General features: G+C 36.2%; 2 protein-coding genes and 3 long non-coding RNA genes across 11 annotated transcripts in view; all 5 read right to left on the bottom strand.

Annotated features, from left to right (window-relative positions):
- Positions 1-15835, bottom strand: part of LOC127500042 (neuroplastin-like) — a 44811-nt gene extending 28976 nt beyond the window's left edge. The window contains exons 1-2 of one of the 4 annotated variants that reach the window (XR_007926240.1): positions 15451-15835; positions 1966-2313 (exon numbers count right to left, since the gene is read on the bottom strand). Coding sequence is in view for 3 of the 4 variants with exons in the window: in XM_051870913.1 (XP_051726873.1) it covers positions 1966-2313; positions 15451-15529 (427 nt within the window). In the remaining variant the exon portion in view is untranslated. The remainder of the gene's footprint in view (positions 1-1965; positions 2314-15450) is intronic. The other 3 variants (XM_051870913.1, XM_051870912.1, XM_051870914.1) reach the window with 3 other exon arrangements.
- A 9377-nt stretch (positions 15836-25212) lies between these two features.
- Positions 25213-35981, bottom strand: LOC127499963 (UDP-glucuronosyltransferase 2A2-like). 3 transcript variants are annotated; one of them, XM_051870704.1, is made up of 3 exons: positions 35278-35981; positions 32486-32522; positions 25213-27695 (listed from the first exon to the last, which is right to left on the bottom strand). In XM_051870704.1, exons 1-3 carry the CDS (start codon positions 35413-35415, stop codon positions 26110-26112), a joined length of 1761 nt encoding a protein of 586 aa, XP_051726664.1. In that variant the 5' UTR covers positions 35416-35981; the 3' UTR covers positions 25213-26109. The 3 variants fall into 3 exon arrangements, with proteins under 3 accessions (XP_051726664.1, XP_051726663.1, XP_051726665.1); XM_051870703.1 differs by having other exon boundaries at positions 32486-32525; positions 35278-35978; XM_051870705.1 differs by lacking the exons at positions 32486-32522; positions 35278-35981 and adding an exon at positions 30897-31055.
- A 564-nt stretch (positions 35982-36545) lies between these two features.
- LOC127499964 (uncharacterized) lies at positions 36546-42384 on the bottom strand. The gene is made up of 2 exons (XR_007926227.1): positions 40371-42384; positions 36546-37095 (listed from the first exon to the last, which is right to left on the bottom strand). It is a non-coding gene; the product is annotated as an uncharacterized LOC127499964 (long non-coding RNA).
- A 1368-nt stretch (positions 42385-43752) lies between these two features.
- Positions 43753-47469, bottom strand: LOC127500168 (uncharacterized). 2 transcript variants are annotated; one of them, XR_007926277.1, is made up of 3 exons: positions 46167-46754; positions 44406-44959; positions 43753-44182 (listed from the first exon to the last, which is right to left on the bottom strand). It is a non-coding gene; the product is annotated as an uncharacterized LOC127500168 (long non-coding RNA). The 2 variants fall into 2 exon arrangements; XR_007926276.1 differs by having other exon boundaries at positions 44406-47469.
- A 3546-nt stretch (positions 47470-51015) lies between these two features.
- Positions 51016-52829, bottom strand: LOC127500167 (uncharacterized). Its single transcript, XR_007926275.1, has 2 exons — positions 52219-52829; positions 51016-51595 (listed from the first exon to the last, which is right to left on the bottom strand). It is a non-coding gene; the product is annotated as an uncharacterized LOC127500167 (long non-coding RNA).
- Positions 52830-72089: the final 19260 nt, after the last annotated feature.

Here is a 72089-nt window from a genome sequence, read left to right as displayed (position 1 = left end):
TCCCACAACACTCGGTCCTGCTCTGCTTCATACTACAGTAACGTTAATAATCACATCCATGAACATGATTTCTTCCCGAGTCCTATCCCTATTCTTTTGCACCGTCCGTTGAGGTGAAGACCACATGTCCCAAGATTCCGCGCTCAAACTTGGCGTCATCAAGCTACGCCTTTGTTTTGAATAGGCCTCTAGCGGACAAAATTTTTACATATTGTACCTTTAACAGCGGAATTCCAGGTGAAAAACTACATTACCCATGATGCTGTACAGAACATTCCACCAATCAGAGTCGAAACAAGCAAAACGCCCCAAAAGCGCTCGTTAAGCCCAAAGCATACTTCAATTTTTACGCATATGCGAGGATCAGTGTACACTGCGTGTGACGTGAATAAATAATTAGTTTATCCACAAGGTGGCAGACGTGCCCTGGGGGCGTCAATTCACAAGGTAGTCGAAGAAAAGCTGCATAAACAGAACAGACCGTAATGCGTGCGAGCTACAGCGACGATGGAGGCCTACATAGACGAGAGATTGTGCGAAGAGGTTAGAAAGTACCTTCATTTGTACAACTCTAGCATGAAAGAATACAAAGATGTTTGGGTTGTAACTCGTGGCGAGAGATTGCTCAAAACTGTGCATGCGTTGAATGCCTGTGTATGCATACGAGTCAAATGAAGTATACTTTGCAAGGCTGTGTGTTTGACTGTGCGCGTACGGTCGCGAACGCGTAAAAATCTGTATACTTTGGGCTTTAGCTCCGCCCACTCCCATGAAACACTGCAAATGACAGAGTCAATCTCTCTACGCTCTCAAAATACTTAAATATTTTAATATATATATGCATATATATATATGCATATTTTATATGCATATATATATATATATATATATGCATATATATTTATATGCATATTATATGCATATATGCATATAAATATATATGCATATTTTGCAATTAACTTAAAATATATAGTTTTTATATATAGAATCAACATTTGTAAATGGCTAGTTTTTTATTTCTTCATCGTTTTTAATTGGATTATGCTGTTTGCAATGCTTCATGGGATTGTAGTTCTTTCCCTCACTAAAGGCGTTAAGTTCACAGTTTTGTACCTTTGTCTTTTTGTCCGATTTTCAAAAACTTTTTTGCTTCAAACCAAAATTTGTAGTGTTGTGATTCTCCTCGTAGCTGGCTGGTTTGGTTCATGGCTTATAACACTTTAACACAGACTTTTTTTAAATCCCTATGGGAAAAATTTATGGAAAAAATACTTATTCCATAAGGCCTCTAAAAACTTCAAGACTTTTTGTTAAACTTTCAAAGAAGCCAAAAATGCATTTCTAATTCGAAATGCAATTCTATGTCTAGTTTGCTACCTCAATTCAAATTCAGGAATTGAATCGGATTTTAAAAAGCATGGTCAATTCAGTTCTGAATGGTGCAAAACCTTGATATTAAACACATGTAATGCACATCAGCTCTGGATTTATACGGTTGTGTCTACATGCAGAACAATGTGTCAAAACTAAATCACTAAAATCATTCAAATCAAACCCTCTACACTGGAATTGTTAGCAGAGTAAACAAACGTTGGATATTTTAAATTTCACCACAGGTATCCACCTTATTTTTAACGTAAGAGCCGGATTTGTAACTTGAATGTATGAGGCTTCCAGTTATTTTAGCTGCACAAAAACAGTGTTATGTTGCTTGATATTGCAAACTGGCATTCAGCAAACAGTTTGACCGTTACTGCACTTGTTCTAGTTATTTACCTATAGAGGCTAATGAATCAAAGTCTCGCTCATTCACAGAAAATATCTTACTTCTGTGTTGCAAAATAAGGTGGATATAAACTCATGCCGCCCAGCCCTAGTCTAGTTGTGATGTTTTTGCACGAGGGACGTAGTGCGACACTACTGCGTGTTTCAGCATCTAGCTACTACAGTACATAGACCACTCACTCTGCAACACGGATATGGTGGCTTGCGTTCGGATCCAGGTGATGGCCGGGTTTTGCCGCAGGTCGTTGCGACGTGGGTCGTTGCTGGCCCGGCACTCGTAGATCCCGGCGTCCTCCAGCGTGAGGCGGGAGATGGCCAGCACGCTCACACCGTTGGCGCCGTAGGCCGTGTTGATGGACACCCGCCGCTTGCGGGCGCCGTCCCACAGCTGCTTGAAGGAGTCCGCCCTGTTAATATCGGCATACCACCACTGGATCTCCGGCACGGGGTTACCGACCACGTCGCAGTACAGCTCAAAGGCGTCTCCAGTGAGCTTTATCTCTGACATTGGCGACTTCACAAACCCAGCTGGAGAGGAAGAGGGAGCCATGGAGGGGAAGTGTGAAGGAAAACAGGGAGAAGAAGAGGGATGTGCGAGAGAAAACCAAAGCGTCGGATCAGTTGGAAAACACAAAAGAAGAATGATCCAAATGCAAATAAAGAAGAAACAAGCCATAAATCAGAAATGAGTGGAAAACAGTTGGAATATAGTAGAAGACAGAATAAAAGAGCAGGTTAATGGACCCTCGGACGCTCTTCATTTGACATTGCATTACAACATGACCTTCAAGGCTCAAAAGAAGGGAAAGTTCACCCAAAAATAAAAATTTGGCCATCATTTGCTCACCCTCATGCTCTAATATTTGTACATGGCACACAAGTACAGAAACGTTAAAGAATAACAGCATTCAGGTTTGGAACGACAAGTAAATGAAGGCAAAACGTTCATTTTTGAGTGAATTTTCCCTTTAAAACTCATCCTCATACATATTTCCATGAAGGCTTCTTTATTATTTCTACACATACACTATAAAAAAAATGAAGATTATTTACAAGAAAATATGATTTCAGTTTTTCTACTTAAAAATGTCATGTTTAATTCAATGTTTTACTCGCCGTAATTGTGAAATTTACTGAGTAACACTTTAAAATAAATCCTGTTAGTTAACAAATGGAGCCTACAATTGGAAACTACCTATTTTTGTCCAGGAATGTACGTCTTAAACTGATGCTCTGACCATTTTACCAATATCTTAGATACGTGATAAACAGAAAGTCGAGAAGAGAAAAACATTTGCACACAAAGGAATATATAAGGTCTGAAAGGGTGCAGCGTTATGTTTCACATTGGCAGGATAATTTACTGTCCTTCTTCCTCTTTAGCACTTCTTCAATGCCATTTTTCTCTGTCTCTTTGTTTGGTAGAAAATATTGCATGGATAAATAGTTATATAGAGCAAATGCATGATACTTTAAGATCATTTTTCATTTTCAAGTTTAAAAATAATAGTTTTCATTGGCAGCATTTCTGTCTTTACCAATATGTTTTCCATTAAAAATTATGCTTTCTCAAATATTACCTTTCATAATAAAGTTGTTTGTGAATGTAAAAGGTCTGCAAAATTTTAAATATCAAAGTGCGGCTAAACAAATAAAGTTATTGTTTCCTAGAAGAAAGAATCGAATTTGAACTGGTGAAACGAGTTTTCAGTAATTCCAGTCTCACTTCCTGTTGCAAACCTATTAACAATGTAACAAATTTGCATAATGCCAGCCTATGGTCTTCATTGGCTGCCGGCAAACAGCGTCTGCTTTGCCCCGCCCTCAAACACTAGTTGTAGCCGAGACTGGAAGAGTTTGGTTTGTGTTGTTCATGTCGAGAAGATGCTTTTTCAGTGCTGCAAATCCACTTTGAAGCACTTCAAAAGCATGAGGACTCGCGCTGGAATTAATACGAAAACCGACGCCATCGTTATTGTTCGTATCTCTGTGTATCAAGTGCTGAAGAAGAGCCGTAATTCAGATATGGTAATGGGCGTTTAGTTTCCAACACGCACTGTAAGCGGTCAACCAATCACAACACACTGGGCCGTCTGACCAATCAGAGCAGAGCAGGCTCTCGGAAAGGCGGGGTTTAGAGAGACTGAATCTTCGACAAACCGTTTTCAGACTCTTTGAGAAAAGAGCTGATGCTGCAATGCGTGTTATGAGAAAATTAAAGTGTTTTTTGACCTTGGATGTAATTGGATCTATTGTAGGACACGCCAAAACAAAATTAGGAGCTTTTAAAATAGCGTAATAGAGGCAAAAACACAGAGTGAATAAATAGTTATGTAGAATAAATGCTTTTAAGATCATTTTTCATTTAAATTTTATCCTGAAAAAAATTTTTTAGCCACAATTTTTGACAATTTTAGATTTAAAAATATCTAAAAAAAACCTTACTAACAAGAATATCCTTAAGAAGCAATATTGTGTGAAATAATTGCTTGCTTTCTTGTTTTTAGAGAATATATCTTTTGAATTTCATTTGAATTTGACTTATGTAAATTTTTCTTACCTCATTGCATAAACATTAAAACAAGAAAGCATTTTGTAAAATGAGGAAGGAAAAATAAACCGAATTCAAGATATATTCTCTAAAAAGCAAGCCTTATTATTGTACACATTTTTGCTTCTCTAATAAATGTATCTGGTTTTAAGGATGTTTAGATATTTTTTACTGGAAAACAAGACAAAAATCACAGATTGTTTTTGCAGTGAGCCTCTGGGCGCTTAAGAAAAGGTATTTTGCAAAGCTCCAGATGGCAATAACACCAGCATCTCTATTTATCCTGGGAAACGGTGAGATGCGAAGAGATGATGCCCTTCGAGATGAAGTTATTATCGTAACGGATTACCGAGCCTGTAAATGAAATGATTCATGAAGGTTTGCCGGAGTTTACAGCATTACAGCTCACAGTAAGAGAGGCTGAGCCGACGGAAAGGTGAATTTCACGGGCGCAGAGAAAAGAAATACGCCTGCATCACACATCAGATCTACTCACGACTCGATTACGCTCGACCCCTGATGGTTTTACATCGTCCCTGTTTATCGTATCAGATTGTCACATGTATCCGTGAGATGTCAGAGCTGACTAATGCACAGGTGGCGTGAGCTGCAAACATGTAACCTTAGTCACACACAGTCTGGAGGAGATTCGGCTTCCTATCAGCTGAATCTGAAAACTAATCACCATTACTCACAAAATATCATGGAAACATGGGAGGTTGCTTATCACAGTTGTGTCACACACTGAAAAAATGATTTTTGTCTTAAATATTGTTTCAGTATAAACATTCTTAAATCAAGATACATTTACTTGAGCATAAGAAAATATATTAAAATTAAGCGACTTTATGCTTAAAACAGGAACAAACATTTGCCAATGGGGTCAGAAAAACAACTTGTTTTCCCTTTGAATTAAGTTTATTTTTATGACCCATTTGGCAGATATTTTTACTAGTTAAACTTAGAAGTCAAACACAGTTGTTCTAATAGATCTCACTAGGGTCTTTTTCTCAGGAGAAACATCTGAGAAGCAGGAGACTTCAGTAAAAGTGTTACTGTCTAGGAGAATCAACTCCGGATCTCATTTGTGATCGTTCTTTCCTCTGGGCACAAATATGAAATATCGCATTGGCATGATAACGGTACTCATGGTTTCTAAACTGCAGTTCGGTTTAACCTTGGTGCGTGATGAATGCGCCCGTGACGCCGGGCTAGGCTCGACTCCAAGAACCAGCGACTGCTGAAGATGAGACTCAATCATCCCAGAGCGCCTCGAGCTCACGATGGGTCTCATTTACAGACGCGCTGCAGATCTACAGGACAGCGCTGGAACTCAGCAACCAAAACATCAATAAAACGTGTCAAAATGTGTTCGGGCTGGGCGATTTATCTAATATCCATGATATAACATAATCTACAATACCATTTGTAATTTCTTTCTCAAAGAAATGAATACTCTTATGACTCAGTCATCAAAAGTGACATTAAAGACATACAAAAGATTCTATTTCAAATAAATGCTGTTCTTTTGAACTTTCTATTCATCAAAAAAGAATCCTGAAAAACTAAATGCATCCCGGTTTCCACACAAACATTAAGTTTTCAACATTGATAATGATCAGAAATGTTTCTTGAGCAGCAAATCATCATATCAGAATGATTTCTGAAGGATCATGTGACACTGAAGACTGGAGTAATGATGCTGAAAATTCAGCTTTGATCACAGGAATAAATTACACTTTAAAATATATTCATATAGAAAACAGTTATTTTAAACTGTAATAATATTTCACTATTTTTACTGTATTTTTCAGCCTTGGTGAGCAGAAGTGACTTTTAATTAAAAAAAAATCTTACCGACCCCAAATTTTTGAACAGTAGTGAATATGAATTAAATATAAAATTAAGCAAAAGTGTGAAAAACTACATTTTTAACTTGATTAACATTATAAACCTTAAAATTTAATGTTAAAAAAAATTTAAGATTTTTTAGCTTCATCACACAGCCCTATTATCAATCTCTATCTCTATCTAAAAGGATATTTGGAAAGTAATTTCACATTTTACACTCCAAAAACTGACAAAGGAAATATTTTGGCAGGTCATTCAAGAAGACTAAGGTGATTTTGTCATATAATCTCAGTCTGACAAATGAACCGGTGCTCAGAGGACGCCTAAGCTGTCTTTTAATCATCATTCTTACACAAATAAAAGACGGATCAAGCTCAGTGTGTTCATCTGTCTCTGTTCAGGAAAATTACACTACAAGACAGAAATGTGCAGACATACTTCACTAACAACAACTGAGCTTCTTTTCAGGCTTAAACATTCATGGATCTAGAAATGTAAGGTCAACATGGACTCTTAAAGTCCTGATGTTGTTTTTGTGCTCTACTAGAACAGGTTTTCCTGCTTGAATGTTTATTATTTTCCTCATATTCTCCATTGTTGCAGCTCCTCTCTTCCCAGTCTGTCAGTAACGCTCTGTCTCTATGAAGCCCCTCGTTCTGAAAAGCACAATGTGCTCTGATTGGTCGGCTGGAGCAGTGTGTTGTGATTGGTCAAGTGCTTTGAGCGTGTTTGGGAAATGTGAAACAAGAGTCGCGGCACAGGAGTCAGATTTAATTTATCATGAGAGTGAGGAGCTGACTGATAAGACGATGGCAGAAGATTCGCTTTCAAAGATAAATGTAAAAGTGCATATTAAAATGTGTCCCGCCCCTTACAATAACCGTCAGTTTCAACACACTACTAACTAACTCAACCAGGCCCCGCCCCTTTATTCTGCATATGAATTATTTAAATGAGGAATATTGTGAAGAAAACTCAAGATGGAGGCGTTTCAGGGAGTTCAGAAACACTGACACTGATATAGAGAAGAACTGGAACTTTGCAGAGCTTTTTCATGATCAAACAGCAACACTACACACTAAAGAAAGATGAACGTAAAAAAGCATACCAGGTTCCTCTTCAATGCACGTTATTCTAAAGATCAATATTACCTTGATTTCAAGGCGTTCAGCTGAGCACCTGCTCAGAAACAGCAGAGAGACTCTGAAGGAAGCCGTATGTGTGGAGCGAGCTATGAAAAGACACAATTTTCACTTAGTTGAATTCCCTGCCTGAGGCACGATCACGTGAACCATAATTATATTCTCTCAGAATAAAGACATCCGTGTCTGGAGTTTTCAGCCACCCTAACGAACAGATTGGGCTTTCACACCTCCTCTACTGGAGCGCGATTCTCTGCAAGCCTCCGCGGGAGCAGAAACATCTGGATGGTGCGTACAGCGGTGCATAATAACATGCATTCACTGAGGCTTTCAATCAGCACCTATCAGGGAAATTAGCTTATGCTCCTGATGCATGTTCATACGTCTCGGGATAAACTCAAAAACATCATGCAATCATGATTCAATTTCATTACACTCTCAGGGGTCAAAGAGACGTTCAATACTGCAATGCTTCTAACATGCACACTGAAGTCGTTGCATATTGATAATCGCTCACTGCAATAGATGCTTTTATTAACGGCATCTCGCGCCAACTTAAAAAGGCGTTTAACGGTGGGATTTGGCAGCTTGAGTGTGTTAACAGGATCACTTGAGTATTTCACCTCTCCGGTGAGAAATACGGCTCCCTGGAGGACAATAAAACACCATGTGGACCCAAAAACACAAGGCCACATTTCCACACACACACACAAGTGTTGAGTAGGTGGAACGGGTCACAAGTGTCTGCCTACCATATTAAACAATAATCACTGATGTTTATATCATGATTTTAGAGACACGATGCAGTGCATATCGCATCTATTTCTGTGATTTCTTCATCTTTTTTCATCACCTGTAAATTGCATATGGACTATCAAACACAGGTGGTAAGAATGAGTCATTTTTCCTGCAGCCCGGTAGAAACTCTTAACGGCTCTCGCAGGTGTTACATGAATTCTTGGTAAATCTCAACCAAGGAGTTAATGTGCTGCCATTGCAAAGAACAACATGTTTTTTATACATGCCCAACATGTCATCCGATTTCAATGCACGATATCGGCCACCATATCGGTATTGGCAGATATATGTTCATTTTTAATGTTATCGTTATCGGCCCAATAATAAAATTTGGCTAATATATTAAAGCTGATAAATAATGGATTATATCAGTTATCGGCTTTCAAATATTAAGGATTATCGGTATCAGCCAATATATGTTAATTTTTAATGTTATCCGCCCAATAAGAAAATGTGGCCGATATATTAAAGCCAATAAATAATGGATAATTTCGGTTATCGTCTTTCAAACATGAAGAATTATTGGTTATCGGTATCGGCCGATATATGTTAATTTTTAATGTTATCGGTCCAATAAGAAAATTTAGACGATATATTAAAGCCGATAAATAATGGATTATTTCCATTATCAGCTTTCAAATATAAAGAATTATCGGTATCGGCCAATATATGTTAATTTTTAATGTCATCGTCCTAATAAGAAAATTTGGCAGATATATTAAAGCCGATAAATAATGGATTATTTTGGTTATCGGCTTTCAAATATAAAGAATTATCGGTATTGGCCGATATATGCTAATTTTTAATGTTATCGTTATCGGCCCAATACAAAAATTTGGCCGATATATTGAAGCTGATAAATAATGGATTATTTCGGTTATTGGCTTTAAATATAAAGAATTATCGGTATCGGCCAATATATGTTCATTTTTAATGTTATCGTTATCGGCCCAATAAAAACATTTGGCCGATATATTTCAGCTGATAAATAATGGATTACTTTGGTTATCGGCTTTCAAATATAAAGAATTATCGGTATGTGCAAATATATGTTCATTTTTAATGTTATCGTTATTGGCCAGATAAGAAAATTTGGCCAATATATTAAAGCCAATAAGTAATGGATTATTTCCTTCAGCTGAGACACTTCAGATGCACACTGTCCACCATGATGGTTTTGAATTGCTTGAAATATGATTGAAATCACTTCAAAAAGGAAAATATAGATAAATGCAACATGTACAGCACATTTTATAGGCCACATAAAATTGTAATGATATAATATCATAATTATAAGTATATTTGGGACATGGCTTTTAATGGTGAGACTTTTATTTTTGTAATCAGGCTCTCAAAAATTATATAAAAATTTGGATTTAGATTTATTGACCAATATATCGGTTATCGGCTTTCAAATATAAAGAGTTATCGGTATCGGCCAAAATGTTCATATCGGTGCATCCCTACAAAAAATGACTGTATATATGACAAAAAAACTCACATGAGCTTTAATCAGCATAGGATTTATATTTATAACAAAAGGTGGAGAGAATCATTTCTGTGACACTAGCGTCACAGAACATAATTGCAAAAAACTCCCAAACACACCAATCAATCAGATACAGTAATTCCTGATATTTTCTTGCAATATTATATGGAAAAACACAATCATGCCACTACTTTAAATTGAATTGAAGATACATCACCTTTAACGATTATAATCGTCTTTTTGTATTTTTGTCTTGTTTTCCAGTACAAATGTCTAAACATTTCTAAATCAAGATACATTTACTGGAGATGCAAAATGTCATAAGATGCCTTGTTTTCCGAGAAACTGATGCAAAAAAATATCTATCAGTGTTTTCCACTTGTTTTCCCTTTGAATTAAGTTTATTTTTCTGATACTATTGGAAGCTTTTAGTTTCGTTTTAAGCATAAACTCACTTTATTTTGATGAAATTGATCAGAAAACAAGATTTTGTATCTTATGTCATTTTGCATTAATCAACATAATATTTATATGAATAATATACATCTACAACTTCTTTGAAGTTTCTTCCATTTTTAACAACCTTCACTAGCTCATTTCAAATGGTTCTGCAGTGTGACAAATGAATTAAAAGTACAAATATTTCAATTAATATGAGGTCAGAAATGCTGCATGTTTAATAATTACAAGAAGACTCATCAAAATGCAGTTAAAACGGTTTTAGATAAAGTCACACCACATCAATTACCCATAAGCCAAAGATATGAGCATATCTGCCTTAAATAGGATTAATGCTGTAATTAACACTCAAAACTTAAAGTTCACCCCCAAAAAAAATGAGTATTCAGTCATCGTTTACTCGCCCTCATAAAAGGAGACGTTCAGCAGAATGTTCATACTGCTCTTTCTTATACCAAAAAGTCATTGCAACCATATCATAAAAGAAGTCCTAAACCTCTTATATGTCATGAGGGTGAGAAAATGATGACAGAATCTTTACTATCCCTTTAAAAACACACACACCTTCAATCACACGGCTGTCGGCCACGGATGTCACAGTAACTCGTGGGCTATTTATACTCAGAAGAGTGCCTTTATACTGTGAATTGTTCATGAGGCCAGATTAGACATGCTTCATAGACATATTCACGCCACAAGGAATACTCCCTTTCCATCAGAGCGAGATTATAGTCTGTAATAAAGCATAAAAACCACACAACACTGACCCAACGACCAACACAAACCTCCCAATAAAGCCAGTCCATTAAGAGTTACTGGATTCCCTTCCTCACAAAATAACTACAAAGCCAGTTCTGTGCTCCTCGTGTCTGTTCTAATAATAGGCGCATGCAGCAGAATGAAGCAAAGCCATTTACAGTCCTGCAGATATCTGTTGCTGCACAGTCAGTAATGGCTCCGGGCTCTATATATACACACTACACACTGTTTACATCTTCATTCCTACAATCAGATTAATTCATTAATAGAAGAACGAGCTGCAGGTAACGCAGCGTGTGAAGGGAAGGCGGCAGCTGCTGTGTGCAGATGTGAGAAGCAAACAGCAATGCAATATTAAAAACAGGTTTTCCAAACAGATACAGCGATTCCCGCCTCAACTCACACCATTGGTTGAGGCAGCGTTTACATCTCAGGCTGCTCCTGATGCTTAAATAGATCAAAGCAGATTTTCTTACAGTGACTCTGAATATTTAGCTGGGATATAAATTTTAACATGCATTTCAAACAGTAGAGCATGACTATGGTATTGTCAAGGTCATAGGTTCAATTCCCAGGAAATGTATATGTTCATTGTCTTGATAAATGTTTATTTTATATATATATATATATATATATATATATATATATATAGAGAGAGAGAGAGAGAGAGAGATTTGTGTGACTTTCATTGCATTAAAGGTGTATATTTTTATCAGTTCATGCATTCCCTGGGAATTGAACCCATGACCTTGACGATACTACCATCATGCTCTACTGTTTGAAATGTACTTGGTAAGAATATTTAGATATTTGTACTGGAAAACCAGACAAAAATTAAAAAAATTAAAAAGAACATCACTTTTTGCAGTGTAATTATTTATTACACTGAATATGTTATGCCAAATGTTTGAACTAGTGCTGTCAATCAATTTTTCAGTAATTAATCGCGATTAAATCGCATCTAGCATTCAAGTTTTCAATCAATTATATAAATATATTTTTATATTGTAATAATTTCACATTTAATCTCCAAATTAATGTATAGAAACATCATATAGGGCCCTAGTTTAAGGTCTAAGTGTCTGAATCTGCTTTTGCTAGTTTAACCGGTGCATGGTCTAAAAGGGTTGTCCCTATTCTCTTAATGAGTCATGGGTGTGTTTTGGGCGTAACGTGCAATAAACCAATCAGAGTCTCATCTCCCATTCCCTTTAAAAGCCAGTTGCGCTTGCACCATGGCGGATTCGCTATTTACATGACGGAATTTGCAAGCGGAAAAACTGAACGCTTCTCTAACGAGGAAACGGATCTGCTCGTGTACGAGGTTAAAGCAGCAGACCATCTACGGGACAAGCCAGATTCCACCAAAGCATTTTTATCTTTATGCACACAATAATAATCTTTTACATTATAATCCTTTTATTTTTAATATTTGGCATGTTTGTGTGCTGCTGCGCATCCTTGTGTGTGTAATAAGCAGAGCGTACGCGCCTATAGGCTCATATTACTAACACGCTCTTTAAATAACAAAACAAATATTGTGCCATTGACTTTAGAGCAGGTTTTTGTTGGTCAATGGAGCAGTCGTTTTCAGGTCCTCAAAATATCATCACGCCAACAATGTGCCTAAACACACCTCGTTTTCAGACCAGCATGGGCGAACAGATGGGTGCGAGTACATTTGCTATTTAAACAACGTGGCGCGACGTGAAAATGATAACTGCGTCGGGCTGAAACTAGCAAAAAACACTTGCGTCGCGCCTGGCACCACATTGCGCCAGGTGTATGATAGGGTCCAAAGCCAACACATTTTAAATATTTGATCTAACAGGTTAGAAATATACAGAAACTGAATAAAGTTATCAAACACTTCACTGCCGAAATTATAAATTAAATACAGATTAATCCTTATTAAAGCTACAAAAGTTATTCAGTCGAAAGCAGTGAGTGATTTTCTCTTTTACTTTTGTTCTTTGATTAACATTAATGATTTATTAGGCTGCTGTCACTTTAAGAGATTAAGCACATGACGCGGATCTAATACACATCCGATGTCATTTACGGTCTCTTTACGGCCATTTAAGACTTTAACTAATTTAAGACTAACATGTTAAACTGGAAAATTTAATTGCACGCGTTAACGCGTTAATTTTGACAGCGCTTTAAACGATGTTCACCTCACAAACCAGGTGCTTCTACTGACAGCATTTGATTATAAACACAAAGAGCTTTTAACTACTTTTGCTCGGTCAAAGAAGCAAGTTTACAGAACAGCACTCCTCAAACCCTACAGTCAGCTCAAACATCGTGGCTAAAATGACAAACACTGGATGACAATGCCAGTTCCAATCTGACTGATTGTCTTTAAAAACACAGAAACTTTGGTCACTTTATATGGTCTCTTCCTTGTGAGCTGGCAGTTCTTGGTCAGAATAAGCTGTAAAGACGATATGACAGTAGTTAAATGCCTAGATACTAACTACAAAACATGCCCACTAAACAGATCTGCATCAAATAAGATGCTTGTTCTTCTGGGGTTCTGAATTATTGCGTTCAGCTGGTCTCAGGGAACACTGATTTAATTCTGGCCATATTTTAATAATAAGACTGGAATATTAAGTCTTGAGTGGGCCGTAGTGGAGCTTCAATTCCAGAGTTCAGCCTGAGAAAGCAGACAGTCGTGCTCCATGAAGCCTACAGAGGGGCTGGAATCTGTACGGTTAGGCTTTACCAAACAATAGCTGGATTATCCAGGAGAGCCACTGACCTTATGTCTGGACAATCAAAGCAGACCTTCACACACACACACACACAATCAAGCATGCACATGCACACGCACACATACTCATACACTCACATACACACTCACGTACTCACACACTCAAGCACATGCACACACACACACACTCAAGCGCACACATACTCAAACACACACATGCACACATACACAGGCACACGCGCACATACACTCTCGCACACATACACACAGGTACACACATACACTCACACACATAGGCACACACAGGCACACACTCACACACACACCACACACATATACACACTCTCGCACACATACACTCTCAAACACACACATGCACACACTCAGGCACACACACGCTCTCTCACACATGCACACACACTCATGCATATACACACACATTCAAGCACACACACATGCATACAAACTCATGCGCACACACACTCACACTTACACACACACATTCTCACACACACACACACACAAACACACTAATGTTTATAACACTAATAACAATTCTTCCATACAAAACCCTGAAAAATAGATATTCAATAGCATTTTCCATTCCACAGGGGAAAAACTGCCACACAGATATTTTTAACATTATCTCATCATTTTTTGTCCATCAATTGAAAGTCTAAGCAATCAATATTCTTCAAAATATATGCTTTAAAACGTACATGACACATCATAACAGTAATGCATATGAATTGAGTGGTTTAATCCAAATCTTCTGAAGAGACACGATCACACACTTTACTATATATATTTACTGTTTAAAGTGCTATATATACCCACAATACAAAAGTCACAACTAGATATAGTAGTGAATTTCTCAATGAAAAAACACTTTCTCAGTTTAATATATATAGTCACGATAAATAAACCAACATTAATCTGTTAGTTTAAGTGGCCCGACATGCAACACTTTTGGTAAACCTGTTTGATAATCATTATTTTGCGACAATATTCAGTGCAGAAACTCCACACTTCACATCTGACCAGCTCTTTCTCCCTGATCTGACACTTAAAACCACTTTCACTGGTGCAAGCCAGGTTAATCAGTCACATTCAGATCATCTCAGGATTGAACACATGAAGAACTGGAACAATATACAGCCAGACATCTGCGCTGCCAGAACCTGCTTCTGCCCAGATCACGTTTGAAGCTGTTTTTTTGTGATGCATTGCACAAAAACAGCCTTTTGGACATAAAACTGACTGATGCTTCAGTGTTGTTTTCTTTTCCCTTCCCTTCCCTTTTTTTGCTGGCTGAGGAGGGAATACCCTGGCCTTGTTTGTCTGCAGGTGATGAATCTGCCCTCTCCTGGTCACAGCTGTGACTCTCCAGAATGTAAAGTCAGACACATGCCTTCAGGGACACGCACTCATTATTTACTGCTCACAAAGCCACTGCTTTCCATTTCAAAAGCAGAATAGCTCCAACTGCATATTAGCTCAGAATAAAACCATATTTTATATTAATAACCAGCAACATCAGGGCATAATGTTTTGGGTTTCTCCTCAAACACACACAGGAGTCATGAGATCTCCTCATCGGAAGTGTGAGGATGTGAATGTCAGAAGGGCGAGTGTAAACAACACGGATTACTCTGGAGAATATGAGCAGGAGGAAAACACTCCTTATAAACATGAGCACCTAATATTAAACGCCCTGACAGAAAGTGCATCAATGCCAACTAATTCCCACTTCGGTCGCAAATCTCTTCTCCAGCCTGTATGCCCCACAAATCAACACGACTGTAACGCAGCGGGGTGTCTGTCATCATAAAGATGGCATCGACCTCTAAAGCAGATTACACACAGATCCCGGACGACCGCGTCCCGTCATCCTTACCGTTCTGAGATGATACGTATGGGAGCATCACGTTTCCTTGGATGAGGAGCAGCGCGAGCATCCCCGTGTAGGACAGCATCCTGCAGGAGGAGAGAGACGGGACACGGCGAGCTGAGGATGAACGCGGAGCGGCTTCAGCCGCAGAGGATGGCGGAGGAGGAGCGCGGACGGACGGCGAGAAACGCGACAGGAGCTGCGCGGCTCTGCTGCATGGAGGACGGATGAGGATGAGGACGCTGCTGCTGCCCGGCGCTCAGGGATGCTGATGCTGCTGATGATGATGATGGGCCATCGGAGTGTCCGTCATCGCGAAGAACCTTCAGCTGTCAGTGCGCGCAACCCGAGGCTCATTCGCGCGCATCATCAGCTGTCGGCGCGCGCTCCCGATCGCTGTGCCTCGAGCGCATCAGCTCTGCGCAGCTTCAGCGCCATTCAATCACTGTGGAGTTTAAAAAAAACAATACAGTAACACGCAGTACAATGAAAATATATTTTCAGTGTGTTTATATTAAGATATAGAGGGGGATAATGGTAACACATTTTACTCCAATTAATATTTCTTAGATTATTAATCCTGTAGATTATTTCTGAAAGACAATTTATAGTAAATACAAACTTTGTACTGCATTCCCAACAATAACCCACCATATATATATATATTTCCCCCAGGGGAAAAAATCAAATTTTTATTGCTCCATTTCATTTAATGAATAATAAATCCGATCTATTAATGAAACACAAAAAAAAAATGTACCTACAAAAATGTCTTGATGCTGTTTTGGCCGATAGAGATTATAATTAATACATTCTATAAAATTGCAACATTTAAAACATTGTATTAAAAATTGACAACTTGCTCCAAGCTCACATTTATAAAAAAAATAAATACTCTTTTCCTGAAACACACTCTTGTCTTAATATCAAAGTGGTTTTATTATGTTACCCAACAGATATTACAAAAATATGATAATTGAATTTTAGTTTGGAGGACAGAATTTCAAAATAATAATAATAAAACTATGTGAAACTAGCATACAAAAAATTGAAACTACATACTGTGCTGAAGAAAACAAGCATTTATGACTCAAAACCTTTACTTTACTGAAATATAGCACTTGTGACAACTAGCCCCGATCTCCCTTGTACCATGGTACTGAATAATTACCATATTCATGCACAGTTGTATTCACATGGTACTCCATTAAATTAAAGTAGCCTACTTCAAAGAATAGCAGGCATGGTAGTATAATGGTACTTTTTTATTAATGTCTCAATGCTCCCATAGAACTCCATTTATCTAGGGCAATACTGAGATTTTCTCCAAGAAAGCACATGTTATCCACACAGTGTGATCGTGGGCTCATCATTAACACACAGTCAGTCAGGATTAAGAGCTGAAGAGAATCCTGACCTCTGTCTGCACCTGCTCACATTCACACAGCGCCATCTGATGGACAAATGAGCAAATACAGCACACAAATCCTCTCTGGAAAACCAGGTATGGATTGCTCATCTTCCTTTAACACTATTTAATTTTATGAAACAAAGTATTGTGGTATTAAATAAAACAATGAAAATACTGTGAATTGATACACTTTTCAAAATGGAATCTTTCTATTGCATCAGTTTTGGAACCTTTATTTTTTTAGAATGAATTAAATACATTTAAACAACAGCTCTTTCTGGTTCTCGAATCTGATTGGCTGAGAGCCGTGCAACATTCTAGTGATAACAGCACTCCTACCTTTTCATCATTTGTATCACTCCGCTTGAAGCGACTGTCAAGCAAATCCACCGTAATTTTTACAAATACTACACTTGTTGTACCACAAACTGTTTTTAGGCGAGAATGTAGTTGTTTAGACCTGAAATATGTGACTCATATTTAATCATAGCGCTTATTTTACAATTTGTTTAGATGTTTTCGGAGATGTGAGCTCCAGGCCGTCAGCGGCCGTTCAGTGCTCGAGTACCCGCCGAGAACAGCTTCATCTCGGCCAGTGCTTCGGGGATTTGCGGCTATCTTATAGCGCTATATATAGCGAGATATAATTCATTTTGGGTACATAAAACAGGCAATCTTTGGTCTTATTAATCTATTACTTGTTCCTGAACAAATCGAATTGGGCTTTGTTCAATTTAATAATTTAATATTAAGGCTATATTTAACTTACATCCTGTAGAGAACTGCTTTTGTACATTTGACTGAATTGTACATTTATTTCCTATTGTCATTTATAATGGCTATTGTTGTTCATTTAAATATTGTTGTTCAATAAATATTATTTTATATAAATAATATGTTGTATTTGCTATTGAGAAAGGGTTCATTAGTGCGTAATATGGATTAAGTGAAAGTTACATTAATACGCCATTAGATGGCGGCAAACTTACGAGTGAATGAGTCAGTCGCAAGAGACTTTTAAATTGAAAGAGACTTTTGTAAACAAAGGACGTTGTTTTAACTGTAAAAAAAGACAAATAAAAAGATAGCTTTCCTCAGCGGACATTTAAACATTTTATAATAGATTTAATATGGACGCTGACCTGACGATTTAACTGCATTGTTATTTCTTATTTATTTACACATTTGTGCCATCAAACTATTGTATAAATGCAATATCACACTCATAGCCGTGTGATATGACTGTATATTATCATGATGTGATTACCTATGGCCGTGATGATATACAGCCATATCCCACGGCTACGAGTGTGATATTGCTCATTTATTATATGATCTGCTTTTGATTATCGAGTGGATTAACTGTTTTACTTAAAATGAATATCTTAATGTAAAAAAATAGTTTGAATATACCTATTATTTTAAAATGAAACATTCACGAGGATCATTCTGTGCTGCTTTTAAATACTACTGAAGGAGGAACATACAGTATATGCTGAACTTCTGATGTTTTGCCTTCACTATCCACTCATTTTTGTTTTCTAAAGAAATTCATATGTAAGCACAATTTATGTGTGTCTATTAACCTAACTTAAAGCATGTAAGCAGAAGCTTTCAGGTTAAAGGGTTTTAGGGTCACAAACTTTTGACTGGTCGTGTTTGCGTATCTAAGGATTCTTTTAAAAAAGCTCCCAAGTTCAGAATGATTCTGATGACACAGCACGTCGAGATCTGCAGTCACGCTGACGTGCCCAATAACAGAGCAGCCACTTTTCCCTCCACTTTACTCAAGCACGTCAATGAAAGAAACATTTAAATGGAAGCCACACCCGCCGCCCGCCGTGAGCCAATCATCTGCAGAGGAGAGGTGAGGGACGACACACCCACCTTTGTTCCAAGCCAATGGGAACAGAAAGGTCAGGAGGGGGAAAACTTGCCCCAGGATCAATTCGTCTCGCATCAGTGAACCTTCTGCAAATGTGTGGGAGGAATTTCACCAGCTCTCCTCTGACTCTCAGGTGTTGTTAGTATGGGAAGTCGACAACAATGGCTTACGAGACTGAAGAATGAACTGAGCAACAGTCCTCTGGTGTCCAACGTGGCCTTCGGCTTCATCCTGATGGGACTGGAGAAGTTGGTGGAGCTGGAGTTTGAGTGTCCGTGTAATCCGGCCTGGAACGGGCTGTTTTCCTCCGCATTCTTCATCATTCCCGCCGTCATGGCCTTGGCGCTGATGATGATCATTCAGGGATGCAGGTGTGGCGTCTGGTGCAGGAGGACCGTGTCCCTGTCCGGTTTCGTTCCCGCCGTGGTCTGGTTGATCCTGCTCTTTCTGGACGGTCAGTATTTTGCCTGCGCGATGACAGACTGGCACGGCCGGTTCGTGATCGTGGACAAAGCCGCTCCGCAGAAATGGTGTGAGCCCACTCAAGAGGAGAGCGCCACTCCTCAGGAACTTATGCTGCGCTCACAGCGACTGTTTGTGGAGTCTCAGGTGAGATCCAGTAGCCCGTCACGTCACGACAGTTCTTGCGTCTTTATGCACCAGTAGACCTGCTAACTCTTCGTCACTTTCAAATGACACATTTTTTAGAACTCTGAAAATATTGATACATTTTCAGAACTCCGAAGATAACTGATACATTTGTAGAACTCCGAAGATAATTGATACATTTGTAGAACTCCGAAGATAATTGATACATTTGTAGAACTCCGAAGATAATTGATACATTTGTAGAACTCCGAAGATAATTGATACATTTGTAGAACTCCGAAGATAATTGATACATTTGTAGAACTCGAAGATAATTGATACATTTGTAGAACTCCGAAGATAATTGATACATTTGTAGAACTCCGAAGATAATTGATACATTTGTAGAACTCTGAAGATAATTGATACATTTGTAGAACTCCGAAGATAATTGATACATTTGTAGAACTCCGAAGATAATTGATACATTTGTAGAACTCCGAAGATAATTGATACATTTGTAGAACTCCGAAGATAATTGATACATTTGTAGAACTCCGAAGATAATTGATACATTTGTAGAACTCCGAAGATAATTGATACATTTGTAGAACTCCGAAGATAATTGATACATTTGTAGAACTCCGAAGATAATTGATACATTTTTAGAACTCTGAAGATAATTGATACATTTTCAGAACTCTGAAGATAATTGATACATTTTCAGAACTCTGAAAATATTGATACATTTTTAGAACTCTGAAAATATTGATACATTTTTTAGAACTCTAAAGATAGTTGATACTTTTGTGGAATTTTGCTATAGAGAACATCTATAGAACTTTGATACTATCAATGTCAATATTTATAGCTTAGTTCCAGTCTTGACTAGATTCTTGATTCTTCACCAATTAAACTTTTGACATTAAATTTACTTCTTCTGTAACCAATTAATGTATTAATTAACAAATGAATGTATGTCCATTATAGTGGATGTACATGTTTTGTTAATATATCTATGATCATTTAATGGTGAAATCTCACAAAAACATGTCCAGGTCATATTTTAGCTCAAAATAAAATGAAAATAATATCCTTTTTTTTCTTTTTTTTTCTCCCTCGCTTAAAGACAAATGAAGTTGACTTTTAGGAGCATAAAGGGGTTTCATTATAATGCAATAAAAAAAAAATAAAAAAAACTTTTGTAATTTGTAAAAGTATAACAAAAGAATGTATTACATGTGTATAAAAAAGTTCTACATTCTATATATTTTTAAAAATATAAAATTAATGTTACAGTTAAAAATATTATTTTAAATTAAAAACAAAATACATATTAAAAAGTACAACAAATACCACCATGATATATAAATACTTTACAGTTTAAATAAAATATAACTTTTTTTGGTATTACAGTAATGAGAACTAGAGGGAAATGTGGTTAATATTAATAAATATTAAAATATATTATAAATATTAAATATGATGAATATGAATATAATATTAATAACTATATATTATATATAAATATAAATATTATAAATAATAAATATTTAAAAAAAAAAAAATGTCACAATGCAAAAACAAATCCTAAAAAAGGCTTTATTTTCTTGAAAAATATAATTCCTTTTTTTAATGGTGAAATACGACCTGGACACATTCAAAACAACTTTTGTGTGATTCATCAATGCATTATGTTACAGATACAAATTAGTAGTACTCTTTACACACCGGTCAACTCCTATTAAATAATTAGTTACACATTACCTGTTTCAGACGATCACTGTTTATCTGTCTCTTTAACAGGTGATCGGCATAGTGCTGCTCATTTTTATCTGTTTCGGACTGGTCGTGTATGTGATCAGAGAAAGCTGCCAGCAGGAGATGGAAACTCAAGATGCCAACGTGGCGGAGATGACCCTCTACAGCTCCAGCTGATAGAAAAAGAAAAACATGTCACAAGCCTTTCTGTAACCATCTTCAGTCACTCTTTACGTTACAGTGTTCATGTAATAACACAGTGAGTAACACACAAGAACAGGCATAATTCACCTGAAAAAGAAGATTCAGTCATTTACTCACCCTCAAGTGTGCCAGACTTGTATGACTTTCTTTCTTCTGTGGAGTAAAGGACACGTTCTGAAGACTGTGCTGGTCGCTCTTTCACTGCAACTGAATGAGAACTGAAGCTGCTGAATGATTCATCCATGAATCACACTGATCCGATCGCAAGGGTTAAAGAGTTAGTTCACCCAAAAATGAAATTTCTGTTCATCTTCAGAACACAAATGAAGATATTTTTGATGAAATCCGAGAGGTATATGACTCATCCATAAACAGCAATATAATCAACACTTTCAAGGTCCAGAAAGGTACTAAAGACATCGTTAAAACAGTCATGTGACTGCAGTGGTTCAACCTTAATGTTCTGAAGTTATTATCCTTACGCAGGTGCCGCAGTAAGCACAGTGACGGCTTCTGTGTTTACATCAGAATGCCGGCTCAGTATTGGCCAAAGCTGATCACGTGATGAGCACGACGCAAAATAAACAAGACAAAATAAAGTCGTTATTTTTCATAAAACTTAAGGTTGAACCACTGCAGTCACATGACTGTTTTAACAATGTCTTTAGTACCTTTCTGGACCTTGAAAGTGTTGATTATATTTCTATCTATGGACGAGTCATATACCTCTCGGATTTCATCAAAAATATCTTAATTTGTGTTTTGAAGATGAACGAAGGTCTTACAGGTGTGGAACGGCATGAGGGGGGAGTAATTAATGACAGAATTATTATTTTGGGTGAACTAACCCTAATTAAGTAATAAAGTCATACAGCTTTAGATCAACAAGAGGGTGAGTAGTTAACTTTTTGGAGGGAACTAACACCAGAAAGGGGCCCGTTTACTGGCTGTTTACAAGAACAGCTCAATATTTTTAGAGAGAAGATTATATGTGTTTTTAAAAAATGTTTTTGCATTGAGGCATATGACAATGAAGCACTGTAATGCAACAAAATTCTATATTCTCTATGGTTTTAAATGTATGAAAAATAATTGATTACAGTTAAAATGTTTTTTTTTTTGTTTTTTTTAAATTAAGATAAAAATACATTTTTAAAAAGCGCTGTAATACTACTATAATTTATGAATAATTTACGATTTAAATAAAATCTAACTTTTTTGTATAAAAGTAATGAGAACTAGAGGGAAATGTGCTTAATATTCATGAACAATGTAAAAAAATTAGAGATGCACCGACACTAAGTCTCTCTACCGATAGCCGATATTCAGAGTAATATCTGCCGATAACGATACCGATAGTTTGGGGGTTCCGCCTTTTATACCTTCTTTTAAATGAATGATATTATGATTTCAATATAATTAATAATTAATCATTATATTTTTAATTATTTTATTTTGAAAGAAATGCAAATAAAAACTTTATTCTCTCCATTTCATCAACTTGTTTCAGAGTAACTGGTATCAATTAGAAACAAACACATTACTCAAATTAACATTAACACTCATTAACTAAATTCTGAAAATTAAATTAATATAACTTTCTGAATGTTATTAATTCATATAATTACTATTAATATTGATGATCAAACTGGTTTCTTAGCATTTTCTTTACAGAAAGCACAAATTCAGTGCATTTTCATGCCCTCTTTGGATTGACAGGATATATCGGCCCTGATTATTTAAACTATCGGCCAATAGTGTGAAAATTTGCTTTAATCGGCCAATACTGATTATTGGCTTTATTATTTATTATTATTGGCATAGCTTTTATTGGCCGATACCAATAATTGGCCGATACCAATAATTGGCCGATTTATCGGTGCATCTCTAATATAAATATATATATATATATAGATGCCGATAGTGTGAAAATTTGCTTTTATCGGACGATACCGATTATTGGCCGATATATTGGTGCATCTCTAATATATAAATATAGATGCCGATAGTATGAAAATTTGCTTTTATTGGCCGATACCGATAATTGGCCAATATATCGGTGCATCTCTAATATATATATAAATGCCGATAGTGTGAAAATTTGCTTTTATCGGACAATACCGATTATTGGTCGATATATCGGTGCATCTCTAATATATATATAGATGCCGATAGTGTGAAAATTTGCTTTTATCGGACGATACCGATTATTGGCCGATATCTCGGTGCATCTCTAATATATATATATATATATATATATATATATATATATAGATGCCGATAGTGTGAAAATTTGCTTTTATCGGCCGATACCAATTATTGGCCGATATATCGGTGCATCTCTAATATATAAATATAGATGCCGATAGTGTGAAATTTTGCTTTTAGTAGCTGATATCGATTACTGGCTAATATATATCGGTGCATCTCTAATTATATATATATAATTGGCAGATATATCGGTGCATCTCTAAAAAATATCCTGTAAAGCCATTAAACATGTTAATGGCTGTTCACAAGAACATGTACAGCTCACAGAACACACATTTTCATACAGAAGAATTAATATATGTGTTTTAATAAAAACACAAGCTGCACATTTCTGCTTTAACCCTTTGGAACACTAGCTCATAGATTTCCAATGAAAGTGCTTTAATGCAAACATGCCTGTTTTTAAAGAACTAGAGGGAAACTAGAAGGAAATGTGCTTAATACGTCACAATGTAAAAAATGAAAGCCAACTGAAAGTCATTGTCTGTGTCAATCAGCAACATATCACTGATGCTGTCAATTGAGATGAAATAGAACAACCTGTAAATACATTTAGTTAGTGCGAATACTATTGTAATTCATCATATTTACAAATAAAACAGTCATAAAAATTATGCCATTAAAGGCAATAACCTCAAGTATAATGTGCACCCTTTATGGTATAATAATGTAGTATAATTTTTGCACATTTTTTTCTGAGTGTAATAAAGCAGTTTGACTGACATGATTATTGCTGTTATTATAACATAATACAGTGTTTTAGCAAGTAGTGCCTTACAGTGAACACTGTCAGCGTGAAAATGAGTGATTGTACAGTAACAATTCATACATCAGCACAACAATTATGAGAGACCAGGGTTGAAACAGTTTGTTTAAGGATTCAGGAAAGACTATGTAAATGTAAGTCATTAAACACTTTATGTTCAGCTCAGCTCCCATCATGCAATTTTAACTACAAGGTCACACAAAGAGTGTTTTAATATCTTGTCAAATCTGCTTTTATTTTTTGTTTGCATGTTTTATTTTTATACTACATATCTATGTGATGAATATTACACTAGACTCTTTATATAGACATTATCTTTTGTATCAGGAGTGCTCATGTACAAAATAAAATTTTATATATTCAATTTCAGTACTTCCTCGTGTAAAATAAAATACATTTTAATTGACTGTCAACCAGACTTATGTTGCATTTAAAAGCTCTGTTATCCTTGCAATCAGCTGTAATTGCTCTGAAGACGTGCAGCAGTGATTAAACACTGTCGGATATTAAAGCGTTTTCAGTCATTACAGCAGTAACGGCGGTGGAAGTGGGTCGAGTGTCACCTCTATTAGACTCGAGTCCTGCAGGTCACTGTAATACATCACCGTAATTACAGACGGGACAAAACCGCTCTAATGACGTGCTAATGGTTTCTGGAAGGGATAATAGTGGGAGAAATCATTTCAATCTTAAAGTCAACATGAAATCACATATTTACTTTCTTAATACATGTCTTAATGTGAACAATTCATCAGTGAACGTTATTCTGTAGAAATGCTCTAACTCTAGGCAGCGTGAGCTACCGGTTAATGTTAAAATATCACATTAACCAAAAGCCAAACAGCTATTTGTGCATTTCAGAAATACATCACATTACAGAAGTTTCAGGTTGACACAACATTTAATCAAAATTCACATGGTCACTACATGGTAAATCTCTGTTACACTAACTGAAATTAAAAAGGTTTTTATTTCATTATTAAATTAAAAATGTCGATATACTCATAATCAGTAAAACCACATAAACAGCCCAAAAAACAAAAATGGAGAGAAAAGCACTTATATACAAAACTGTTATACACTGTTATTCAAAGGTTTGGAATAATTCATATTATTTAATGTTTTTGAAAGATTTTCTTCTGCTCACAAAGTCTGTATTTATTTGATCAAAACTTGCAGTAAAAATGTAAAATATTATTACAATATAAAATATCTGTTTTCTATGTGAATTTATTGTAAAATGTAATTTATTCCTGTGATGAAAGCTGAATTTATTTGATTGAAAATACAGTAAAAATCACAAAATATTATTACAATTTAAAACAGCTGTTTTCTATGTGAATATATAGTAAAGTGTAATTTATTCCTGTGATCAAAGCTGAATTTTCAGCATCATTACTCCAGTCTTCAGTGTCACATGATCCTTCAGAAATCATTCTAATATGATGATTTATTTATGTATATAACAGTTGTGCTGCTTAATATTTTTTATAACCTGTGATACTTTTTCAGGATTCTTTGATGAATAAAAAAAAAAAAAAAAGTTAAAAAAGAACAGCATTAATTCAAAATAGAAATCTTTTGTAACAATATACACTACCATTCAAAAGTCTGGGGTCTGTAAAATATTTTTCTTTCTTTTTATTGAAAGAAATTAATATTTTTTTCAGCAATGATGTGTTAAATTGATATAAAAAAAAAAAAAAAAATGATACATAGAAGTTACCCAAACTCAGTATCACTTCAGTGTTTCCACAACCTTTAAAGACACCCTCAAACTTAATCTTGTTTTGCTCGTTTTCTTTTTGCACATAACCTGCAACATAAACATCTGATCACCTTAAATATAATAAAAACTATAAAAGACACAATCGACACTAAGAACGCTACGACATCAACACTATAATACGAGTACCAGGGCATTTTATACGAGTCGGTGCGCAGGTGAGCAGCGCCTCTGTGTCTCATGACAAACTCGATCCAGAAGATGGCGCTGTCTAATGGTTTTAATGGCGTGTCTCTGTGGATTCTGGACAGCTTCTGCATGTTTGTTCTGTAGGACGGCTCATTAATCACTTCCTGTAAGGCATCTTTAAATATACTTCTATCTATGGTGGCTATGTCCACAACCTTAGCTACACCTTTATGTCTCATTTTGGAAATGTTATCATCCTGATCGAAAACAAGCGGCAACCCGACTATTGGAACGCCATGGTAAATGGCTTCAAAAACACCATTAATTCCTCCATGAGACACAAAAACCTTGGTCTTTGCATGTCCTAGGAGATCATTCTGCGGTAACCAGTTAACCAGTAAAGTGTTGTTGCCCACAGTCGACGGACGCTCTCCGGTGTATCTCCAAATCACTTTTTGGGGAAGCTGAGCGAACGCAGCGGCTATTTCATCGGCTATGTCAAGAGGAAGCTGCCCAACTAATGTTCCTAAAGACATAATAATGACGCCGTGCTCTCCAGAGCTTTGTACGAAGTCCTCCAGATCACCCGGAAGATCTTTTGCAGGTTTGCACTGGAAACCACCAATGTAAATGACATTTGGCATGGTTGGGCGAGGAAATTCAAAGACAAAATCCACCGTCATGAGCCAAATATCAGCTGCTTGAAATAATTCAAAATAGTCCAAATCAGGGCCGAAATATCGGCTGCACAAAGCGCTGTAATGAGGACCAACGGTACGCTTGTAAAGGAAACTCCGAAGGGTGTAAAACAGCATGTTATACGTTCTCTGAAGGAAAGTCATCTTGTCGGTCAGCTGAGAAAGCGAGAACGGAACGTACGACAATGGAGACGGGGCTATTTGGAAATGAGCTTCTCCATGAATAGTCCATCGGACGTTAAAGACGAGGGGTAGATTCAGATAGTGTGCGAGAACAACACCTCCTCCGTTTGCGGGATCGGTCAACATCAAGTCAAAGTTGGCTTGTTTGATCTGTTCTAACAGCACAGGATCGTTCTCGATTATAAAGATCACCATTTCGCAAATCTTCTTGTGCATTTCGGAAAACCTGTCCTTGAGGTCCATGTCCAATCTGAATCTGGTCCACGCCGGTTGCCGCTGCCGTTTGATCTGCAGTTGTCTAGAAACCAAACTGCGGTAAAACTCATCGTCTCCACCCAGTGAAAACGGGACGGTCATTGAGACGTAGTGGGGCGACGTCTCTGAGATGTACCAGCTGTCGAGGGCCCGGATCACGGTGATCTGATGGCCTCTGGAGTGAAGCTCCTGGATCAGAACATTTATGTTAAGCCAGTGACTGCCTTCATGAGGAAACACCAGGATCTTCCCACAATGCACTGGAAAGATCAGGGTTAGAATGATGCTTGAGATAAAGATAAAATCCATCCTTCCTGAAAGACATAAATACACATTTATCAGACAAGGTTTTGCTCTCTAATGTAAGTCTGTGGGATTGAATAGCTTTAGTGCTGTACAGTCATTTTTGACTGAAAAATTTTACGTTTTTGTTTGTTTGTTTATTTTTTATTTTTTTACTTGATCGGAATGGTACGAAACTTGGTAAAGGTTTTGCCGCATGCTGTATGAACACAAACAAAAAAAATCATGGACATGATGAGAAATAGGGCTGCATGATTTTGGAAAAAACTGACATTGCATTATTTTGTTTTTCTGCGATATACATTGCGATATGAAAAAAATTCACCAGATGACTTGAATACAGTCAAACCAAAATGTATTCAGACACCTTGAACATTTCATTCATTAATACAGTTTATTCACTATAGTTTAAAAAAATTGTAATAAAATATGAGTTAAACTGTGTCAGAAAAAATTAATCTTAATTATGTCAGATAACACTTAAGCAAAACATGGTCAGGTCAAAGTGTCTGAATAATTTTTGGTCCCTAATTTTACTGGTAGTCCACTGTATGAAGAATTTTTGGGTATAATATGTGACAGTTTACTTTATTTTGCTATCCTCACTTACATAAACGAACTATAGTGTCCTGAACCCACTAGTAAAAATATATCAAAAATGTCTGAATAATTTTTGGTTTGACTGTAGCTCTATTTGGAAATGATGGATGATTGGAGTGATTTTGTAGGTGAGTGAATACGCATAGAAAATAATGAACAAATTACAAGCATAGATAAATATAAAAGAACAAAGATACAAATGAAATAAATAGTGCTTTAATATTTTTCAGGTAAGTCTAAAGGGGCTCGCACACCGGACGCGAAGCTCAGCGCCGCGCAGCGCCATGACACGTCTTTAAAATTCGAACGCATTGTTTTCTATTGTTTTCCGAGTCGTAGCTGGGTGCCGCGGACAGGCGCCGAATGTCGCCGCCGGTGTGCGTACACTCATAGAAAACAATGTGTTCGAATTTTAAAGACGTGTCGCGGCGCTGAGCTTCGCGTCCGGTGTGCGAGCCCCTTAACAGTATTCAGGTACAGAAATTGAATAATCAAATGTTAAATTAAACAATTAATCTGTTAAAACTACAAAAGTGATTTTTCTCTTTGTCTTTTTTTTGTTTGATTAACATTCATGACACAGAAAGCAGCAGGAATATTAGGCTGCTGTCACTTTAAGACCGAATGTGCTCAAAATGCGCTCAAATGGTTTAAAATCGCTTGAATGTTTAAACTGACAGGACCCAAAACACGTTCAAATGAAAAACTTTCATTGTATGACGGTCAAACTTTGCGATTAATCCGAGAATCCTATGCGTTTTGAACCGTGGTTGTCTAGTCCGTAGGGCTGGACGATATGGCAAAACGATTCACGATTTCGATTTTTTTTTTTTTTTTTTTTACTGTTTAACTAGTCAACTTAAAAACTTAACTACAATATGATTTAAGTAACATTCTCTTTATTAACAATCTGGTTAAAAAAAGTTCCATTCCAAGTGCACCGCACATGAAGTGATCAACATGGTGTAAATGTAAAACAATTTGTTAAATATCTTTGCAGAAATATGCCTGAAATATGAAGGCAAATGTTGTACAAACTTATCTTAAACACATCCTATATACTCAGAAATAATATAAAATAAGAAAATGTTAAATATTTCTTAGCCAAAAAGTAATAGCAATAAATAATACCAGTAATAGGCTATTATTAACAGCAAATGCTTTGTAAAAACAGAAAACAACAGCAGCTTTCAGCCTGTCACTATCATGCAAACATGAAATATCAAACAGGTTTACAGGTTTTTTAATGCATTGCGCTATTTGCCCTGTTGTTTTTATGTTTGGCGGACATGTTTAGGTGTTGCACTTGTGTCTCGCGTCTTTAGCAGTGTCTCACCCATGAAACGGCATTCTAAAAACACGGCGGTCAAGTAAAAAAAAAAAAAAAAAAAAGCTCAACTCGCGTTTAATAACTTTGCCTTTTTTTTCTCATTCCACTGCCTGCGTCTCATTTTTATAACGCATTTTTGAATGAACAGCCGCTTAAGAATAGTGACGTGTTCTACGCTCATAGAGCGTCACATGAGAGCGGTTAATCACGCGCGCCGACGCCATCATGAGGTCGGATCATTTTCTTCTCCTAATACGGTTATCATTGCTGTATTGTCAACATGTCCAACTGTAACGCTTGCTAACATTTTTATTCAAAATCGTGATTTCTCGATTTAAAAATAATAAAATCGAGGCAAAACATTAAATTCGAATTAATAAAAAAAAAAATCTAAAAAAAATCGCCTAGCCCTACTAGTCCGTACGGATTAACGATCCCCACAAGACATCGCACATCCTGCGATGGGAGTATTGCGGATTCGGATTTTGATGCTAAAACGATATATTGTGCAGCCCGACTTGGAAAAGGTTAGATGGTCCTGAAAAAACAGTCATACATATTGTACGTTGTCAAAAATGAGTGCATTGCATTATAAATGAATGGGATGCGAATTTCATCTAGTGGAAGCGTTTGGTACTGCAACCAAACAAATTCTTACTGAAAGCTCATTTTTTTATACCTCAAACCTCAGATTTGGAACATAACTTGTTTAGATTTATGGCTTTTATTTTTCCTCACAATTTTAGAGTAAAACGTGTTTTGGAAAATATATAATTCGTATAACAAATTAAAATGGTATTTTTGTGCATTTTTTAATAACAATAAATGTAAATTCACTTTTTTAAACTCTTTTCACTTCAGCAATAATCTGCCAAGTGTCGTCTCTAAAAAGAGACCAAACTTCAGTCTGTGCTCCAAAGCATTCAAGATTTATGATAGTTTCAGTTGGAAATTTCATTTTCAGGTCCATGTTCGAAAAGTGAATAAACGGATTATAACTACTGCATAAATCTAATTTAGTACCATAAAATCTCCTAAAAATACATTAAATATTAGTGACACAAGGTATCTGGACAGGATACAATTTTTTCCCCCCACTTTTCCAAATCTTAAAACAAACGCTGAGAGGTTCACATTCTGTAAAGACTGTCCAAGTTTAAAACAGTAAAACAAATGCAGATTTGTATATACAGTAATCTTATATGAAGGTTCAAGGTGGCAGAACACTTTATTTAAAGGATTAGTTCACTTCAGAATTCAAATTCCTTGATAATTTACTCACCTCCATGTCATCCAAGTTGTTTATGTCTTTCTTTCTTCAGTCGAAAAGAAATGAAGATTTTTGAAGAAATCATTCCAGGATTTTTCTCCATATAGTGGACTTCACTGGGGTTCAACGGGTTGAAGGTCCAAATGTCAGTTTCAGTGCAGCTTCAAAGAGCTCAACACGATCCCAGACGAGGATCTAGTGAAACAGTCAGTCATTTACTAAAAAAATTTTAATTTATACACTTTTTAACCACAAATGCTCGTCTTGCACTGCTCTGTGATGTGCCACGCATGACGTAATCATGTTGGAAAGATCACGCGTGACGTGGACGGAAGGACTGATCCAGTGTCTACAAAGTGAACGTGCAAAGACTAAGTCAAACGCTGTTTACAAACAAAAGGTAAAACAATGATGTCGGACGATTTTGAAGTTTGTTGTCAGACGAAGTTGAGTTTTTCGCCCTACCGCGGTACTTCTGCCTACGTCACGCGTGATCTTTCCAACGTGATTACGTAATGTGTGGAGCATCGCAGAGCAGTGTAAGATGAGCATTTGTGGTTAAAAAGTATATAAATGTTTATTTTTTTAGAAAATGGCCGATGGTTTCTCTAGATAAGACTCTTATTCCTCGTCTGGGATCGTGTTGAAGCTGCACTGAAACTGACATTTGGACCTTCCACCCCAGTGAAGTCCACTATATGGAGAAAAATCCTGGAATGTTTTCCTCAAAAACCTTCATTTCTTTTCCACTGAAGAAAGAAAGACATGAACATCTTGGATGACATGGGGGTGAGTAAATTATCAGGAAATTTCATTCTGAAGTGAACTAATCCTTTAAGAGCAATAATCATTTCACTTTAAATCCAGGATGCACAGCAGATTTGTTACTATTTTAACAGAATCTGATCTTTCATTACAAATTTATTCATCCTTTTGACTCTCAGTGCTGCAGTTTCTCTGCCTGGTAAATTGTTGATTTGTTTCAGCGTGTTCTGACACGCTGTTCTTGCACAACCTTCATGTGTGTCACCAGGAAACACTATTTCATGTGGTTTTAGAGGGTTTTGGGTGGTTGCAAAGTCCTTTTTGGAACATTTTATTATTTTTGTATAAAAGTTTCCCCATTCACCAAACATCTTCATAAATATGGATAACAAGAATACAAGTATAAAATATAATCTATTTACGTTCTTAATTGTCTTACAGTGAACATCAATACACATTATTTTAAACAAAAAACTTGCTCCACGTCTTTACTTTATCTTCATTATCTTCCCTTAAGAAATGCATCAGATTATAGAGGTAAAGTGGTTTGCAAATGCTGTTTCATACTGACTTTAAGAGAAATAATTCACACGATCCCTGTTATTTATCTACTAAAGTACTACTTTCAACTTTCGCCGGGAACTCAAGATCCATTCAAAACATGCTTCATCTTTGTCTTGATCATTAAACTGTTTACATATGCAAAAATAAAACACTGCAATCTGATTTATGAAATATCTTAGTGCAAGAGTCAAACAGTCCTGTTGAATTTCATCTAGACTGCATTTAAAGGGCCAGTTCACCCAAAAATGAAAATTCTGTCATCATTTACTCACCCTCAAGTTGTTCCAAACCTGTAGGAGTTTCTTTCTTCTGCTAAACACAAAAAAAAAAAGTTATTTTGAGTAACCAAAAATACTATGGAAGTCAATCAACTGTTTGAACTATTGCTTTAAATGGCACTGGCACAACCTCATACCACAAGTGTCCTTGTGTAATCAGACATTCAGAACAAAACAACTAACTAACATCACTTCCTGTTGGACTGTTGAGGCACATTTTGAGCATTAAATATCATGTAAAACACGTTACAAAAGAGACGTTGGAAACCCAAGACAAAATCAAGCAGCAAGTCAATCATCCACATCCCAGATTAATATTTCAGATTTTTTTTTTTTTGTTGTTGTTGATGCATTAAAAATCATAAACCTAACAGAGAACCTTATTTAACCCTCATGCACTGTTCGATTTCTGGCGACTGCCTGTATGGTCCGGGTCAAATTGACCCTAACTGGATTCAACACAATCACACTATAAAAAAAAACATACAATCATGGACAAATGATTAACTTTTAATAATCAATACTTTTCACACATTACAAAGAATAAATATCTGAATTTATGATTTATAAAATGTTTTTAACCACTATTTTTAAGACTGCCCCTCCCTCCACCTGTGGGACATTTACCATTATATATTTATAACAATAATATCTTAGTCTAAACCTGAAGTAATCTTGACAAACTATATATCATCTGAAAGCTTTCAGACTATAGTTTTCATATCTGGTGACTGATTTTCAAAAGAAATGACAGAGCAATAGATAAATAGCGATAGATTCTTCATTTGTGATGTGGTGCCAAACTATAACACGCGCTCTGATTCTTTCTGTAATTCAAAAAAATATTAACATTACTGCACAAACTTTTTCTAAATAGATTGTCTACTTCATAAGTATTTCGAAAAGTATAGAAAAATATGGTTCAGATCACTCAAACCTTATATGGAAATCGAAGAGTCCTTATATGGTCACGGTGGAGTCTGAATGTCATCTAGTGGAAAAGACTGGTACTGCGCACAAAAAAATCTTACTGAAAGTTCGTTTTTTGAGATATCAACCTAAAATTTGGCACAGAACTTGTACAGATATTTAACTTTAGTTTTCTTGAAGTTTTAAAGTTGAACATGTTTTGTAAAATATATATTTTATAAAAAAATATATATTATATACATTTTCATAAACTTCTATAACTTTTTTTAAACTTTACTTTTACAACTTTTTTACTTCTACAATAATCTGTGAAGTGTTCCCCTTAAAAAGATACCAAACTTAAGTGTGTGCTCTGAAGATTTTAACAATTTAAGTTTTCATATCTATGCTCAAAAAGTGGGACAGACAATTAGCAGGTAAAACAACTTTATATTTTCACAAACTTTGAAAATAAAAAGTTGTTAAACTCAGTAAGACACTGGCACTTCAGCACTAGAGTTGAGGAGATCTGACGTACAACAACACAGAAGTGTTTTGTATTTTGGGGCTGTACAGGTGCTTTTGAATGGCTGTTTATATGGGTCAAATTGACACACGAACAGTAAGGACGTATAAAATTTCAGCATTTTGAAACTTTGCATGCATGTTCATGACCCTAAATGAGAAAAAGTCACAAAATTTCAAGAAAAACAATGTAGGTTAGACAGTATTTCAGATAGATTGAAAAAAGAAATGATCTAATTTTTACCATATGTGGCTGATAAAATATTTTTTTGTATTGAAATAAGTGAGGAAAAGCTCCTTTTTTAGCTTCATAGGGTAGTAAAAAACTAAAATAACCAAATATAACCAAGAAATGTTATTGTTCTGTGTCTGTACAGTTGCCTAAGAACAATAAAATAAAATACATCAGCATTTTGTAACTTTGCATGCATGTTCATGACCCTAAAAGAGAAAAAGTCACAAATTTTAAAGAAAAAAAAAACAAACAAAAAAAAAACACGGTTAACTGATGTTTCCGACAACTCAAAAATCAAAACCGGTCAAATTGTCCCTTAACAGTACACGAGGGTTAATGTTTACAGGTGAATTTTATATCTGTCATCAGTGTATAATCTATAAACACTGTGACTGCACCACACAAAATGAGTACTAATATCTCTTTAAATCAATCTGCATAGCCATATTAGCACATCCTAATGATCTACAAAATATGAAATGTGATGTATATGATTTATTTGACAATCAACTCTTGTTCAGCTCATTTCAAACCCATGATTGTGTCATAGTTATATTGAACCCTGTGCACTAAATAGTAAATAAACAATTACTAAAACTAACTTGGTATCAGGCACAACTGCCATTGCTGCCATTAAAATTAAAATAATTACAATTTACATTAAGATAATGACATAAAGACCATATATTGGTGTATTTTAGCAATAGTAGCTACGGTTATTATGCTATTTTTTTTTATGTGAACAAAAACATCAGCGTTACTGACAGACATAATAATGAAGGGAGTTCAGTTCTTTCAAGGAAAAGTGAAATCTATTTCCGGAAGTAAGTGTCAACTCTATTATTACCCCCGAAAAGACTTTCTTTCAGGAGGAAAAACACTGAGCAGTTCATATTGTGTTCAACTGTACAGAGCTATACAAACATGCAACATTAAACATTTCAGTGCACACAAACAAACACTGAATCCTGTTGTGCGCGACTGACAACATGGAAGCTCATTTCAGACGGTACGATGAATGTTTCGGAAATTTTCACTATCCAAAACTGAGCATGTCCATCTGTAGATGTGTGTGAAAGCCGTTATGGATTTTGACAAATGAAATAAATGAACTTACCAGCCGAACGGAGAGTGACAACAGTGTAGCAGCGAGCTCGCGAGACACGCTTCTCTGTTTGGGTACGCGGAGGCGGAGCTCATGAATATTAACTACGTAATGTGCGCGATGATTGGACACCGCATCATTACTATTCATAATATATATTTCTATGTTATTCAGCACACAATAATATTATAACACTCTAGATAAAATTAAAATTAAAATAAACAAAGAGTAATGAATTTAAATAAACAGTAGAAGGTGCATAAATAATTAACATAAATGTTTTTACAAATTTACAAATGCTTTTTTAATCTTTGGAACCAAGGAGCAAATTCAGTGGCATCATATTTTAGTGATGTTTTGACTACCTAAAGAGGGAAAATCTTTTGGGAGAAATTATTTTAGCTGGCATTTTAGTTGCTTGTGTAATTACACAATTTCTATTAACCTATAATTGATATCAATGAATCAATTTTCTTGCGTTTGTCATCATTTTTATGGTGTACTTATGAAGTGCCCTATTCAATTACTCATCATGTACTGTTAAAATGCAGATTTTGAGATTGTAACAGAATTTTATTTCCAGCAATTCTTTAATAATTCTCAAAATATAAAAGGAGACCGGGGCTAGTTGTCACACAGGGAATTATATCTTGATAAAATTATATCTCAGTAATGTTTTAGTCAAATGTCCAGTAACACAAATGAGTGTTTTCTCTATAGCAGTGGTCAAAACTGTCATAAATTAGAATGATTTTTGTGAATTTGTTTTATTTGTTGCAATTTTAGACAGTTTCTGTTGGCCATAACAAGATTCACGTTCCGGCAAAAAAATAAATAAAAATGAACACGGCTTTTAGCGCCACTCAGTAGACATTTCACATCGAAAATGCAGTGATATGTACGTATTGGTACGTATTTTGCGACTCGTGAAAACTTTCCCACAGTTACGTTTTTCTAATGAGACTGGGTTAGGATTTTGCTATGTACATTGTTTAAACTAAATTAATACATTGTTAGCTACCTGCATGATTTGTACAATTGTGAAATACATAACTTAGACTCCTCTGATAACAGATCACTCTATGTAATGTAGACACATGCATTTTCTGTAAAGCTGCTTTGAAACGATATGTATTGTGAAAAGGATAGATCTCCATGTCAGAAATATCAGATATAGATTCAACCCGGACGCCGAATCCCTGCCAGAAGATATCAGTCCTCTATCAGCCTGAGAGTTTACTGGGAAAGTCAGAGAAGAGCAGAAGTGGGAGATGAAGTGATAATGATAAAAACGTGCAGAGTTTATTGATTAATCTTAGTTGCATATTACACTTCTCAATGCGCTGACTTCATCTGACCAGTACAATTCCAACAAGTGTTGTTATACCAAGGGAAAAGCAGTGGAAAATACTGTTTCACAACATCGTCCTATGACGTTAAAAACCTTGAAATGCAGACATTCTCTCGTGAAGACAAACATCCCTTCAAACCACACAATCAGAAGATTAAACAACTATAGCAAGCACTGCAAGAGCAGGGAAATAAGTCAAATAAAATATAAAAACATAAAATGACATGAATAATAATAATAATAACAACAAAATGATAAAATGAATAAATGATGTAAATCATATAATAATAATATGAATAAATGATAAATAAAATGACAACTTATAAATGACTAATGATTATGAAATTAAACATAAAAACAAAGAAATAAAACAACAATGTATGTTTGCTTTCTTACAGTAGAACACACGGGTTGTTATTGAAAACGCTGAAATGATGCAGGACTGGTCCAGGATTCATCTTGGCCTGTTAACATGCTCTCTGTGTGGAAAATTTCAAACAAATCAACTGTTATATTCATTATTTTATGTCTATTATTAAAGAGTAAACATGCATGAAATATGCAGTCAAATAGAACCATGAAATCTGAAAACTGATAACTGACAACTTCATCTTTGTTAATGTTGTTTAGCTAAATCTGGCAAATGTGCACATCTTTAATACTAAATAGCAACTTCAATTTGCACTTCTTGCAAAGAAAATACCACTATTTTTAGAGAGTAAATAGAATCTATTGTTATTTGCACTTAGTGTAAATAGCTGCTGCCAAATTATGCTGATGCCGTTCTCTCTCCCATTGCGGTCTTTGATCTTGAAATTAGGAATGATCTTGGTCTTGGAGCTGAAGATAAATAAAACGAATCTCATTCTTTTGCTATCCTTGACGTGAATTCTGTTGAATTTGCATGAATTTGACCAAATTAAAACAAATTTTATTATTATGTTAGAAAACACTCTTATAAAAATTTATCTTATAGGGGACATATCATGAAAATTTGACTTTTTCCATGTTTAAGTGCTATAATCGGTGCATCTAACGCAGAAAACTTGAAAAAAGCAAGCCTTTCTCTGCAAGCATGTGAAAAAAATGACCCGCTCATATTTTGCTTCCCTACTGACATACAGGTGCTGGTCATATAATTAGAATAACATCAAAAAGTTGATTTATTTCAATAATTCCATTCAAAAAGTGAAACTTGTATATTATATTCATTCATTACACACAGACTGATATATTTCAAATGTTTATTTCTTTTAATTTTGATGATTATAACTGACAACTAAGGAAAATCCCAAATTCAGTATCTCAGAAAATTAGAATATTACTTAAGACCAACACAAAGAAAGGATTTTTAGAAATCTTGGCCAACTGAAAAGTATGAACATGAAAAGTATGAGCATGTACAGCACTCAATACTTAGTTGGGGCTCCTTTTGCCTGAATTACTGCAGCAATGCGGCGTGGCATGGAGTCGATCAGTCTGTGGCACTGCTCAGGTGTTATAAGAGCCCAGGTTGCTCTGATAGTGGCCTTCAGCTCTTCTGCATTGTTGGGTCTGGCATATCACATCTTCCTCTTCACAATACCCCATAGATTTTCTATGGGGTTAAGGTCAGGCGAGTTTGCTGGCCAATTAAGAACAGGGATGCCATGGTCCTTAAACCAGGTACTAGTAGCTTTGGCACTGTGTGCAGGTGCCAAGTCCTGTTGGAAAATGAAATCTGCATCTCCATAAAGTTGGTCAGCAGCAGGAAACATGAAGTTCTCTAAAACTTCCTGGTATATGGCTGCGTTGACCTTGGACCTCAGAAAACACAGTGGACCAACACCAGCAGATGACATGGCACCCCAAACCATCACTGACTGTGGAAACTTTACACTGGACCTCAAGCAACGTGGATTGTGTGCCTCTCCTCTCTTCCTCCAGACTCTGGGACCCTGATTTCCAAAGGAAATGCAAAATTTACTTTCATCAGAGAACATAACTTTGGACCACTCAGCAGCAGTCCAGTCCTTTTTGTCTTTAGCCCAGGTGAGACGCTTCTGACGCTGTCTGTTGTTCAAGAGTGGCTTGACACAAGGAATGCGACAGCTGAAACCCATGTCTTGCATACGTCTGTGCGTAGTGGTTCTTGAAGCACTGACTCCAGCTGCAGTCCACTCTTTGTGAATCTCCCCCACATTTTTGAATGGGTTTTGTTTCACAATCCTCTCCAGGGTGCGGTTATCCCTATTGCTTGTACACTTTTTTCTACCACATCTTTTCCTTCCCTTCGCCTCTCTATTAATGTGCTTGGACACAGAGCTCTGTGAACAGCCAGCCTCTTTTGCAATGACCTTTTGTGTCTTGCCCTCCTTGTGCAAGGTGTCAATGGTCATCTTTTGGACAACTGTCAAGTCAGCAGTCTTCCCCATGATTGTGTAGCCTACAGAACTAGACTGAGAGACCATTTAAAGGCCTTTGCAGGTGTTTTGAGTTAATTAGCTGATTAGAGTGTGGTACCAGGTGTCTTCAATATTGAACCTTTTTACAATATTCTAATTTTCTGAGATATTGAATTTGGAATTTTCCTTAGTTGTCAGTTATAATCATCAAAATTAAAAGAAATAAACATTTGAAATATATCAGTCTGCATGTAATGAATGAATATAATATACAAGTTTCACTTTTTGAATGGAATTAGTGAAACAAATCAACTTTTTGATGATATTCTAATTATATGACTAGCACCTGTAATATTACTGCCCACTGAATCTGTATTTTCCACCCACATTGCCAAGTCTGCAGTTTTCCCATGGAATTGGGCTACTTTAACACTGTTGCCGTGGGTTGAAGCGACCCCAAATAACATCAGAATGCAAATTTTACCAGGGGAACCCCGCCAAAAACGCGGATTTTACCCCCCAGAATGCGATTTTTACTGTGGGAGCCTCCCTGAAATGCGATTGGGCTAGTTTCTGGCTAGTTTTGAGTAGCAATTGGGCGGGTTTTGTTGTGAAAACCTGGCAACCCTGCCCACGGTGCCACCATTTTGTTTTCGCAAGCGGCAATGGTGAACAAGAACCTTATGTATTTGACAGTTTAAACACAACAAAATGTGAAAGTGTGAAATAATAAACTTTAATGATGAAAAAAGAACTATGCTATCCGTGATCACAATATGGATGATAATCAAAACCAAGCAGATGGCTTGTTAATATTTGGCAAAGAACCGATTGAGGCAGGAACTGTGATCGTAGAGAGGGGGCGGGGCACAGCAGCTCATTTGCATTTAAAGGCACATGCATGAAAACAGCCCTGTAGTCAGAAATGAATATTTACAGCATGGATCTATAAATCTGTGAGGTATTTTAAGCACAGTCACATTCTAGGGACACCTGAGACTTGTAAAAATGGGCATAATAGGTCCTCTTTAAATTTTAGGCTATATTTTCAGTAAAAGCTGTCAAGTTATTATGTCTCATATAGGTGCCATTGTGTTTTATATAATGACCACTAGGAGGTGCTCTAGGCATGAGATATATTACATTGTTGTTGAAACCGAAAGTAAAAGGTTTTACTGTGAAATGAAAGTTCTGTGTCTTTAATCAAATCAACACATCAGTGATTTATCTCTCATCCAGGATGACTGGTCATTGCTGTCCTGTATGTTTAAATTCTGTATCAGATATGAACCCTGCTGTGCCAGTCAAAACTACACACAACATGCACTTTCTTATAAGCTGTTTCAAAAGAATATGCTTGTATTTTTTACCTCATATCTTTGGCAGCGGTCATTGTTCTCTAAGTCTTCTGTTTTCTAATTCGAGTTCTTGTATTCTTGCTCTCAGCTCTTCAATCTCATCATCATTGTCTTGAAACCCCTGCAGATGTTGCATAAATCTGTCACAGAATTGTTCCAATTCCTCCAGCTGTCCAGAGACACTGATCACATCCCGAATCTGCCGATGTCTGATAGTCCACTGAGCGAAGAGGCGTTCATCTCCGTCTCTGAATAATCTCATCCACTGGAGGCCATCGGTGGGTCTGAAGAGCAGAACATGCAGACGGCCTCGTCTATAAATTCTGAAGAGAACATCTGGATGTTGGTTCAGCTGGATGTTTCTGTGTCTCCTTTGTTCCGATTCAGTCATGTTTCTAACATCCAGTCCTTCATACATGTCTCTGACCGCTGACATTTCTGCCTCTCCCTTGATCTTCTCATCACAAGAAAAAGGGAAGAAGGCGGGAACTTGTTTTGTTAGGATGAAATTGAATCCACGTTTGTGTTTTCCAGAAGGGGTTGGTCACATGACTCTCAAACTGAACCTCAGTTCTCAGTAAACAAACCTCAAAACACAAAGCTCAAAGTGTCAGGTTTTGTATGTAACAACATTATTGTCAAATACAAATGTTTAGGCAGGAGAAGAGAAAGGAAGAACAGAGGGACGGAGGGTGTGGTCAGGAGAAACTAAAAAGAGGAAATGGACAACAAATGAATCACATTCAAATAGGCAGTTTTAGCATAAAAAAACTTGCATTTATTCCAATACATTCCTTTTACTTTCATTAGGTCACATATACTTTTTGTTCAAGTTTATTCAATTCCAGCTTTTTATTCTGTCATTTGATATATTTATTTATCATCGTGTTTGTGTTTATGTTCCTATGTTTCCTTGTTTGTCACCAATCACTAGTGAATCCCACATGTATCTAGTTAAGTTCTCGGTGTATAAGTATACATCCTGTTTTGTTCATTCCTTTTGTCGTTTCTCGTCGTTATCTAAAGCGATGAGTTTCTTTCTTGTGTATTTTCTGTGATTATTATTATAACAGTTTTTCTTTACAATCGCTAGGACACATTTGTCAGTACTTAATTTACTTTTTCAAAACGCTTCACACAGTTCTCCTAACCAACTTTCATCTTGGCACATCAGTTAATTTCACATTCAAAATGCACTAAAACTATCAAAAAACGTCTCAAATCAACTAACACTAGCAAAGATTTCACCCAGAAAACACTCATAATAAAACAATGACCTAAAACGTGAACAACACGTTGCATCACACACTCAAAAAAATGAACTTTCACTGTTGTTAGTTTCACTCAAACCACCCTTGTTCACATTACTTAAAAAACTCATGTATCTACATGAACGTAATTTAACTGCATTGTTTCTACTAAAAATTAGTATTGTCAGCTTTACTTAGTAAGTGTTTGTTCAGTCAACTTAACATTGCTGAGTGAAACGCACAAATTAATGTTGACATAACTAACTGGGCAGTGGATCCGTAGTTCCCAGCATGCTTTGCATCAGGAGAGTAAATTTAGGGATTAAAGTGTTATTTTATGTGTTTTTCAGTAAAGGGAAATATGTTGTTAGTTTATGTTAGTGTTTAATGTTCAGTTATGTTGGACATTTTAATTTTATAATGGTTACCATTATGCAGAAGAGTGTCGCCTGTGTTTAGGCTGTGCACACTCATATACAGATGTTTAGGATGAAATTTCTGCTCTCAATTCAGTTGAGTTTGTTCAATGAGTTATTTTTTGAGTGCATTTTGTAGAGAAAATAGTTCATTTAATAAAGTAAATTAAGTCAATAAATGTGTTCACCTTACGTAATAAACATAACATTATTAAGTAAACTGCATTTATAAATATTATGTGACAGTGACATTCAAATGATTTGTATTTACTCAAAGAAATTTTGTCAGCTTTACTTAAAGGGTTAGTTCACCCAAAAATGTAAATAATGTCATTAATTACTCACCCTAATGTCGTTCCACACCCGTAAGACCTTCATTCATCTTCGGAACACAAATTAAGATATTTTTGTTGAAATCCGATGGCTCAGTGAGGCCTCCATAGCCAGCAATGACATTTCCTCTCTCAAGATCCATTAATGTACTAAAAACATATTTAAATCAGTTCATGTGAGTACAGTGGTTCAATATCAATATTATAAAGCGACGAGAATATTTTTGGTGCGCCAAAAAAACACAATTTAGTGATGGCCGATTTCAAAACACTGCTTCGGAGCGTTATGAATCAGCGTGTCGAATCATGATTCAGATCACGTGTCAAACCGGCAAACTGCTGAAATCACATGACTTTGGCGCTCCGAACCGCTGATTCGACACGCTGATTCATAACGCTCCGAAGCTTCATGAAGCAGTGTTTTGAAATCGGCCATCACTAAATTTTGTTTTTCTGGCGCACCAAAAATATTCTCGTGGCTTTATAATATTAATATTGAACCACTGTACTCACATGAACTGATTTAAATATGTTTTTAGTACATTAATGGATCTTGAGAGAGGAAATGTCATTGCTGGCTATGTAGGCCTCACTGAGCCATCGGATTTAAACAAAAATATCTTAATTTGTGTTCTGAAGATGAATGAAGGTCTTACGGGTGTGGAACGACATGAGGGTGAGTAATTAATGACATTATTTTCATTTTTGGTTGAACTAACCTTTTAAATTTCTTTTGTTCATACAACTAAATTGTTATTTGTACAAATTACTCAATATAGTTGCATGGAACCACTTGACACTTCTTTTTTAAGTAAATCCAACAATTCATTTTTTTTTGAGTGTATATTTATTTATATGTATTATATTTTTGCTTCTGTAGAATTTCTTTAATTTCCTAAACAAGAATGACACTCTCTACTGTTTATAATTCACTGCAGAATATGCTAATGAACCATGTTTTCATTACTGTACAAAATTATTCCTAAGTTTCCCCTTTTGTGTAGATGATGATGAAACTGAAAGACTTGAAACACTTGTGTAGGTGTTCGGCTATCTGATTGTTTTAATAGTTTTTAATTTTTTTGATTTAGGATATAATTCAATATGGTAGGAATGTAGCAAATTGCTGTCGTATTCATTTTTGTATTAGGTTTTGAAGAGGATGTAAATGTGCAAATTGGCCTGATACACAGAGACAGGTAAAGACTGGCAGGAACTAGAACAAAGGAAAAAGGAAACTGAATAGAAACAAACGAAAGTCCATGAAAATGAAACTAAGACAAATATGACAGATTATGTGTTACAGTGTGTGAAAGATTCCACTGTGACAACTTACCCCATACAGTATGACATTGTGTCCTGCCACTTTAGGTTAACAGTGAAAATGTCCATTAGATTTGTTGTAGTCATGATTTAATAGGGCTTGTGTTTATACAGAAATACATTTTTAACAATAACCACACCCTGAGAAATATAAACTAAAAAGTGTGACAGATTTAATCACAGCTTGAACATGACAGAGAAAGAGAAATACAAGAAATTCATATTTTTCAGGTAAAAACATGATCTCTGTGTGGAAGAGATGAAAAAAAAAACTTCTGTTATATTCATAATCACATGTCTATTATTATAAAGTAAACATGAACCAATTCTCAACAGCTGTTATTAGATGATGAAACACAACTTGCACTGTTACATGATGTGAGTTTTCTCAGCATTGATTTAACTTAAACATGAACAATAATGTTTTCAGATGATAATTTAGCTGAAGTTCTGGAGGGTGAGACGGGCTACTTGACTCAGTTGTCATGATTTGTTGAACATCTCTGGTGGAAGAAATATTAACACATCACAAATACATGAAATGAAAGAAAAAACAGATGCAGTCAAAAGATATTTTCTATATTTTGTTAATTCAAGAGCAAAGTTTTACTGGGGTTAGTTAGAACAACTTTAACAACACTCAACTCACAGTTGTCTGATATGATTCTATGACATTTTAATCATTTCTACAATATTTGCTGTTTTGAAATAATGTGAATGTTGTACCTCATGTTTATGGCAGCTCTTGCTTGAATTGTGTCATTGTAGACTACATCTTCTGTTTTCCAATTCAAGATCTTGTATTCTTGCTCTCAGATCTTCTATTGTTCCTCTCAGATCTTCTATTCTTGCTCTCAGATCTTCTATTGGTGCTCTCAGATCTTCAGCTTCTTCATCTTCAGCTTCTTCATCATTGTCACCAAGAGACATCAAACGATTGTTTGGAAACTCATCACAGAATCTCTGCAACTGAATCCGATCACCAGAGAGATTCATCACATGTCGAATCGGCTCATTATCAGCATGTTTGTAAGTCCACTGAGCAAAGATACCAGAATATCGATATTTAAGTCTTTCTATCCACCAGCTGTCATTCGTGGGTCTGAAGAGCAGAACATGCGGAATTTCTTCATCTTCTTTATAAACTCTGAAGAGAATATCTGGGTTTTCGTTCAGCTGTCGTTCTCTGTGTTGCTTTCTTGCTTTTTCTTCATCTTGTCCTTCTTCAATAACCAGCCCTTCATACATGTCTCTGACCACTGCTATTTCTGATGCCATTTCTAGTCAGCATGAAGAATTTGAAGGTCCTGTTTAAACCCGTCATTAACCAGCTCACGCTTATAAACTCTAGTGATTGCGCAAATGTTTTAGCATAAAAAATCCAATGCATTCATTTTACTTTCATTAGATCACATACTTTTTTTTATTCTGTCATTTGATGTCATATTTATTTATTTACTACACCGACCCCTCCCTCATTAAAATGTACACGTGCACGAGTGCCAAGAGAGCACAGTTGCATCCCACTGATAACAGCGGCAACATCAACGAACGCCCAGCATGATTTCACAAACAACACGTTCCAGTGCCAGATCACCTCTTATTTAACAAACCAATGAAATGAATGCTTTGCTAGTCAACTGGAGATGTTTCATGTGTAGTAGGTACAGTACATCCATGCTGCAAGATGTTTCAAAAAGTGGTAGGGACAATATCGACCCTGGTGAAAAGTGGTGGGGACGTGTCCCACCCGCAAATTACGCCTATGATATATATATATTTACATTAACGTAACATACTAAATCAGCTATTCTATTTAAAATAATTAGTTAAATATATAGTTAAAATATAGTTAAATAATTGAAAAACCAAGACAAAGCAGAATCCTAGTAAAATTAATCTGAAAAGTAAATTAATTATATGATTTATCTACAGGCTATTTACATGTTTAATTAATGAAAAGCAAAGATGTCTGAAATGTTCATCTAATTCATGGAATTATTGAATAATACCCCCATTAATTACAGTAGACTAAGTATTATCTTAAAAATTAACTAAATCTTACAAATGTTGATATTCAGATGAAATGACAATAATGATAATAATAATAATAACCGCATAGGCATTCATCAAAAGTGTTGAGATGAGATTTTGTGCTGTCTGTGGGCAAGAGAAAAAAACGTAATACTTCATTTTTGTTCATGTTTATTTAGCTAAAGTTGAGACGGGTAGCTTGGTTCAGTTTATTGATTTGATGAATATTTCTGGTGCATGGTGCCAAAGTATATTTTCTACATTTTGTTAATTCATGAGTTTTACTGGAGTTAGAACAACTTTTAAAGACAGTTTTAACATGGAAGCAACAAACAGTTAAACCAAACTTACAACATTCAACTCACATTTGTCTGATATGACTATGAACAATTTATGAAGCATTTCTACAATGTTTGCTGTTTTGAAAGAATATAACTGCATTGAATGTTGTACCTTGTGTTTATGGCGGCGCTTCTTTATTGGCGTTTCAAAAGTTTGTTTTCTAATTTTAGATCTTTTATTTTTGCTTCCAGCTCTTGTATTGTTGCTCTCAGCTCTTCATCTTCCTCCAAATTGTCAAAAGACATCAAACGATTGTTTGGAAACTCATCACAGAATTCTTCCAACAAATCCTGTTTACCAGAGAGATTCATCACATGTCGAATCGGCTGGTCATCAGCATGTTGAAAAGTCCACTGAGAAAAGATGCCAGGATATCCATCTTTAAGTGTTCTTATCCACCAGCTGTCATTCGTGGGTCTGAAGAGCAGAACATGCAGTTTTCCTTTTCTATGAATTGTGAAGAGAACATCTGGGTGTTCGTTCAGCTGTCGTTCTCTGTGTTCCTTTCTTTGTTTTTCTTCATCTTTTTCTCTCTCTTTTTCAGTTTTGTATTTTCTTTTTTTTAAAACAAACCCTTCATACATGTCTCTGACCACTACTTTTTTTGCTGTTGTTTTTTTTCCTGATGCCATTTCTAGTCAGCGCTGGTGTGTGAGGATGGTGAAGGTCCCGTTTAAGCCTGTCATTAACCAGCTCTCCCTTATAAACCCTAGTGATTGCGCAAACAAAACAGAAGACCACAGGAACTATTGCTCAGTCAACACATGCTTGATTCAGTGCCCAGATCAACACGTGTCTCCACTGTTTGGCCACATAACTCTAACCCAAAACCATAAGATGATAGTGATACTATAGTACTATTACATACACCACAGGAGTGAATGATAACCATATTCATCTATCATGGCAACTACAGTAAAGCACTACAAAGAGTACTATGGTAATATCATTGTACTTGTACAAGTATTTTCAAACATGTTAACTAAACAAGTTTCACACTGTACATTCATAAACCCTGAATTAACATTCTTCTTAGCATTTCCATTGTCAGCATCACTGATTGCACAAATACAAAACAGCTTGTCTCGATCTTGTGCATGAGTTATGTTTCTATAGTTTGATGGTGACATCCAATTTGCCCTGAAAATACTTTTTGGACCATAACTGTACAAATAAAAATGTTTTTTTCATCAGAGCCTGCGAAAGCGGTGCTAAACCAGTTCTGGAGCAGAAAAGCACAACCCATAAATTTTTTACACGCAATTTCATTTAGTTCATTCAAAATAAATCAGTTGAGTTGGGTCAACACAATTTAGTTGGTTTACATCAAATTATTTTACTTTAGTATGTTTAACTTAACTTTATTACATCATGAGTAGTAAAATGATTTATGACCCTTTGATTTATGACATATGACAGGTGTGACCTTTGGTAAGATCTCTTTTAGTGATTTTGTGTATTTCTGTATATGTAAATTAATGTATTTGGCCAGGACCCTCTTGCAAAAGAGATTTTAAATCTCAAGAGTTTTATTTCCTGGTTAAATAAAGGTTTAATGTTAATAATAATAATTTCAGTTTATTTCATCTTATTTCATATAAACACTATTTCATATGCTTTATTTAATAATGTTTCATATAAACACTTTCATATGTTTCATTTAACAACAGCGCTTCTTATTTATTAATCTCGTTTGTATTGTTTCATTCACAGACATTATGGCTGGATGCTGCGCTTTCTGACAAAAACATTTCCCTGATCTGCTCAGAAATTCAAGGACCTGTGATCGTGAACCAGCTAGAGACAAATTCACCCCACCTGTATAAACACCCCAACACCATACCACTTCCTGAACATAAAAACATATGACACTCATAAACACAGTCCGGAAAACGAAGGTCACACTTCCTGTCCGGAAAGGGGTGAGGGGCAAAGCTCACACCTGTCATATGTCATAAATCGTTTTGACACAAGCACCCTCATATCACTACTAATATCTCTGACAAAATCAAACCCAGACTATATCATTAAAAAAGTTTAAGATCGAGCACAGCAGTGTGTAAATGAATCAAACAGAATCAGAATGTTTGAATCATGTGTGTTCCATACGTTGAGTTTTGTTAAATTAATGTAAAGTTTTGAATGAAGTGTTTCAGTTTGCAAAAGAACTGAGGTGTTCTGCTGCTTGTGTGTGTGGATCTGTGAATTGTGTGTAGTTTTGACAAAATGAGGCTTGCTTTTAAAATTGTGCTTGAGCAATTGTAAAAAACTGTAATCCCACATGTATCTAGTTGAGTAAGTACTTCCTGTTTTGTTCATTCCTTTGTCGTTTGTCATTGTAATCTAAAGTGTTTCGAGTTTCTTCTCTTGAGTGTTCTCTGTGATCATTATTATTACAGTGTTTATCTTGGATTAATTGTGTCATGGAACTTCTTAATATCACCATATACTGTATGCTAATGTTCAAATTTTGCATGTAAAACATTTTTACAGTGTTACTTTTCATTTACATGAATTGTGTCACTCTATCAACAGGTATTACATTAGGAACTCACAATAAAAACATAAGAATGTTTACAAAATATTGGGAGACCGGGGCTAGTTGTCCCAGGGGGAAAGTCTATAGGCCTATGCAGTGTGAAGTATTATATTAATTTTAATATTATATTAAATAAATGCTTGTTTTCACAGGCTAATATGCTATTACTAATAGCTGTTGGGTGAACACAATAAAACCACACTGACATTGATTATAATAGTTTAATGGCAGGTTCCACTGTGACAACTTACCCCATACAGTGTGACATTATGTCCTGTTGCACAAAAGGTTACAGTTTTTCTCATTTGCTTAACGAAACTGGATGAGGACGGGAAAGAGCAAGGAGTGGACAGTGTTGTCAAGGCTGGATCGGCACACTAGAGGATTTTTTGCTTTGCCTGGCAAGAGACGACATTGCCTCAGGCCGGACCCAACATGAAGACGTGATGCTGAGGCAGAATGAATCTCTCACTGACTTTGATTTTGCAGCTGGACTACTGTCTTTTTACAGTATGCAAGTGCTGAATATACAGACACAATATTCAGTGCATACAGTATACTATAAATTTACCCTTACTACTAGTTGCAAAATACTTTTTTTTACGTAATTGCAAAATTTGTTTACTGTGTTACATTACACTTGTTTATCTGTAACTGCATGTTTTGGATCCATTTTTTGATGTAGTGTCTAATGGATGATCTGTAGTGTTTATAATATTGACTGTGTGTATGATCGGAAAGCATTGTTTGATTTTGAGCACAGATGAAATGGTTTTGAATTGTTTGATTTTGCCAGAAGATTCAGATGTTCTCTGAATATTGTTTGAAGATTTGGTTTTGTGTTTAAGGTTTTGATAAAGTGGGTGATGGTTTGGAGAAATGTGTCTTAGCAATTCAGAAAAACTGTAAAACATGTGGAAGATTGAGGAGGCCATCTCAAAACACATCTTCTTCTTTATTGTACTTTACTATATCTTTTTTTAGTTTTACCATGTAGGCTATTCTAAAGCACAACTATCAGACCAGTGACGCTGTTAGAAACACAGGAGCTAAAAAATGTATAGGATTTACATGGAAATTTTCACTCAGAAATTGTTAGTACTGTAATTTTTTTTTTTTACTGTGTAGAACAAACTGTAATTTATTGGCCTCAGTGCAGCACCACTGTCTCATGATGACAAACTCAATCCAGAAGAGGGCGCTGTCTAATGGATTTACAGTTTTTATACAATCGCCAGGACACATTTCTCAATACTTGGGTCACTTTTTCAAAACTCTTCACACAGTTCTCCTAACCAACTTTCAGGTTCACAGCAGTTTCACATTTAAAAAGCACTAAATTTATCAAAACACTTAATTCATGTCTCAAATCAACTCATTCTTCCTGGACACACACTTTAACATTCATAAAACAGTGGACCTAAAAAACACGAACAACACATAGCATTATACATTATATGTTTTAAAACAAGAATGAGACTCTCTGCTGTTTATAAATCACTGCACTGTGTTACATGAACCATGTTTACATTACTGTACAAAATTATTCCTAAGTTTCCCTTTTTTTATAGATGGTAATGAAACTAAAAGACTTGTGTAGGTGTTCGACTAGACTGCTTTAATAGTTTTTCATTTATTTATTTTTTTTTTTTGATTTAGAATATACCTCAGTATGGTATTACTGTAGAAATTGCTGTCTTATTCATTTTTGTATTACGTTATTGTTTTGAACTCAAGTTTAACAGTTTTGAAAAGAGAATATAAATGTGCAAACTGGCCTGTAGGTTCACAGATTTCTGGTGGTGTTTGTGTCTGAGTGAGAAAAGAATTGATTTCATTTGAAAGATGTAGTTATTGAATGGATGTTGTGCCAAAGCAAAGATAAATGATCCTCAGTTTAAGCACATAGACTGATGTTGTGATCATTGTGTGAGAGTTTTGAAAAAGTGACTAGTATTGAGAAATGGGTCCTAGTGACTGTAAAATGTTGTAATGCGTCTCTAGGGAAAGAAAGACTGGACAGTTTCTGCATGTTCGTCCTTTATAGGGTAGGTTTAGAGGATAGAAAATGTCATTAGCTCAGTATAAAAACCATTGGAATGTCCTCATAATGATAGGTGTACCAACGTGTGTGTGTGTGTGTGTGAGAGAGAGAGAGACCAAATGCCCCCAGAAGGATAGTAAATCCAGGAAATTTTGGAATTTTTTTGGCCCCCATGTTTTTGAAAATGTAAAAATGCAGAGTTTTCTGTGATGTGTGTAGGAGTAAGGGTAGTGTAGGAGGAGAGAAAATACAGTTTGTACAGTATAATAACCATTCCTATGTCGATGGAATGTCTCCATAAAACATGGAAACCCAACATATGTGTGTGTGCTTCATGGTGTCTAAGCGTGGTGTAGGCTGACAACAGGACAAGGATGAAGAATACACAATTAACTTTATTAAAAGAATTAAAACCGTAACCAAACTTAGTGCAAGAGTTAATGACAACCAACAATGAGAATTAAAAACACCGGCAGATAAATACTAAGGCACACAAGGATAATTAATGACACACAGCTGAACAGAAAGACTAATCATATCAGTTACTATGACAAATAAAGACTGGAGGGAAAGGAAAAAGTAACTGAATTGAAACAAACTAAAAATCCATGAAAATGAAACTAAGACAAAAATGACTGATTATGTTACAGTGTGTGAATGGCAGGTTCCATTGTGACAACTTACCCCATACAGTGTGACATCATGTCCTGCCACTGGCATCTGCCATTAAGTTTAACAGTGTGTGTTAACAGTGTAGTAACCATTAGATTGGTTGTAGTCATGATTTAAAAAGGTTAATGTTTATACAGAAATATAGACTAGAGTATAAAGTGTGACAGATTTAATCACAGCTTGAATATGACAGAGAAAAAGAAATTCATATTTTTTTCTTTAAATCTGTTCAAAAGATGCAGATCTTGAGGTCTTCATGGGCTCCCGTCAGGTGAAACATGGTCTCTGGAAGAGATGAAACAAATAAACTGATGTTATATTCATAATCACATATGTCTATTATTATAAAGTAAACATGAACCAATTCTCAGGAAAATAAAACGGCTGTAATTAGATGATGAAACACAACTTGTATCTTGTAACAACTTGCATGCATAGAAATGATTAACAGTATATATTCATACAGAATGTAATGACTCATGTTAGTGTATCTATGACTGTTTGCTCTTGCATTAGTCTTCTTGAAGGTACATGATGTGAGTTTAACTTTATTAAAATATTTTGCATTATCTGAAAACGTTATTGTTCATGTTAATTTAGCTGAAGTTCTGGAGGGTGAGACGGGCAACTTGACTCAACTGTCATGATATGTTGAATATCTCTGGTGGAAGAAATATTAACACATCACAAACACATGAAATGAAAGAAAAAACACAGCGTCACAACGAATTTTCTACATTTTGTTAATTCATGACTAAAGTGTTACTGGGGTTAGTTAGAACAACTTTTAAAGACAGTTTTAACAAACAGCACTCAACTCACAGTTGTCTGATATGACTTGATGACATTTGAATCAGTTCTACAATATTTGCTGTTTTGAAAGAATGTGAATGTATTGAATGTTTTACCTCATGTTTATGGCAGCCATTTTTGAATTATCATTGTCGTCTACGTCTTCTGTTTTCTAATTGAAGATCTTCCATTCTTGCTTCCAGATCTTGTATTGTTGCTCTCAGATCTTCTATTGTTGCTCTCTGCTCTTCTATTGTTGCTCTCAGCTCTTCAACTTCTTCGACATTGTCAAGTGACGTCAAACGATTGTTTGGAAACTCATCACAGAATCTTTGCAACAAATCCTGTTTACCAGAGAGATTCATATTATGCCGAATTGGCTGGTCATCAGCATGTTGAAAAGTCCACTGAGCAAAGATGCCAGGATATCGATATTTAAGTCTTTCTATCCACCAGCTGTCATTTGTGGGTCTGAAGAGCAGAACATGCGGAATTTCTTCATCTTCTTTATAAACTCTGAAGAGAATATCTGGGTTTTCGTTCAGCTGTCGTTCTCTGTGTTGCTTTCTTGCTTTTTCTTCATCTTGTCCTTCTTCAATAACCAGCCCTTCATACATGTCTCTGACCACTGCTATTTCTGATGCCATTTCTAGTCAGTGCTGGTGTGTGAGGATTGTGAAGGTCCTGTTTAAACCTTTTGTTGACCGTCTCAGTCTTATAAACTCTACAGATTGTGCAAGCCAAACTGAAGATGACTGGAACTATTTTTCAGTCCAACACATATTTGTTTCTGTGCCCAGATGAACATGTCTCCAGACTGGTTTGGCCACATAATTCTCAACCCGAAACCATGTGATGATAGTGATACTATAGTACTATTACATATACCACAGTTGTGAATGATAACCATATTCATTTATCATGGCAACTAGTAATCCAAAGCACTTCAAACAGCAAGTATTTTCAAACATGCTAACTCAGGGCATTCTAAACCCGGGTTAACATTTTCAGCCTGTTCAGTCTTCAGGTTAAAAATGAATCCTGGATTTTCAGGTTGTGAAGTTTCACACTGTACATTCATAAAAGCTGAGTTAATATTCTTCTTAACATTTCCATTGTCAGTATCTGTGATTGCACAAATACAGTAAGACATTGGTTTAAAAAAAAGCTTGTCTCGATCTTGTGCATGAGTTATGTTTCTATATTCTGATCATAACATCCAATTTGCCCTGAAAAGACTTTTTGGACCATAACTGTATAAATAAAAAGTGCTAAACCAGCTCTGGAGCAGAATATCACAACCCACAAACCTAATAACATATACAACATATATATTACTGTACTGGTGTCAGTACTAATATTAGTAACGACAAAGTCCCTTTGAGGGATATACAAACGTGAACAAAATTGCTGGTTCCCCCCATTGAAAGTGGGGGGAAACTCACATTATGAAATAAATGTTTTTCTCCAAAACACGTTGGCCACAATTATTGGCACCCTTTTATTCAATACTTTTTGCAACATCATTTTCCCAAGATAACAGCTCTGAGTCTTCACCTATAATGCCTGATGAGTTTGGAGAACACCTGACAAGAGATCAGAGACCATTCTTTCATGCAGAATCTCTCCAGATCCTTCAGATTCCAGCTCCATGTTGGTGCTTCTTCTCTTCAGTTCACTCCACTCATTTTCTTTAGAGTTCAGGTCAGGGGACTGGGATGGTCATGGCAGAAGCTTCATTTTGTGCTCAGTGACACATTTTTGTGTTGGTTTTGATGTTTGTTTTGGATCATTGTCCTGATGGAGGATCCAACCACGGCCCATTATTGGATTTGATAGAATCCATGATGCCATGTATCTGAACAAGTGTCCAGGACCTCCAGCAGAAAAATAGGCCCACACCATTAAAGATCCAGCAGTATATTTAACCGTGTGCATATGGTACTTTTTATCCATGTGTGCACCAAACCTATCTGGTGGGTTTGCTGCCAAAAAACTCTTTTAGTTTCATCTGACCACAGAAGCCGGTCCCGTTTGAAGCTCCAGTCTTGTCTGACAACTGAATATGCTGGAGATTGTTTCTGGATGAGAGCAGAGGATTTTTCTTGAAACTCTCCCAAACAACTTGTGGGGATGTAGGTGCTGTTTGATAATTTGTTTTTGGCTTTCTGAGACTCAAGACTCAACTAATCTCTGCAATTCTCCAGCTGTGATCCTTGGAGAGTCTTTGGCCACTCAAACTTTTCTCCTCACCGCGCATTAGGACGATTTAGACACACGTCCTCTTCCAGGCAGATTTGTAACATCTTTAGTTGATTGGAACTTCTTAATTATTGCCCTGATGGTGGAAATGGGGATTTTCAATGCTTTAGCTATTTTCTTACCGCCACTTTCTATTTTGTGACACTCAACAATCTTTTGCTGCACATCAGAACTATATTCTTTGGTTTTTCTCATTGTGATGAACGATTAAGGGAATTTGGCCTTTGTGTTTCCTCATGTTTATACTCCTGTGTAACAGGAAGTCATGGCTGGACAATTTCATGTTCATAATCACCCTGGTGTGCTAAAAAAATATAAATATGAATGGGAATATACTTCAGAGATATTTTACTCATAAAAAACTGTAGGGGTGCCAATAATTGTGGCCAACGTGTTTTGGAGAAAAACATTTATTTCATGATGAGATTTTTCCCCCACTTTCAATTCTTTTCCTTCAATGAAAGGTTAGATTTTTGCTAATTGTATGAATTAAAGATCAAAAGGATAAACAATGCAGATTTATTTTTACAGTCATCTTTGATGATATTTATCAAGGGTACCAACAATTTTGTCCACAACTCTATATACACACACACACACACACTGAATATAAATACAAGCCTAGTCAGGAAGTCAACTTTATTTCTAAAGCGCTTAATAAAAATATAAATTGTTTTACAGCAGCTTCACAATAGGAACAAATTCAAATCCTGCTGTAAAGCAGCTCTAACAATAGTGTAATAATTCAACTGAAGTCAATTTGGTATTGAATCAGTTCCATAACTATGTAAAATTCATCAATTGTCCAAACATACTGTATGTACAGTGTATTTGTGCAAACTCCTGTATTCTCTACTGCACACTGAACAAGCAAAAGACACAAGAGAGTACTTTCACACTCCGTGTGTAGTTTAGCGTGTATGTGTATTATTTGATGTTTGTGTTTATAGAGTTACTGTCACATGTCTTGTGTTTTTGGTTCAGCCCTGGTGACCTAGTTTTTCCCCAGTCTGTCTAATTATTAACATCATTCACCTGTGCCCTGTTAATCACTCCTCATTTGAACTTTTATATATTCTCCCTGTGTTTTTCAGTTCCTGGTCCGATCTTGTCAATGTACAATAGTTCTTTGCAAGAAAAAGTATGTGAACCACTTGCAGAATCTGTGAAAATGTTAATAATTTTAACAAAATAAGGGAGATAATACAAAATGCATGTTATTTTTTATTTAGTACTGTCCTGAGTAAGATATTTTACATAAAAGATGTTTACATATAATCCATAAGACAAAAAAAAATAGCTGAATTTATTAAAATAACCCCATTCATAAGTATGTGAACCACTGATTCTTAACACTGTGTGTGGTTACCTGGATGATCTATGACTGTTTTTTTGTTTTGTGATGTTTGTTCATGAGTCTCTTGTTTGTTCTGAGCAGTTAAACTGAGCTCTGTCCTTCAGAAAAATCCTCCAGGTTCTGCAGATCCTGCAGTTTTCCACCATCTTTTGCATATTTGAACCCTTTACAGCAGTGACTTGGAATTTGAAAATCAAGGTAAATTGTATTTAATTTGTCTTCCGGGAAACATGCAGGTATCTTCTGTTGCTTCCGAAGGGCAGTACTAAATGAAAAAAAAAAATTATATTCAACCGAAATAAGAAAAATTTGGACCTCTTCATCCTGTTCAAAAGTTTTCACGCCCCGACTCTCAATGAATCGTGTTTCCTTCTGGAGCATCAGTGAATGTTTGAACCTTTTGTAATAGTTGTGTTTGAGTCCCTCAGTTGTCCTCAGTGTGAAAAGATGGATCTCAAAATCATTCAGTCACTGCTGGAAAGGGTTCAAATATGCAAAAGATGGTGGAAAACTGAAGAATCTGCAGGACCTGGAGGATTTTTCTGAAGAACAGAGCTCAGTTTAACTGCTCAGAACAAACAAGAGACTCATGAACAACCATCACACAACAAACAAACAGCCGTAGATCATCCAGGTAACCACACACAGTGTTAAGAATCAAGGGTTCACAAACTTATGAATGGGGTCATTTTAATAAATTCAGCTATTTTTTTTTTGTCTTGTGGATTATATGTAAACATCTTTTATGTAAAATATCTTACTCAGGACAGTACTAGTTAAAAAATAACATGCATTTTGTATGATCTCTCTTATTTTGTTATTTTTACACTATGTAATGTTCTATTTATTAAAACCAAGTATAAATTTCATCAAGTTAGTGTTTTTACTAATTTTTACATTTATTCCAAAATAATAACTAAAGGCAGTAACAATTTAAACAATATATATTATTATTAACTAATATTCAGCTTTTCTTTTTAATAGTCAGTTTATTTTCAGCAGTCATCAAACTTGTACGTAGGGTCAGTGGTCACAGACACGAAGATGTACCTTTAATTTCACCACGCTCACTAAAAACCCCCGCAGTCATCATGTTTTCAGGCCATTTCGAGTTTGATTTTGACATGACACAAAGCGGTGATATGTAAGTGACAGTTGTTTACTTACTTTTTAATTAGTCTTCCCATTAACGGCATCACTGTCTTCATTCAGGCCGATTCGACGAGAACGTGCAGGAAAAACAAGAAGTGGGATTTATCGCACGGACCAATCATAACCGATCATATCCAATCATAGCGCAATTGAGGCATTGCCTCCTCTCACGTGACTTTCCTCCATTCATTCTCAATTACCCCCCACTAAACCCACCGCACGCTTAGGGTGCTCTGCTTTGTTTCTATGAGCTGAAGGGAGGCACAGAGACGCGGACTCCCCGCTGTAACTTTACCTGCGGGTGTCGCTGTTTGACAGTGTTTCTTTAGAAAAAATTAAAGACTTTTACACTTTTTAATGTCAAATTTTGTAACATTTGCGTTGTTTTATTTTTGTAATATCGATTATTTTCTCATCCAGTTTTTTTGAGGAGGCACTGCTCAGAGGAAACGCCCCTGATATATATATATTCTTTTTTTTTTCTCGAGTGTTGCTTTACTCTGGGTTAGACAGATAGACAACCAAAGCTACATATAGTTACATGAAAAAATAAAATTAAATATGTTGATCACTCACAATAATCATTCTGTTCCCATGTGTTTTACAGCCATGTATTTGATTTAAAGTGCCTAATATTGTTTTGGGAGTCTCCTACAACAGGTTTACATGCATGCAAGGTCAAAAACCACTTTCGTTTTCTCATAATATACATTTAATTTCACCTCAGTTCTCAATGATTCATAAACGACTCATTAGAAGCAGTTCAAAGCATCAGTCTCTCTAAACCCCTTCTTTCCATGAGCCTACACTGCTCTGATTGGTCAGATTGCCCAGTCCTTTGTGATTGGTTTACTGCGTGCACCGCGCGCCCATAGCTATAGCTGAATGACAGCTATCAATTCACAAGACGTATACAATGAATGGACAGAAAAGATAGCATCGATTTTACCGTATCAATTCGAGCCCGAGTCCGACGATGAAACGTCTGAAGTAGTCGATCAACCAGGAACTGATTCGCAATCACGACTGGAGCAGAACGTTTCTCTATGGTAAGTGTCACCTTAGTTTGCGTTATTTATAAAGGCTGATTTATACTTCTGTGTCGTGTGAACGCTGTAGCTATGGCGTAACCTGATGTGCACCTCTTCAAAAATGTAACAAAGCATCAATTCTACATGGACCGCAAACGCTGTGATTGGTCTGCTCGAACCCCTCCCTCAGGTCAAAAAACTGGCATGGATCAATCGGAGAAGAGTGAACGTTTTCAACTTCCATATGAATTAAAAAACACTCTGTTTCAGGGGACACATGCAGTCATACTGCAACAAAAGTCTTTACCTATTTGCTGCTTCTCTGCCGCCTCTATTTGTAAGCTTCTCTGACAACGTACATGACAAGCTGCTTCTTCTTCAGCTTTTGCCTTGATCCTCAACACGACCGCGGACACTGCCCACTAGTGGTCTGCATGCACGTCGACGCGGACAACTACGCAGAAGTATAAATGAAAACAGATGCATAGCCTACGGCGCAGAGGCTTCGGCCTAGATCCGACGCAGAAGTATAAATCAGCCTTAAGAAGTGATAGCAGCGTCACTGTTATACTTTATGTAGGTGCACCTGTGGGAACTGTATCAGAATGCCAAGAGAAGCTGAAAACCTCTAAACATAAGATAAACATTTAGGCCAGAGGTTTTTCATCATAACTATTAACAAAATAAAAAATGGCTATATCATTGTTTGACATTATAATGAGTGTTTACAGAGAGAATACTTCAACTAGTTAGCGCGGACTAGCATCTTAACACCCTATTACAGTACAGATAGAACTCCACTCTACTGTAATAATAAAAACGCAGAGGAAAAAAACTGTTTGTTTTACATTTATGTAAGCGAACCGGGCCCACGTTATGTTGTAAACTCTACGTTAGCCGAGCACAAACGTGAATAGCTGATAATGCTGATCGTGCTCCATCCTTGATCATTACTCCAAGTAATAAGACTGCATTAATCGACACATTTTTAGACAATATTGGACCCACATCTGAATAGCAGAACTACAGTAACGTGAGTTAGCCGGTTAGCAGGAGACAGACTGGGGTGTATGTTACACAACATAACATACAAAAATACGAATTTTGAACGATTGCTAAAAAATATAAACATCAATTATTAATCATGCTTACAGGTTGAGATTTAAAGGAGCAAGCTGGTCCAAATAAACTACCCACACAGCAGGAGTTTCCTAGATGGATCCGCATTCAAGTCGCCAAACCCGCATGACTGTCACATTCGTTTTGGCGCCGCCCAGAGGATCAGCTCCGCCTCCGGGCGGCGCCGTAAATTCTACTGTCAATCAGCGGATCCTGAGCGGACCCATGTCGGATCCGCGGACGCGCACACGCTTTTACTGTAACGGTTGTATCAATTTGCGGGTCCCAAACGGACCCACCGCGGAGGTAAGGTTTTAATCGCGGATGCGGAGCGGATGCAGCGCGGAGCCATGGCGGGTCCGCGATCCGCCTTCGTTGCAGATCCGTCACTGCACGCAAGTGGACGTCGATACGGGTCCGTTCACGGATACGTTCCGGAAGCCGTGATACCTCCGCGGCCGATCCGCCACGGAATACTTTTGCTGTGTGGGTGAGCACTGATCCATATTTTAAGACCAAGCGTTTTGTGAGTCCTGCGTTAAACTCCCCAAGGTTTGAGAAGCAGTCGTCAGTAAATGATGGGAACACAACAAAAGATTGTACTGCTGTGGTATTGTTGAAAAAATAAATTTTCCCTGGCTTCTGCGCGCGCAATAAGTGGGCGGATAATATGCTAATGTTTCGTTGTGACGTCACAATGAAGCGGCTTGGGATTCGTTTTACAAACGACTCGTTTTATTGACTCAGATTCGACTCTTACTTTTGAGAGACAATAACTTTATATACGGTGCACTTTCAGATTTAAATCTTTGCAGGATGTTTTCATTCATTTAGAGCTATGTTAGACACTATATTAAGGGTAATTTTCAAAAATCCATAATAGTGGCTCTTTAAAATGTAAATCTGGTTCAGCAGCCTTGCCAGTAAACCAGCTTCATCAGTCCTGTGGTTCTGACTGCAGCTCTGTAAATATGATTCATTCAGGAATAAAAATCATATGGAGTTTTACATCTGACTCTACCAGATCTACAACATACCTAAGAGTGTCTACCCTTAGGCTACATGAAAATGAAACATCACTAGAAACATTTCAGAGAAGAGATGCAGTTTCATGAGAAGAGCAGGATCACACTGAACTGCTGGAAACAAACTAAAGATACAAAACAACACTAAATGATGAGGTGTGTACAGTGAGACAAGACATATAATCACAGGCAAATGATTGCAGTTACAGCAAACCCTCAGTCCACTATGAAAACCACAATGATATTCTTGATTATCGTTTTATTTAAGAGAAGTCAGGTGACTTAACTGCAATCTTAGTGCTGTAACCCCTTCAGGCTACACGTGGGCAAACAAGCACAGCTAAAATCTACTGGAATGGGGAAAGACAATCTCCAAAACTGTTTGCGAAGATCACACTTCAGTATCATTTCAAAACGGCACTAAATCCGACAATGATGGTGTCATACTTTTTGCTTCTTTAGCTAAAACCATACAGTATATGAACACTCTTTAGGGTACAAAATCAAAAAGGCGATTGGCTTTTTCAATTGTAACAGCGCTTCAATCCTACAGTCATATTGTAACAGTTGTGTGTAGGTAGGCAGATCAGGGGGAAAAAAGTGCATAAAAGTGTTTATAATACCTGAATTCAAAGTGCTTCTGATTATAAAGTGAAATATTAAAACTATACTGTATATAATTCATGATATATGTAATTATGCATACAATATAGCATATAATATTATATATTGACAAATCATTGGCAAAATAACCTGCAAAAATGATATGGTGTTAAAGAAAGGACTAGTTATGGATTGATATGAATCTACTGGAATATATGATTAGTTTGTAATAATTCTGACCCCGCTGAAGCCGCGGAAGCGATTCAGGACGTCGTTGTTGATGAAGCCGCACTGAGCCGGTGAGTTGAGCGCTTTATCCAGCAGGTGGTTGATGAAATAGATTCCCGGCTCCACCGTGAGGACCATGCGCTCCTGCACCACACGGCCCATCCGCAGACTCTTCAGCCCCGGCTCGTCCACGCGCTCGGTGCCCTGAACACCAGAAACACAGAATAATTGACTGAGCAATTACAATAGGGTCCTCACACCATCGGTGCTCGGGCATTGAATAAGAAAAAGTGCGTAATTAAGAAATTATTATATTAACATATTGCATGTTACAGGCCACTGTATTGTGCGTGATGTTGCCTAGACCGCATTCCAATGAAGTTTATCATTAAATGTTAAAAGGATATGCCATGTACATTTTAATCCCATCCTGATCGTTTTATTTATTTTTTTTCATTTAATATTTTAATATTATTATTAGTTACATTTAGCTATTCATTTTAAATTTGCTTTATTTCCCCCTTCATTTCTCATAGCCTATCTCTTTATCTAATTAACATTCTGGTACCTCATGTTACTTAAAGTTTGTATTTTGTAAATACTGTACCTGATCATAGCAATAAAGTTTTGACTTTATGACTGTATTTCTGTAGACTACAGTTGCTAAATGAGCGTTTTCACTTGTGCCTGTGACAGCATTCGAATGATGTGTTACTATTAGCCTATTGTTGAAAGAATATTGTCTGAAAACAAAGTGCATTGTTAGCGTGTTGCTAACTGAAAAGGATTGCGCCATTGACCAACTGAAACCTGCTCTAAAATCAGTGGTGCAGTATTTTTTGTTATTTAAAGAGCACATTAGTAATATGCACCTATAGGCGGGTGCATAACGCACATACACTCTGCTTGATACACACACAGGGACGCACAGCAGCACACAAACATGCCAAATATTACAAATAAAAGGATTCCTCTCTGGAGAAGCGTTCAGTCTTTTCGCTTGCAAATTCCGCCATGTAAATAGTGAATCTGCCATGGTGCAACTGGCTTTTAAAGGTAATGGGAGATGACACTCTGATTGGTTTATTGCACGTTACACAATAATATGGTTTTGGGCAGAACACAGCAAACCTGATTCAAAATACCCCTACACCTAAACCTACCCATCACAGGACACTGTGCCCATTTTTACTTTCTCACAAAAACGCATTCTGTATGATTTATAAAATGGGGACATGGGGTAATGTCCTCATAAGTCACCCTCTCCTTGTCAATATACAGATTTGTGTTTGTACACACACATCTTACAGAGCAAACATGCAGAAACTGTTCAGTCTCCACAGAGACCCTCCATTAAAACAATTAGACAGCGCCCTCTTCTGGATTGAGTTTGTCATGACACACAGAGGTGTTGCCAATTACATTTTTTTTTTCCAATTGCTAACAAGCGTTTACCAATACTTAAAGTACTTTTTCTAAACTCTTAACACAGCAACACATCTACATCACACAATTAGCCAAATAGTTAATTTTCTGCCCAAAACCATATTTTGTTAAATAAACACAAACTCTACATTTCAAAACGCTAAAAACCTTTTTCAACACATACTAACTCTATCAAAACACGGCAAACCTGCTTCAAAATAGAGTCGTTCTGTCAAACACTAGCACTAGTTTTCTATCCAACATGAACATATAGTCAATCACAGCCAATGACTGTCAAAATACTAACAGCTGATGACATTACGAAAACGGCATTACTGTCATGTTTCAGTTCTACCTGCAGAAAAAATATGAAATCCATAGTTTTTAAAATTCAGTTTCCTTACATGTAAGCCATTCTACATTTTTGGTTGAGGGTTGAGTGTGTGCATTCTTGGCAACTACTTTCTAAAAGTGAATGAGTTATTACTTTAGAATGTACAGTAGAAAAAAAGAAGAAGAAAGTAACAGAATTGCTACTGGCCAAATGAGTCCCCTATGAAGAACTTCAGTTCTGTTGAAATCTCTTTCTGAGGGTGTGTGTGTGGTGTTGATGGTGCCCGTAGAGGGTGGGATGGTGTCCACTTGGTAGTTAGCGCCCTACACAGACCACATATTCTGCATATATGGAACAGTATTAGTGGAATCGTTGTAGTATGAAACATTTACTGAAATCAAAACATGAAATTGCTGCCATTGATCAACAACAAATCCAACATACATGGTCTTTGGTTATTATGGAAGCTTTTTTTCCACCACAGAATAAAAAAAGCATAAAAGGTAATTTATCAAAAATATTTTTTATTTTGCAATTGTGAGTTTATATCTCACAATTCTTTTTTTTTTTTTCTTCTCAGAATTGTGAGATATAAACTAGGAATTGAGAGAAAAAAGTCAGAATTGTGAGATAAAAAGACACAATTACCTTTTTTATTTTCTATGCATGGCAGAAATAAGCTTTCATAGGTTCTACATGTGTGAGGGGGAAACCATAGAGAAGCACAATCCAGCACACGTTCTTCCTCCTCTTCCATAACTCTTCTTCTTCAACTATTCCTCTACTTTACCCAGACATTTTTTTCTCTCTGCTGTTGTTCTTCATCCACACTGAACAAATCCGATTCAAAGAGTCCATATTTTACTGTGTGTCCATGTAATAAACAGAACTTCAACACCTGACTATTCCTCCAACTGAGACTGGAATCTGCTATTTCTCAATATTTCAGTGATCTGCTAATTACAGTTTTTCTGTATTGCTAACAAAACTGATTCATATGACACAATTTCCCAAACCATTTATTCAATTCTCAAAACAAAGACACATTTCTCAAAACTATAAACACGTTTCACTTGTTTTCACACATTTTTCTTAATGATTTCTGCAAAACTCTACACAAAAATGCCCTTATTTCACAGTGGTTTAACCATGTTCTCATTCAGAAAACAAACACATAGTATGATTAACTCAAGTGTCACTATGTAAACTCAAATAGCACACATTTATCCATCAGTAAACATTCAGTAGCAAAAATGATGACACACCAATTAGAATCTCGGGATAACAGGATAATATAAACAGGAGCACAGGTGAATTTGCTTTAGAAATTGCATCCTAGAATCATCGACAGTGTTATACTACTTACACATACAGTAACAGAACTTTATATGAGAAAAATTTCACTGTTCTGTGTCCAGTAAACTGTAGCACATGTACACCCTCAAATTTGTGGTTGTCAAATTTATTTGTAGCCGTTTTTTTTTTTTTTTTTCATGTGCTGTATATTTGCAGAACTGAGAGACGACTTCGGTAGAGAAAGTATTTTGTCAGAAGACCAAGAAACTGCTATAGTATTGTATACTGCAATGAAATTGTAGAGGATGGTGAATTTATTTCTTTATTTATGTATGACTGTAATTGACAGTGTACTGCACTGTGTTGCACACATTTCAGATTTAGTTCTTTGGTTTTTGAACTTTTCTTCCTCTTGTAAGATCAACTACTTCATCTACTTTCATCTCCTATAAGATCACTTTACAGTAGTGAAATGAAAATAATTTTTCCTAAAAACATTGTTGCATTTTACTCTATTATGTTGTGTACTGTAATAGACATTGAGGGCTTGAGCCCCTGCCCCTTTGATCGCAGTAGGATGTTGTTGTATGAGATAAACAACTGAATATGCGTCTTATTATTCCCTACTTTTGTTTGCAAATTGATACTGTTCAATAAAAAATAAATAAACAACTGAACACAATAAACCCCACTGACATACATTATAATAGTTTAATGTCAGGTTCCACTGTGACAACTTACCCCATACAGTGTGACATCACATCCTGTCTGCCACAAGAGGTTAATGTGTGTTACAGTTTTTTACAATCGCTAGGACACATTTCTCAATACTTAGGTCACTTTTTCAAAACTCTTCACACAGTTCTCCTAACCAACCTTCATCTTGGCACAGAGGTTAACTTCACATTCAAAATGCACCAAATCTACCAAAACACTTCATTCATGTCTCAAATCAACTCATTCTTCCAGAACACTAGCAAAGGTTTTCACTGAGCAAACACACTTTGTCACTCATAAAACATCGACCTAAAAACACTAACATCAGTTAGCATTATACAATGTTTTCTTTTGTAAAATTCTTTACAAAACAAGAATGACACTCTCTACTGCTTTTTTATGATTGCTTAAGCACAATTTTAAAAACAAGGCTCATTTTGTCAAAACACTACACACAATTCACAGATCCACACACACATGTAGCAGAACACCTCAGTTCTTTTGCAAAATGAAACACTTCATTCAAAACTTTACATTAATTTAACAAAACCCAACTTTGACACCGTATGGAACACACATGGTTCATACATTCTGATTCTGTTTGATTCGTTTACACACTGCTGTGCTCAATCTTAAACACTTGTAACTTTTCTAGTGATATAGTCTGGGTTTGATTTTTTCAGAGATATTTTTTCAGAGACCATTCAATACATCCATGACTTTCCAAAGGTTGCATTTTGCACTGAAAATCAGAACATATTCTAAATATAATATATAACACGAACAAAAACATTTGTGGAGACAAAACAAAAGGATGATTTTAAATGAAAAAAAAAAAAAATAGAAAAAACACCTAAGCATCATCTCTTCGCCTAGCTGGATCTGGCTATAGCACTTCATCCACATCACAGGCGATGTCCTCTCACGCAAGACAGCGAGGGAAGAATCTTCTTGAAAGGCAAATCCATCCTTGGACAGACCCTGCATCAGTTAGGTCACAGGCCTCTTCCATGGCTTGAATGAGGCATATCCTGACATAGGGCTGGAGATTGTAAACCTTCCATGCCAAAAAATAAAAAAATAAAAAAAATAAAACCTCCTCAGTGGGTTTTAGGAAGGGACAGTATGGTGGGAGGTATTGGAGTGAAAATTGTGGACACTAATGAAACCAGAGCAGATAGGTGTAAATTTACATTATCCCATATGACAATGTATCTCATCTGCTCTGCATCCATTTGGTCTTCTGCTGTGACGATTTTGTGTAGTCTGTCTAAAATGTGAATATGTGGGCCGTGTTGTAAGGGGCCTAAGTTGGCATGCTGGTGGAGGACCCCATTCTGTGTAATTGCAACATACATTGTGATGTTACCACCACGTTAGCCCGGGACATTCAAAATGATGTTTCTCCCTCTCCCTCTTACTGCAACATTGCCTTCCATTTTGTTGAAGACACATAAACTCACCTTTTGCCTTTTTATAGGACTTGCACCTGATTGTTGAGTTTACAGTTAAGCACCTAAATGTCTGCACACCTGACAGCCATGTTTGATCAACTGGTTTATAGGGGTGGTATTTTGGAAAGCAGTGTCTTGAAATGGCAAAGAAGTGACATTATGTTAGATTTCTGTGTCTAATGTAGAGAAGTGTGTTTAGTGCTGTGCAAAACAAAGTGTGTAGTGTTTTGCAAAAAGTGTGAGGCTGAGAATGTGCTTATAGTTCTACAGATCTGGGCTGAGGTTTTGCTCCTTGAGTGTAGAGTTTCAGTAACTGTGTGTTATATTTAATTTTAGTGTGGAAGCAATCGTAAAAAAACTGTAATTCACTGCAGTTTGTGTCACATGGTCCATGTTTACATTACAGAACAAAATTATTCCCAAGTTTCCCCTTCTGAATTGATGGTAATGAAATTGAAAGACTAATGCTTGTGTAGGCGTTCAGTTTCATCTAATTGTTTTGATAGTATTTGATTTTTTAGATTCAGAATATATTTCATAACTATATTACTGTAGAAATGTAGCAAATTTCTGTCTTATTCAGTTTTGTATTATGTTATTGTTTTGAACTTAAGTTTAACAGTTCTGAAAACAGTATGTAAGCATGTGCAAATTGGCCTGTACGTACAAAGAGTTTTGGCAGTTGTTGTGTCTGAGTGAGAAAAGAATTCATGAAATTTGAGAGATGTAGTCATTGAATGCATTTTGTGCCAAAGCAATGATAATTGATCCTCAGTTTAGCCCACATAGACTTCTGTTGTGCTCACTGTGTGAAGAGTTTTGCAAAAGTGACCTAAGTATTGAGAAATGTGTCCTAGCGTCTGTAAAAAACTGTAACAGTGTAGTAACAGTAAAAATGTCCACTAGATTCTTTGTATTCATGACTTTAATAGAGTTTGTGTTTATACAGAAATTGACTCAAACAATAAACACATCCTGAGAAATATTCACTAGAGTATAAAGTGTGACAGATTTAACCACAGCTTGAATGTGACAGAGAAGAGAAATATAAGAAATACAAGGAATTCGTATATGGACAGCTTTAAATCTGGACAAAAGCTGAAGATCTTGAGGTCTTCATGGGCTCCCGTCAGCTGTAAACATGATCTCTGTGTGAAAGAGATGAAACAAATAAACTGATGTTGTATTCATGCTCTCATATTTCTATTATTATAGAGTAAACAATATTCAATTCTCAGAAAATAGATGATGAATTACAACTTTTACATGCACACATACTGTATATTCAGAGTTTAGGGAGGTACATGATGTGAGTTTTCTCAGTATTTCATTTAACTTTACAAAAGTATATGGATCAATGTTTTTTTAAAGACAGTGTAAAGATGGAAGTAACAAACAGATAAACCGAAAAAATGCCACTCAACTCAGTCTAAAATCATCATTTTTATGTTTACTATTAATTGATGATATAAAATATACTAAATCAATTATGATATACGATTAAATTACGACATTTTGAACCATGTACAATATTTGCTTACCTCATGTTTTTGGCACCCCTTATTTAACTGCAAGTGCTCCCATTCCTGCTCCCAGATCATCTTCAGGATTGAATATTTCCAGTAGCTTTCGAAATTGTTTACAGAATTTTTCAATTTCTTCTGAACTACCCTCGATATAAATCACATCTCGTACTGGCTTTGTAACTTGTCTGCGAGTCCACTGAAAAGTGAGGTTTGGAAACTTGTCTGTGATGTGTATCATCCACAGGGCTGAATTTGAAGTGGGTCTGAAGAGCAGACCACACAGATTTTTCATATCAGATGGATAAGGAGGATCAAAGAGTTTGAAGAGAACATTTGGAAGTTCATTCAGACGATTCTCTCTATATTTTTTTTTTCTAGTTTCGTCCCATTGGGTAACATCTACTTCATACATGTTTAAGACCCTTTTGTTTGGTTCTGCCATTTCTAGTCAGTGCTGGTGTTCGAGGATGGTGAAGGTCCTGTGTAAACCTCTTGTTAAGCCTCTCTCTTATAAACCCTAGTGATTGCGCAAGACAAACAGAAGATGACAGAAACTATTGTTCAGTCAGAACTCAGAACATATTTGATTCAGTGCCCAGATCAACACGTCTCCAGACTGGTTTTGCCAGTCTTAAACTGAAACCATGGTGATGATGGTGATACCATGTTACTACAATAAATGCCACAGCATTGAATAACCATATTCATCTTTCATGTCAACTACAGTAATCCAAAGCACTTCGAAGATTACCATGGTAATGCCAAGGGCTTTTCACACGTTAACCCTGGTCATTCTAAACCCAGGTTAACATGCTTCACTGTCTAGTCTTTATCCTGGGTTAAGAATGATGCCTTGATAGTCTGTTTCACACTGGCTTGTCTTGCTCTTGTGCATCAGTTGGGCTTCAATATTTCTGATGGTACCAACCAATTTGCCCTGAATATACTTTTCATACCATACAAATAAATAGGTCTCTTCACTCCCGCAGAAGTGTTGCTAAACCTGCTCCGGGTACATAACCCATAACCCCATTCAAAATTACAAGTGTGAGACATTGGTTTCCTCTGGGTTGGACACACAGATAAGTGAAAATATGAGCAGCGTCCCCGATTCAGACGCTGCATCCTTCGAAGACCGGTACGAGTGTTCTTAATGGGACCAAAGAACTTATACTGACAAGAAGCGACACTCAATAGAACGTTCCATTGCAACACCGGCGCCCAGCAGCAGCCCTGTGTTTCCGCCATTTTGGGGTGAAAGTGACTCGCAGTCCACTAGTTTTTATGGCAATATCAGCTGCTTTGTTAAAAAAAAACGTACATTAAAGCTGAATGATGACAACACAGAATAACATACTATCACTGGTGATCATCAAATCCTTTTTAACAGTTTATTTTACACACTTTGTGTTTAATTCTTCCACTCTTTTCACAAATCCTTCTCTAGAAACCCTCAGTTTGGGTTACAATTCTTTGAAGTTCAAGTATTAGCATTATAAACACTGAATTAATACCAACATATGAAATTAAGGACATGCATCAGAAAAACTGGGAATGTAGGACAATAAATATATAATAGAATATAACAGCTTGACAGAAACTGTTTTTTGCAGTGTTGTCCTATATTAATCAAACATGATGATCTTAACTTTATTAATTATTAATTTATTAATTTACTATTAATAGTAAATATATAAAGTTGCATAAAATGGAAATACTCAATAAAGTAGGCTAACTACGTTACCTCAGATGTGTAATGGATGGATTCCACAACTGATAACATAGTCTAAAACATATAAGACAATACAACATTTACTGTAGGTGTCATAAAATTTACTGAATTTGAGAATTTTTCTATTGCATCCCTGATTTGGCTGTGAGATTCGCCGATTTTGTGCGCGTAAGATGTGATGGATTCTATTGTCCAGTTGGCATTTTCACCCCAAAATGGTTGCTGTGGTACCTAATCGCCACCTAGTGGCTGTTACCCAAAAAGCATCAGAGTTTCGCCTCTTGGGTTCTGTACTCTTTGATGGGAGCTTACTGTTCTTGTTGCCTAGCAACTGTGACAGCTGTCGTTGATGAGTGACGGCTACATTGTACTGGACTTTTTTGAAAGTTATATTAAACTGCCTGAAAACAAAATAGGGTTTACAACCTGTCTAAATATATTCACCTTGGTCCATTTCTGTATAGAGTACAAACTATATATAATAGCATCTTAGTAAGATACAAGTCAATGTTTTTTTTTTATTTATTTTTTTTTTTTTTAGGTTCACCTGTTCAGCTGCTCATTAAAAGAACAAAGCATGTTAAAATATTTTGACCATCCTCAATAATCATCCTGTTCCTATGTGCTTTTGTATTGCCAGATTTTGATTCGAATGCTTTAAATTGAACCGGCTGTCTCAGCTCTGTGCTTTTAATGTGATTCATTCAGGAATAAAATAAAACAAACACCATAAAGCATATGGAGTTTAACATCAGACACAACCAGATCTTCAACACATTGTACCTAAGAGTGTCTGTTACTTGAAGACAGAAAAACTTCAAAAAGCATCTACCTTTTCAACTCATTTCTTCCATCGCATATAAACACATACAGTTGCTATGAGGTGAACACAGTTAACAATGAAAACCAGCACAACAACATTGACATTAAAGTGTTGTATATCCTCATGATGCCTGATCAACTCCCTGTATCAGGTAATATAATAGAATGGTTATTAAAGAAAAGTCAGGTGATTCAACATCAATCTTCACGGTAAAAATCAAAAGGCGATTGTCTCGTTGAACTGTAACAGCGCTTCATTCATACAGTCATATTGAGTGTTTCTCCTCCTGTCTCTGTTTACTGCTGTTCCACCAACTTTAGTTTGACGAAAACAACTCAACATGACAGAATTTTCTGAATTAGTAAATAATATTTTACAATTCTAAATGATGCTAGAAAAATCAGATGTTTTGATAGTCGAAGGTCAGACCACACCATCTGACCAGGAACATTGTCAGATTTTAGTGCTGTTTTGAATGTTACTGAATTGTGATCTTAGCAAACAGTTTTGAAGATTGTCTTTCTCCATTCCAGTAGATTCCAGCTGCATTCGTGTAAAACTATAGTCTGAGGGTGTTACAGAACTAAGATTGCCGTTGTGTCACCTGACTTCTCTTTAATGAACATTCCAGTAAATCACTGGAATAAAGGGAGTTGCTCAGTCATCATGAGGGTGCGACACTTTAATGTCAATGTCGTTGCATCCGTTTCCATCATTAATTATGTTCACCTCAAATGTATTTGTTTATTTGCATCCAGAGAATTGAAAAGTTGAAAAGATAGAAATCATTTTTGTCATCTTCTGTCTACTTGAAATTAATCACAGTGAAAGAGTTTCTTAAACAACATGACAGAATTTTCTGAATTAGTAAATAATATTTTGCACACAATTCTAAATGATGCTAGAAAAATCAGATGTTTATTAAAAATAAGCACTGCATTTTCTTACAAACTTGCAAAAAGTATACAGGATAAAAAGCAAATGAATTGAGTAAAGTTCTCTTAAGTCAGGCTAAATAAAGTTCAGAGCTGCTTTTATTAAGAATATCAAACTCTGAAAATGTTCCACAGCTGCTTCATGAAAGCATAAATGATCCTGTAATTCATTTGTGATACTGATTTCCATAAGAGACGTCATACAAACAGAAGCTGTCATGTGTTTCCCTTTATAGAGTCAAATATCAAAGATACTCATTTACTTTGATAAAGGTTAGAGTCTAATATGTTGAAGAAAGGAGTGTCATCATCATAATCATAATCATCATCTCAGAATTTCTGGCTGCTGATGGGACTGAAGGGTTTGGACGTTTCCTCCGCCATGAACGCCTCGATCTCCTCCACGGTTCGAGGAACGCAGGTCAGCAGCTCCACGCCGTCAGCCGTCACAGCGATATCATCCTCAATGCCCACCTGAAGATACACAAACACACATGATCAATATTCATGTACAACCCAAATTTCGGAAAAGTTGGGACGTTTTTTAAATTTGAATAAAATGAAAACTAGAAGACTTTCAAATCACATGAGCCAATATTTTATTCACAATAGAACATAGATAACATAACAAATGTTTAACCAGAGAAATTTTACACTTTTATGCACAAAATGAGCTCATTTCAAATTTGATGCCTGCTACAGGTCTCAAAATAGTTGGGACAGGGGCATGTTTACCATGGTGTAGCATCTTGTCTTCTTTTCAAAACAGTGTGAAGACGTCTTCATGGAGTTTTGGTGTTGGAATTTGGTCCCATTCTTGCCTGATATAGGTTTCCAGCTGCTGAAGAGTTTGTGGTCGATGTATTTTTCTCTATAGGTGAAAGATCTGGACTGCAGGCAGGCCAATTCAGCACCCGGACTCTTCTACGATGAAGCCATGCTGTTGTAATAGCTGCAGTATGTGGTTT

Source organism: Ctenopharyngodon idella, chromosome 18 (assembly GCF_019924925.1).
Source record: "Ctenopharyngodon idella isolate HZGC_01 chromosome 18, HZGC01, whole genome shotgun sequence".
Classification (NCBI taxonomy): Eukaryota; Metazoa; Chordata; class Actinopteri; order Cypriniformes; family Xenocyprididae; genus Ctenopharyngodon; species Ctenopharyngodon idella.
The sequence above is the reverse complement of the archived record's forward strand: the minus strand, read 5'-3'. Positions and strand labels throughout refer to the sequence as shown.

Excerpts from the sequence above, each read along its gene's own strand:
- LOC127499963 (XM_051870703.1), bottom strand. The coding sequence starts at position 35,415 with ATGAATAGTAATGATGCGGTGTCCAATCATCGCGCACATTACGTAGTT. Across the intron at positions 32,526-35,277 it reads TGTCACTCTCCGTTCGGCTG|CAGAAGAAAGAAACTCCTAC; the intron begins GTAAGTTCATTT and ends TTTTGTGTTTAG. Across the intron at positions 27,696-32,485 it reads AGGTTTGGAACAACTTGAGG|GAAGGATGGATTTTATCTTT; the intron begins GTGAGTAAATGA and ends TATGTCTTTCAG.